At 47.2% G+C, this 68,508-nt stretch overlaps 2 protein-coding genes across 4 annotated transcripts in view; one reads left to right on the forward strand and one right to left on the reverse strand.

Moving 5' to 3' along the window:
• Positions 1 to 13,437: 13,437 nt before the first annotated feature.
• Positions 13,438 to 60,136, reverse strand: chd6 (chromodomain helicase DNA binding protein 6). Its single transcript, XM_078092594.1, has 45 exons — positions 59,198 to 60,136; positions 52,082 to 52,131; positions 49,386 to 49,992; positions 48,849 to 48,960; positions 48,510 to 48,663; positions 47,181 to 47,330; positions 46,309 to 46,374; positions 46,160 to 46,224; positions 44,332 to 44,449; positions 43,351 to 43,437; positions 43,039 to 43,176; positions 42,489 to 42,610; positions 41,978 to 42,221; positions 41,369 to 41,545; positions 41,136 to 41,279; positions 40,936 to 41,034; positions 40,393 to 40,549; positions 37,631 to 37,841; positions 37,371 to 37,566; positions 36,894 to 37,058; positions 36,633 to 36,812; positions 36,425 to 36,535; positions 35,871 to 36,073; positions 35,702 to 35,782; positions 35,503 to 35,621; positions 34,906 to 35,065; positions 34,291 to 34,380; positions 34,084 to 34,187; positions 33,873 to 34,002; positions 33,649 to 33,721; positions 33,229 to 33,286; positions 31,052 to 31,418; positions 29,367 to 29,575; positions 27,387 to 27,484; positions 25,141 to 25,872; positions 24,815 to 25,069; positions 24,315 to 24,633; positions 21,294 to 22,682; positions 20,601 to 20,746; positions 20,176 to 20,442; positions 18,028 to 18,585; positions 17,700 to 17,939; positions 17,470 to 17,610; positions 17,277 to 17,381; positions 13,438 to 16,578 (listed from the first exon to the last, which is right to left on the reverse strand). The coding sequence occupies exons 2-45, from the start codon at positions 52,109 to 52,111 to the stop codon at positions 15,511 to 15,513; spliced, it is 10,245 nt and encodes a 3,414-aa protein (XP_077948720.1). The 5' UTR covers positions 52,112 to 52,131; positions 59,198 to 60,136; the 3' UTR covers positions 13,438 to 15,510.
• A 4,962-nt stretch (positions 60,137 to 65,098) lies between these two features.
• ripor3 (RIPOR family member 3) overlaps positions 65,099 to 68,508 on the forward strand; it is a 15,563-nt gene continuing 12,153 nt past the window's right edge. For all 3 annotated transcript variants that reach the window (XR_013453271.1, XM_078092609.1, XM_078092610.1), the window contains exons 1-2: positions 65,099 to 65,304; positions 68,329 to 68,427. Coding sequence is in view for 2 of the 3 variants with exons in the window: in XM_078092609.1 (XP_077948735.1) it covers positions 68,330 to 68,427 (98 nt within the window). In the remaining variant the exon portion in view is untranslated. The remainder of the gene's footprint in view (positions 65,305 to 68,328; positions 68,428 to 68,508) is intronic.

The raw sequence follows: 68,508 nt of genomic DNA on the forward strand, positions 1-68,508 counted from the left end.
CAGCTGCGACACACACACAGGACTGCGGTGAGGACACACAACCAGGATGTGGATGAAAACAAGGACATTTTATCCAAAATATTTCATTGTTTCGTGGGGCTTTTGAGTTTGTCTTTCCTCAACACACTGACAAACTAGGTTCATAGAACATGTATATATTGAGATGCACCTAATAGATTTGATATAGTATATTTATATTGTAATATATTTATCCTTTATTATAATATATGTATTATGTCATTTATGTTGGATATGTATACTAGTTATGGTAGTTATCATATTCAGAAAATTGTTATATATATATATATATATATTCATTGATATACTGAATTGCTTGAATAAGATGTCCTTATTATGTTAAACTGTTAAATATTTAACTGCAAATGTGTGTTTGATACCGGTTTTTGCATTGAATCATACTGGGACGTTTACTGAAACTGACCAAAAAAAAAGAAATCCACCAGCTGCCACTGATCATAACCCATGCAAATAAACTTCCACCTACACCATCTGTTCTTCAAGAGTAACAACTACAGCCTAATCAAATATCTTTAAAGTAAAGCTTACCTTCCCTGATTAAGTAATGGTTAATAAGTCATATTGTCTCATTTTTAATAACAAGTATTAGGTACTTACAATCTAAAGTATATTTGACCTCTTTTTTCTAAGTAATCAGTTGTATAAAGGGGTTAGGTAGACTGTACCGAAATTCTTTTAGTGTATCGTAGTTCTAAAACGTAAGTATGCTTTACTTTTGTAGCGTAGGGGTGCGTGTTTAAAACGAAGGGCAGCGCCAGACAGGCAAATAACACACGTTATCCCCGGTCTTTTTTTTTTAATACTATCGTTCATAAAATGCACAATAATGTATCCGACCAGCTGGGTACCTCTGCTGCAAAAATGTAAAGTAAATCAAAGACCAAATCAGGAAGCCCATCTACTCAGGGAAAACAGCTGTATTCAAACATAAATGATATAATCCCCATCAAAACGTAAGGTACAGCAGTTTAAGAAACACATGTTAAAGCACACCAATAATAAAGTAGAAAGGCCTTTGATCAAAGTCTGCTACGGAGTCCAGATCTTGTCAAATGTTGTGTCATTGTGAGGTGAGTGTGGGGTTGGAATGTGGGCTGTGAGAGTGAGTCGGGGAACCCGGAGGTGTTTCTGTGGGGACTCAGCTTTCCTGATCGACCCGGGCGCTCCAAAAGATCGCTCCACCCGATTCTTCCGCTTGCAGTGTCGAGCAGGTCTTCTGGTATTCCTCTCGTAGGACTCCACAAGGTCAGCAAGCAGCGATCTCCTGTTTGGTTTGTTCCTCTCTCCTCACTCCTGGCACACAGCCTGTCAGTTGTGTCAGTTGATTGCTTATTTCACTTGCAGGTGTGTCCAATCTTCTCACCTTCTCTTTGCCCCGCCTTCTTTATTTTAGCCAGGTGGAAAAAAACAAGTCTGCAGACTGTGGTCTGCTACACTTTAAACATGTGGGGAAATCCACCCAAACAAACGTGCACAAAAGTGCAAATTGTTACCTCACATGTAATAGTAGTAGATTCTATAGGCTGTTTTTTATAGTGTAGACTTGACATACGTTATTTATTCTTTGCACGCTTCAGTTCCCTGTGGCGCAAAGTGAGAAGTACCTGCTGGAGGAACTGGAAAGGGGCTTCGTAGACTTAGGGTAGTTCAGATGCAGTCCAAAGAAGGCACCTAGCTTCTTCCTCTGTGCACCAGTGTCTGAATATAAGTTGGATCTTTAGTATTGTGTGGAAAAACACAAGTTATACAGCTAGAATACAAGAAATGAAGTGTGTATAAGAAAGCTCAACCAACCAAAGACAAAAAGAACAATGCTGATGCATAAGGGACTTATACTTACCTTGGTCTGCATAAAAAGCCATGCCAGCAGCGGCGCAACGTTCCCTCTTTTCGATCAAAGTATGTTGATGAGCCGAAGACTTTGTCGACCAAGGCTTTCGTATAATTCCTGCTTGAGGTTCTTTTCTACTTATCCGTAACCTCCATGCTGGATTTACAATGTTGAATTCTTTAGTTCATCAGTCAGCCTCCTTGTTCATTCCAAACCACATAAAACGGACCGATATCCCACCAATCAATGATTGAATGTTTTAGAGATGCCGATTCATCATCATCATTCATATCAACGTCAAATGGAGTGGTTAATAATCGTGTGCATCACAGCGTCGCTAACGACACGTGTGTGACGTAACAAATGAGCAGCAGATGAACATTATCTGCAGAAGCTGAGAAACATCTGGAACAACACGATGCATCGCCAGTGAAACATATGAAATGTGTCCTTCACACTTTCAATATGAATCTTTAGACACATTTCCATCACATGCACTAGTGGAAGCACACTGCAATACTGTATTTAAGTTGCATTAGTTTTGAATACATCACGTATTTTGTATTTGTTGAAACTTGTTTGATCTGAGCGGAAACCAGAGAGCACCTTGACCTTCTCCTCACTCCATTTTGTATTTGGATGCTGACAGCTAATGCATATTTACATTATTTATTGATGACAAAATCAATGTCTCATTAGCATGAGGGCGTGATATCCTCCTCACCTCTGCATCATCACTTCTTTAGTACAAATCAATGATGCTCATAGAAGAGCGCTTCCAATCTTATAGTTTATTCTCCTATTTCCGATAACAAATGATGTCTTTGTGTGCACTCACACTCTTTACACATCGACTTCTGCTGTAGTAAAAACAATTCATTAGTGAGCTATGGAGACCAGAGGTAAAAGGTCCAGAGACGCACACACACACGCTGAGCGTATCAGAAACACATCGGGGGTCTCTACCAATCAGAACTAACATCAGGTTTACGAGCCGGACCACCTGAGGTGTGCATTGTGTTGCATTTTGTGTATATTGCATGCCTGACTGTGTGTGTGTGTGTGTGTATGTGTATATAAATACATATTCATGACGACATGACGCTGAGCTGCAGGGCTCTATTTGAATTTAGTGAGATGGAAATGGGATGAAGCCAAAGTGAGTCGCCACAGCGTGACACACAAAATGATGTTATTAAGAACGAAAGTCAATGGAGACACTGTGCGAGTCTGTCTGTGTGTGTGTCTGTGTGTGTGTGTCTGTGTGTGTGTGTGTCTGTCTGTGTGTCTGTCTGTGTGTCTGTGTGTGTCTGTGTCTGTCTGTGTGTGTGTGTGTGTCTGTGTGTGTGTGTCTGTGTGTGTGTGTGTCTGTGTCTGTGTCTGTCTGTGTGTGTGTGTGTCTGTGTGTGTGTGTGTGTGTGTGTGTGTGTGTGTGTGTCAGTACGTAACATTGTTACACGCCACGCTGTCTCCGTGTTGGAGGACTGAGGATCTGCAGGTGATTTCTACATACATGTGCTGCATTCTGCATCAGCTGGTTTGCGATGAGGAACCAGGAAGTGAGAAGAAGGAGGTGGACTCTCTCACCGTGACGCCTGCAGTCTCTCTTCCCTGGTTAGTTGTAGTTAGTTCACTAGTTGTTAAGTTGCTAAAACTGAAGAATTATTGTGTTAAAAGGAAGCAGATGTTGTGGAAAACTGAGCTGTGTGTGGAATTATTCACTTTACAAAATAGCACATTTAAAATGAAATCCATGTTGTTGCTTCTGTGATTTGTTATTCTTCCTTTTTCAGAAATGTGACTAAAACATCAGAAATGTGAATGTGAATGAAATCACTTTAATTGGTTTAATTATCAAACAGATTGCATTAAAACGTACAGATGAGGCGCATTTGAACAGTTCAGCTCCGTAGATCCAGGATCCCTCTACAGACGAGACCACGTCCACAGGTTGAATCATCTGGAGAGGAACGGGATATTAAGGAGATGTTAAACCTTTGATGGGTCAGATAGAAGACTCGTCCCCAGCGAGTCAAAGTAAAGAGTCCATGAAGCGGATCCCAGCGTCACATGGAGGATTCATACAGGAATATTATGAAAGCTGCTGCTCTTCAACAACAGCAGAGTACATGAACAGACTTTAATCTCAACCCTTCATCCTCCCCCACTGAAGCTGACCTGAAGCAGGCCGGGCCTGATGGGCCTTAGTTGGTGAACTAGTCCACGTGAGGTCTCATTAGCTCGCTGAGGCCTTTTCTTGACTTAACGTTTTATTCATTGCTGGATCTCTGATCAGGGAGGGGACAGACTTCTCTCAGGTCTCAACTGGACCAGGGACGCCTGGTATCTCAATGTGTCTCACAGGGGGGGGGGTAGGGCTGAGATGTGGTTACTTCCCACCAGTCACTGTGGTTCATGTCTCCGGGATCTATTATGGGTTTTCTTTGAGAAACCGATAAAACCTTTGGCTTCAGTTCTCTCCTTAAAATCGCATATTTGAGTGCCAACAAACACAGGTAGTGTGGCCCATTGCATTGTGGGATCGTCCATCTGATGTCGCTGACAGATGTTCTCCTGATCGTTCTCGGTTCTTTGTGCTGCTTCTCACGCTGTGTTGGTTTATCTGATGGCGGCGTTCCTCAAGGCGGCGACATGCTTCTGCAACGTTTGGACTCGTCTCACTTCCTGGTTGTAAAGTCCTGCGTGTGTTGCAGAGCGATTCACCTCCAGAACAACAGGTGGAGTCACGTGTTTTGTTGAAGACGACCTGGAGAGTCACGTCTTGTGTGTGGAAGTCGTTGGTTGGTTTATTTATGTATCAGAGACTTTATTGCCCCGTGCATCCACACTGCTGCTTTTCATCAAGGACACATTTGTCCCGTATTTTCCTCCACGACTTTGTCCCCCTCGTTGGTGGAGATCTCCCTCCATGAATCAGAGGCCGTCCGGCGTCCTCATAGTCCGCCAATGACGGCTTGTACAAGCGCTCATATTTAAAAGCTCTTCAATCTGATCCGTTCTCTCGTCAACGTTCTTCCTTTTAATAACGGCCGTATTGTGCTGTGAAAACGGAGACGTGAGACTCCGTGAAGGACGTAGTCAGAGACCAATCACAGCCTGCTGCTGCAGGACGCTGCGTCGCTTTACACGCTAGTCTACAAAAATGGGTCGACGCACGCAAGGAGGTGTGAAAAGACACGCAAGAGACACGCAAGGGACACGCAGGGGGCTCTTGCGTCTGCGTGTCCTTGCGTCTCTCTGAGGACGCAGAAGCATAAACTAGGCTTTACACACAAGTGTTGATCTTGTTTACTGAAGGGTTAGGGGGGGGGGGGGGGGCAGTCCGTCTAACCTCAGAGAGCTTAAGGAACTTGGATGAGAAGGTGTCTGAACCTGTTAGCCACAAGGGCCGCATGCCAACACTTTACATAAGCTACAAAACACGCCGAGGAGACAGGAAACATAAAGTAGCTGCTGGTTCCTTTTTCAGACCAACTCTGCTTCACAAGAAGCATTTATGGTTATGACTTATTTAAGGTCACATACCGGTGTGAGAGGAAAGGGAGGAAGGAAGGAAGGAAGGAAGGAAAGAGAAGGGGTTGAGAAGGAACGAGTGGAGAAGGACAGCAGAAGTGAACAAGGACATTTAAAAAAAAAGAAGAAAGAATTAGAGGTGAAGAGAAGATGGTCAGATTAAATCACAGAGGAGGAGGAGGAGGAGATGGATGGAGGAGGAGTCGGGGGGTGGAGGAGGAGGTGGAGATGGATGGAGGAGGAGTCGGGGGGTGGAGGAGGGGGAGATGGATGGAGGAGGAGGAGTGGAGGGGGGGATGGGTGGAGGAGGAGATGGATGGAGGAGTGGGGGGTGGAGGAGGAGGAGATGGATGGAGATGGAGGAGTGGGGGGTGGAGGAGGAGGAGATGGATGCAGGAGGAGTGGGGGGGTGGGTGGAGGAGGAGATGGATGGAGGATGAGGGGGGGATGGGTGGAGGAGGAGGAGATGGATGGAGGAGGAGGAGTGGGGGGTGGGTGGTGGAGGAGATGGATGGAGGATGAGGGGGGGATGGGTGGAGGAGGAGGAGATGGATGGAGGAGGAGGAGTGGGGGGTGGGTGGAGGAGGGGGGATGGGTGGAGGAGGAGGAGGAGATGGATGGAGGAGTGGAGGAGGGGATGGGTGGAGGGGGAGATGGATGGAGGAGGAGGAGTGGGGGGATGGGTGGTGGAGGAGGAGGAGGAGATGGATAAAGGAGGAGGAGTGGGGGGGATGGGTGGAGGAGAAGATGGAAGCAGACCAGGATTAAGACCTCTTCAATACTATATGGGAGAGAGAGAGAGACAGACAGACAGACAGACAGAGAGAGGGAGAGACAGACAGACAGAGAGAGGGAGAGACAGACAGAGACAGAGAGAGACAGACAGAGACAGAGAGGGAGAGACAGAGACAGAGACAGAGAGAGACAGACAGAGACAGAGAGACAGGCTCTGGATAATCCTTTCCACTAAAACTAATCTCTTGTCTGTCACACTTTGTGTTTTCTCACCTCACCAGTCAAACGCGTGCGTAGTTTCACCCTGACGGATGGAAAACAGATATTTGTGAATTCTTTAGCAGAAAGTTGTAAATTCTTAACAAGAAAGTTACAGATATGAAAATGAAAATCTGTTGATACTTTGGCCTGAACATTAATAGTTATAGTTATATATATTTTTCTTTTACCCCCCAGAATCTGTTTCTATAGAAATGTTATATATATATATTTAATATTTCCCTTAATTAAGCTTCATTCGTGTTTTCTGTTGTGTTCGGGGTTCACGTGTCAGGTTCAAGGTATCGATGAAAAGTGGGAACATTTTGTACTCGCATCGTCAATAATAATTTATAGCTTTATATTAATACAATTAAGCAACCATTCAAAATCAGCATGTATGACAGCGAGATGATGTTCTGTACTCAGAGGCACTGAGGTAGAGACGTGTCTTCATCTCTCAGCTCTCTAGAGTCATTAATTATCACACACACACACACACACACACACACACACACACACACACACACACACACTGCCACCTCCATGGCTAACAGATAAAGGATTAGAAGTTGATCCTGTTTAGGCCGGGCTGTTTGGCTAAGCTGACTTTCACACTACCAACCTCTACGAACACACTCACACACACTCACACACACTCACACACACCCTGAAGGACAACACCTCAGCCCTGAGTTATTTAAAAAAACACATAAACACGCGCGCACACACATTTCACCCCTGAACAGATTCACAAGGAAAAACATTTAATAATCCAGAAATATGCGTGTTTGTGAGTATCTGGAATATGTTTGTGTGTGTTTTTGCGTGTGTGTGAGTTTCTGTGAAAATGTACAATTTTTTCAGTTTGTGAAGCTTCTGGAGGAGTTTAACTGGAAAGCAAATGTTTGTTTCACTGTATGTTTTAGAAAGCAACGTGACATGTGGTGACATGTGGTGACATGTGGTGACATGTGGTGACATGTGGTGACATGTGGTGACATGTGGTGACATGTGGTGACATGTGGTGACATGTGGTGACATGTGGTGACATGTGGTGACATGTGGTGACATGTGGTGACATGTGGTGACATGTGGTGACATGTGGTGACATGTGACGGTGAGACACCGTGCGGTCACTCATGAAATGTAAAAAAACGATAATGATTCGAAAATATAGATATTTGTCCACTAATCTGTGATAGAAGTGTAATTATTAGATTCCAATCAATCCAATCAATGTAATAGTCAATATCGTTGAATTTGTGTATTTTCCTGTTTAAACACTTGGATTGCTCATAAACCCGTTTGAGCTGCTCATGTCGTGTAATTAATGTCTCTGTATGTCACAATGTAATGTTTGCACACACTTGTATCTCATAGTCTGGCTCCTGTTTGTAACGTATGCTAGTGTCGCTAATCCAGTGACTCAGCTGTAAGGAGGCCGCGTGATGCTGAGCCACTACCTCTGCCTGCCTGAAGGGGGCGTGTGTGAGTTCTGCTGTTGTTTTCTTCACGTATTACAGACTGATAGCATAGTTAGCACGTGCTAGCTAGAACAGTCAAGTAGCGAACATCAAGTGTACCACATGAGTCCTTCTAGACTGAACAAATAAAGTCAAAATTGGACCAAAGACGTCTTTCTCCCCGAGCAAAACGTCTCAGAGTCATAGAGATGTTTGTCCAGAAGGCAAATGGACTTAACGTAATTTACAAGTAACGGTAAGACTGCGCACACACAGTTGTACACTACAACAATAAAAGACCAGCCCTATTTTTAATAATAATTAAACAATTTAAAAGAAGATTTAAGCAATGATGTACGAGAGGCTGTGCTTTATCGTCAATAATTCCAGGATGTTTTTGGTGAACCTTATCGCTTTTATAATACGGTTTCCCACAACATTATTAATAGTAAGGAAATAGCTGCTTTTCAGTACAAAAGAAGTTGTAGCCACTAAACGTTGTGTATCGCATTTCAGCAGCCTACAGAAAAAAGTCCCTGTACGTGTGTCTGTCGCTAAGCAACAAACACACAGCATTGGGAACACGTGTGTTAGCGTAGCACCAGAAGTTGCTTGATGATTAGCAAGGAGATCGACATGAATTTGTGTGTGTGAAAACACCCCAGGTGTCCCTGCTCGATGTCGATATCTCATTCACATTGTCTACGACGTCCACCGGAATTCTCCCCTAAATCGGTTGCGAAAGCTCGCATTGACCCAAACTCCGGGCTTCACCCAGCTCTCCGGCTGCTCGGGGGTTCCCGGTGAGGACGTTGTCTCGGTGGGGAGGACACTCAGCAGGAAGCGGATATAAAATTGATTGTTCAGGCAAAATCTTCTTAAACGTGTCAATTAAATCATTTCTTTGGTCCCCTGCAGCCTCCAAGAGGGAAACTCTCCCTCCTCCTCATCAGGACGTCTTCTGTGGCGCTAGAGATCTTCATCAACAGACAAGGACAAAGAAGACCACTTTCAACTCTCAATTTGAGTTTTCATGTTTTTTCTTCTCCTGAATTACAGAGAACTAATCAAGAGAGCTTCCAATTAAAAAAGTGGTTTAATACACCCGCGTTATCATGTGGTTTCAAGAGCAGGTTTCATGGCAGCCCAAAGGAATCGTACGAAACAGGAGCAGGAAGGAGAAGGAACGATGTGATTTGAGCAACACAGATGGTGCTTTTTTTCCTAAAAGAAGCTTTTTTTTAATGATAATTAATGAAAATCATAGATACAACCACACTGGAAAGATAAAGATAAGATAAAAATGGTCATAGATACTATATATATATGTGTGTATATATACACACACACATATATATATATATATATATGCATATATATAGAACACGCATGAAGACAGGACGTGGAGGAAAAGCATTTATTCTGCACTGATATCATATTTTACATTTAAAAACACAACTATTGACATTTTTAATAATTCTTTTTTTCTTCTTTTGGGGGGCTCCAGGAAGGGCGCTCCACGTGAAGGATTCAGACTCGTGTCCCACATGCGTCCCCATTCTTTGCTGTTTTGTCCATGTAGAGTTTACACGTTGATTGAGTCCATGAAAGTCTTTCTGGATCTTCTTCTACATTCGGTAGTCATTCATGCCTTTTAAGTGGCATGTGTAGTCATTCAGCGTGTTTTGGCTGTGGATGGTACAGACCCCCTCTCCCTGTGTCCCCCAGCTCCGTCTCTCCTGCCAATAGCTAATTGATTTGGCTCCATTCAGCCTGCTCTACTTATTCAAGTAGTTAATTAACTCAACTTTTAATTGGTTTCCACACAGCGCCTGGCTGAGCCGTGAAGCTGATGCCGGCGGTGTGCGGTCACTCAGCTTCCGTCTCACCGGGAGTCCTGCAGCTCCAAAGACCGGCCCCTGAGGGACCGACTGGCAGTAACCGGCTCCAGAGGCCGACCTTCAGTGCAGCGTCTCATTCTGCTTCTTTTGCTAAAACACTGCCTACTCTTCTCCTTGCGCTGAGCTTCTTCTGCTAAATGTACATTCATTATGATTTAAATTGGCATATAACGCATAATTACCATATCACATCTGCATGGGGTTGATGAGGTTTTTGATTAATAACAATTACTCTGCGATTACTTCAGCAGGTGCTGAGATGTCTGGCTTTCAAAACCACTTTTCTTGGCGTCGTCCTGTGGAACAAAAGCTCTCTCACACCTACTCCAGCAAACGGCAGCCTGACAATAAAAGCTGGAGTAAAAAACAAGCAACTGCCAACAGGTGCCGTCAGGAGTGAGGGCTAAAAGCCTTGTTAGCAAACCAAATAAAAGCAGGAGGATTGTTCCTGTTCTGGTGCTGACAGTCACGCCTCATATTCTCACGCCTGAACCTTTGTTTCTGCAGCTGAAAGCTAACTAGTGTAGATAGAATGTAGTCAGAGTGTAGACGCTGTGCACACACCGTGTATAGATGGTGTATAGACGTGTGTGGATCTAGTATTGACGCAGTGTATAAATGGTGTAGACAGAACTTCATTATGAAGAACACCTTCATTATGGACCATGATCTTCATTTTCTCCACCAAAGAGTTCCTTTGTTCCGTTGTGTTATTCTCACAAAGGGGAGGATAGACGTGTGTTCCACTCTCTAAGCTCTGGACCAGGTCCCGAGGGTCTTGGTGCAGAAGCACATTTCCTCCCTCTGTAGAATATTTTGTCTTTCTGTCCTTGTCTTTGCTGTGACTCCATCTTCTACTCATTTGTCTCTCTTTGTCTTTCTATAAAACCTTTTGAGCTGTTTATCGGGCGTGAGACATGTTTTTCTTGGGAAGATAGAGAGGTCTATTCTGGAAGGTGTGACACTGTTCACTCGCTCTTCATTCATTTGAAGCTAAAACCAATCATTGTGAGCTAAAGGGACTACTGTAGCAAGGATACATGGAGCTCTTCATCAGGTGAACTCAGGAGTGTCAGTCCCATCATCCAGAGACGATGAGCAGAAGACCTGAGTCAGTAATAATGAGACATGTGGCCATCACTCACTGTAAACCATAATGTTTTATGGGAGTTGTGTAAACCAGCAAGAGAAGCTCATCATTCATAAAACTCTATCAATCATGTGCAGATGAATCCGTTCGGTTCTCCATAAAGATGATCACATGTCCTCAGGGTATAAAGACAGGACTTGTTTGTTTGCATTAACAGAGGACCTCATGTGTCTTTGAGCACTTTACAAAAACCTAATTCTGCAGAAGTCTGTCCCCTCAGGCTTAGTCAGTCTTTAAAAATCCCACAGCAATGTGTCTCCAGCAGGAAGTACTGATGCTAAATGGTGGACAGCGGCGCCCTCTGCTGGACAGCTTCATGATGCCTGGATGGGTCTCTGCAGGCTTTATAAGATGGTAAATAAGTAAACAATCATACAAACGCTGATGCAGACAAACCACATGTTTATGTTCACTCTCGGTGTGAGGTCAGATGAGAACCAAGATGAGAACCCCTCCCTCCCCCCCACGCACTAGCAGTCACTGGAAAATGGGTAATTTGTGTAAAAAAAAGAAATTGTGAAAAAGTGTAATTATTAAATTCCAATCAATTCGATGACTGTAGTCATTATTGTTATTATTGGTGTATTTTGCTGTTCAAACAGCAACGAGCTGCGCAATCCCGCTTAAACCCGGTTGAGCTGCTCATGTTTTTGCTCAATTGGAGCACGTGTAATTAATGTCTCTGTTACGTCACCGATGTAATGTCTGTACACAGTTGTATCACATGTCCTCACATCACATAGTGTGTTTCACTATGTTAGTCTTGCTAATCTGACATGACGGAGCAGTTAAATAGCAGGAAGGAGGCAGCTGGACTGGTCACCGCTGGGAGGCCGAGTCAGTACCTCTGCCTCCCTGAAGGGGGCGTGGTGGGCACGCGGGCTCGCTCCGCTGGGAGGCGGAGTCAGTACCTCTGCCTCCCTGAAGGGGGCGTGGTGGGCACGGGTGTTTTCTTCACGTATTACAGTCTGATAGCATAGTTAGCACGTGCTAGCTAAAACAGTCAAGTGCACATTATGAGTCCTTGAACACTGAAAACATCCAGTCTGAATCGGACCAAAGACGACTTTCACCCCGAGCAATGATGTCTATTGACATTATTATCTAGTTGAAACTAAAAGAACATTTAAGCAATAAGGTACGAGAGGCTGTACGTTACTGTCAATAATGCACTGTTGATAAACCTTATTGCGGTGTATCGCATTTCAGCAGCCTACAGAAAATCCCCCTACTTGTTACTATGCAGACAAACAGCATTGGGGACTTCACGTTTGTTAGCTTAGCACCAGAAGGTGTCTCATTCATTCAATTCGCTCATGACTCCACCTGAATGTCCCTCTTTGGCTAAAAGGTTCCTAAACCGTTTGCGAAAGCTGCATTTCCCCAAACTGCTCATTTGCGCCGTTTCCGGGCTGTTTATAGTCGTTCAATTCAGTTACACCCCGTGACTCACTCTGCACCAATCAGAACGCTTGATTTCACCCGTATTATAAAAGAATATACGATACGGAATATGAAACATAAGCAGTAGTCCATGTGCAAGCAGCCAGTTGAATGGTGAATTTATGCACAATGTTAAACTCATAGATTTGCTGGCTCCGAGCCACGAACCTCCCCGACAGATCATGTGACCTGCCGACCACATCACAGGAAACATGTATTTTTAATCATAGCTATTGGTTTACTATTTTATCAATTCTACCGTTTTATCCGTTTAACCTTAGATGGACTTGTAGAGATGAAGTGTGATTTGCATCCATGATGTCGAGGACCACAAGTACCTGGGTGTCTCCATCGACAACAGACTGAACTGGAAGACCAACATCAACGCCGTCTACAGGAAGGGGATGAGTCGACTTCTTTTCCTGAGGAAGCTTCGATCCTTCCATGTGTGCAGCAAGATGATGGAGATGTTCCATCAGTCTGTTGTGGCCGGTGCTTTGTACTTGCCGTGGTCTGCTGGGGGAGCAGCATTGGAGCTGGTGACACCAACAGACTTAACGAACGTGTTAAGAAGGCCGGCTCCATCATTGGCTGCAAACAGGACAGCCTGGATAAGGTGTTGGAGGGGAGGTCACTGAAGAAACTGTTATCCATGTTGGATCATCCTGACCACCTGCTGCAGGGACAGCGGAGCACGTTCTCCATCAGACTCCTTCAGCTCCGCTGTCACAAGGACCGATACAGGAGGTCATTCCTGCCCAGTGCAATAACACTTTACAATAAATCATCCCTGGCTAAATAATGACAATAATAACCCTGTACTGCTGTGATGCTGCTGCTCTTCCTCTTCTCCTTTTACTAATTATTATTATTGACTATTGTTTTGGAAGGTTATTCTTGTTTCAGTTTTAGTTTATTTAATTTAATTTAATATTTCTCTCTTATTATATTGTATATAATGTGTATCTTTTTATTCTATTTTCTTCCCTGTACGTGCTGCTGTGATACCAAAATGTCCCTCTTGAGGGATCAATAAAGTATCGATCAGAGCGGCGCTGAATGAGTGACATAACAAGAGGAGGCTGAAAGTCATCTTTTATTGAACCATAAAAGATCCGACATGTGGAGACTCACAAGGGAACACAGAGCTAAAGTTACAGAGAAGAACCCGAAGATACGGACCCACACAGAATGGGAGGGAGGGAGGGGGGGGGGGGGGGGGGCGCTCGTTATCATCACCATCATCCTCCTCCTGCGTGGAACTGGTTTGACAGGCACAAAGTGGGAGGAGTCACGTCCTCCTCTCTGTGATATGTCCTTATTGTCCTTAGAATCATGTGCCAGGTTTTAGGGTTATTTCAGGTTCTGTGAAACCAGTTCTACGACCTCCAGACGGGTGAAGAGTTGGCAGGAGGTCAAAGGTCACTAGTGTCGATCTCTATGAGCCTTCGTACTCTGTTACTTTATATGGAAGCTGTGAATGTTTCAAATGTGACAATAATTGTTTGGAACAGCTGGTTCACAGAATATTATGGGATGGACTCACCGCGAAAATCGTAATGAAATCATTTTGACGTCGGAGACGGCTTCACTACATTTAGAGAAAAGCATGCGCGTAGAAATAGGAAGTGATGTCACTGAATCAACGGTGGACTCCTGAGCCTCCAAAAAGATTCTTACCGTTTTATTAAAGGGCTCCTCAGCTCTGAGGGTTCGTTCTTGTAATGAACATACAATAAAAATGTTCTTATTGTTCTGCTTCCATTGAAGGTTAATGTTTCCGTAGTGAAGATGAATATCTAATATATTCAGATTAAATAACTAAATAATTCCAAAGATTATTCAGGTTTCATGTGGGACCTCCCAGTGAGTGATGACCTCATAGACGTGATGACATCACACAGTCTTACTGGTTATTACTGTTAGAGGCACTGGTCATAAACTGCTTTGTGCTTTGAGACGAGTGTCGTTCTACTGGAGGATAAACACAAACTACACAGACTACAAAGTCTAAATAAGGCTTTTTACTTTGAATATTACATCATGAAGATAAAAACCAGACTCAAAGAATATTTGGTAAATGTTTGGCAAAAAGAAAAAAGTGTAATAAATTAGAGTCACAAACTTGTGACAAGGCAACGAATTAAGATTAGAATTTAAAGATACACAGGATGTACACACACACACACACACACACACACGCACGTACATACACACAGAGACACAAATACACACAGACACACACACATATTTATACACACACACAAACTTTGTGCAAAAATGATGTTTTGTTGTCTGAAAACAAACTAAAGTGAATCCGAGGTTGTCAACGGAAACAGTTTGACATCCTTTAATGTACATTACCCACAATCCCCCTGTCAAGTATGATGTCACCAACGGAGAAACAGAAAAGGCAGAAGAAAGAAAACGCAAACATTTAGAATCTTTAAAATCTTACCGAAGGAACCAAGTGGAGAGCATCTGAAAGGAAAGAACCCTTTACTCTCCCATTTCCTCTACCTACCCCCCCCGTCCTCCTCCTCCCCCGTGAGCCCAGAAGACTTCTCAGAGTGAAGAACCAGTTAACTGATGGAACTGATGACGTCATGATTGTTCTCTGCTGCTACAAATCTGGATTAGTATCATTGTCTGAGCTTCTGTCCACGAGAAGGCATAGCAGCAACGGCATTGATCATCAAGTCATAATCAATATGGGAAAGGGGGGGCTCTACCTCATCACTAAAAACCTCCAGAAAGAGTACAAACTAACCAAAGGGTCACATGATGAAGATGAGTGATTCCTCACATAATGCTGCTGATTCCCTCCAGCTCCTCGTTACCACGACAACCCAGCCTCTGATTGAGATGATCGGTTACCAAGGCCGCCCCCCAGTCAAGGCGGCAGGAAAGTCTCTGGATGCAGGAGGAGGGCGGGGGGGCACAGAAGATGGTTTCTTACACTGGTTTTGTATACAAGGAGGGGAGGGGGGGGGGAGGGGGAGGGGGGGTCTTGGTATATAAACAGAGCCAAGTTGAATATAATCATCATCGTTATTCTTAGTCAGCGTCATAATAAAAGTCTTTACATAGACATCGACTGACAGACACGGCACAAACTTTACACTGTAGCAGGAGGTGGAGGAGTCGCCTCTTCTACGCCTCCTCTCCGTCCACCAGTTTCTGCTCCTCCAGTCTCTCCTCTCTCTCCTCTGCTGCTCCCTCAGGAGCCTCATGGGAGTCCGGCTCCTGGGGATCTTCGGGTGGAGGCGGGCCTGGTTCCGGGGTGCAGGTCGGGGGGGCGGAGGGAGGCGAGGAGGAGGCTGGCTGGAGGCTGGCGTGAGCCTTAACTGTACTTTCTCTCTCCTCCACCTTTCCCATAGCCGCTGCCTTCTCCGCTTCCCTCTCCACCTCCTCCCGCCCTCTCTTCCTCCTCCTCTTGGGGCTCCCTGGGTCCACAGCGCTGGGGGGCATGGCGGGCAGCGCCATGATGCCGCCGTGGGGGAGGAACATGTGGGGGTACAGTAGGCCGTGGGACATGCCGGGGATCAGGAAGGGGTTAAAGGTCAGGTGGCTGCCGGCCCCCAGGTGGGCGGCGCCAAGATGGGACCTGCTAGTGGAGGTGATGACAGCTCCTTTTTCCTTCTCACCTCCTGCAGAACCGGCGGAAGCGGCGCCTTCCCGGTCTCCCGAAGTGGTGGAGGACGGGCTGGCGGCCTCGGACGTGGACGGGGCGGTCGTCGTGGTGACCTTTGAGGCTGAGGAGGAGGAGGATGATGATGAGCTGGGGTGAGGAGGCGCGTTCGCCATCATCGCCCCGACGCTAAACAATGCGTGCTGTTGAATGCCGGCACCATGCGGGTGAGGGATGCCGTGCAGCATCATGGGTAACATGCTCAGCCCGTTCTTGGCGTCCTCTGCAGAGACTCCGCCCCCTTGGACGGTGCTAGAGAAACCGTGAGGGAACCCAGCCGCCATGATTCCGGCGATGGGAATCCCTTGGATGCTACCGCGGAGGTTCTGCATGGCGACCAGGGAGTCCATGCTGTTGATCAACCCTCCATTCATGAAGAGCGGGGGGCCGTGGCCAGTGGAGGAGGCGGAGTCAGACAGGAGAGGTTTAGGCATCTCGCTGCGGGGGCGACGCCCACGACGGCGTGAACCTGGGTCTCTGTTGACCGGTTCCGTCAGGATCCGACAGAACTTTCCCTCAGGGAGGAAACCCTGCGGAAGGAGGAGAGGTCAAGGGTCACTGACTGAAGGGCAACTGTCACATTTCTAAAATAAGCAAACCGCAAATGATGATCAGCTGATCCATTGGAGGTTTCATATCAACAAAAATACGAGTGCCGTGGCCTTGACATCTAATGGCGCGTTTCCACCGAGCGGGTCGGTACGGTACGGGTCGGGTCTGTTAACCATGATTTGGCGAGCGTTTCCACCGCAAACAGTACCCTTACTTGATAGGCGTGGTGTATGACGGAAAGTAGATTGACGTCATTCGATCGCTGAAAAGCTAACCCGCAAACAACAACGGAGGACGGACAGCCGATCCTGTTCCTGCTTCTCCATATGTGGCCGTTTGTCACAAGGAGACGACACTCTTTGTTTGAGCAAAGGCTACATGCTGCAGGCGTGTTACGTGTGTTGTCTTTCCCCTTGCGGCACGCGCAAATGACGACACTCTTTCAACCAATCAACGCTCTGCAGTGAGTCTAGCTCCGCCCTTTAGTACCAAACAACTGTGCCAGGTGCCCCAACGGAAGGGAACCCAAAAAGTGGTACGGTACGGTACGAATTTTTGGTACCATTCTCAACTTTTAGCAGTGGAGACACAAATAAAAGAGTACCGACCCGACCCGTACCGTACCGCTAGGTGGAAATGCGCCATAAGACCTCTGAATGAAGTGGTGATAACTCACAGAGTGTTTGACCACCTCGGCCCAGTCCGGAGCCACGTAGTATTCAGAGTTAGCATCCAGCCACCGGGACAGCTCCTTTATGGCGGGGGCCATCGCACCGCCGAGCTGCCGCACAGGGAGTGGCAATATGTCACATGTCTTCGTCAGGGGTATTAATAAGGTAGGAATACCAATAGATATTAATATGCTGTACCCGGCGTCCGGTGCCTCGGTGGACCACAGGAACTCTCTCCTCCCCCGTCAGGGAGTTGATGTCCAGCTTAGTCGGGTCTTTGCAGCGATGCCTCCTCTGCTTAGGACGCTCCACGAAGCCATGCAGCAGCCCGGCTCCAGCCTGTGGAAGACAGTTTACCTCCATTAAAACAAGTTGCTCATGGAACTAGTGGCACATACAACTAGTTGCTTTCCGATCACGTGACTCACGTGGGAGAACGTGGGCAGCTCCATGCTGTATCCCGGGTTCTGTCTCAACCACTCCATCAGTCCTTTGCTGGCTGCCTCTCGGTCGATGGCCACAATCTCTGGCTGGGGAGGAGTCTGTGTGCGGGTGGGTGTGGAGGAGGCGGATGGAGTGGGGGGGGCCGTAGGTCTCTCTGAAGGGGAGGGGGATGGCGAGGAGGTGGAGGAACTAACAGAGGAGTGGCTGACCAGCTCCACCAGGCCCTGCAGCGGGAAAGACAAAAAACCAGAGGAGGTGTTTAACGAATCAGGGAAAAGATTTAGCGGTTACCCGACTCCGCCCCCTACCGACCTGTGACTCCGGGAGGTGCAGTCCCCTGCTCTTGGTGAACTCAGAGTACAGCGCCTCCACGTTTCTCCTCCTCCCTCTCCTCCTCCTCAGGGAGTCATCTCCCCTCAGGCCCCCGTTAACTATCTGCCCGGTTACCGGGTGGATGAGTCCCGCTTGCAAGATCCCGGCCATGTCCATGCCCACAGAGCCTGGAAGCGGGGCGGTGATAGGGGGGGGCGGTGGAAGCTGGTGGCCGAGTCCCGGCGCTGCTGCGCCGTCCCCTGACCCGCCTCTCGTGTCTCCAGATGATTTGGTGAGATCGATGGCCGTCTCCTGCCAGCCATTAATCAGCATGGCGGCGCTGTGATGGGAGGGTGGGGCCACCACCGGGGTGCTGGAGCTCGTGGAGACGGCCGTGTGGCACGACGCCACTGTCTTCCCGGATAAAACCTTGGCGGCAGCCTCATAGTCAAAGGACCGCCGACCTAGGTAAGGAGGCGCCACAAGTCGCTCCTGCAAAAGAGGCAAGGAGGTGAGGCGCCAAGGTCCGCGCCCACAAGCACCGCCCCGCGACATGTACTGGTAGAGTGGACAGGGTGGGCGAGGGGGGGACAGGGATGGGGGAGAGATGAGGGCTCTGTTAGACATACATATGGACTGAGACACAACACTCCAGCACTTCTCAACCAGATCTGTTAGCTCTCTGGAAGCTAACAGTGGTTGATCTGATCGGGTACAACGTCCACAGATGTATCTATTGATGCTCTCTGGAAGCTGATCTCTGCTGGTCTGGTCTAAGAGTGGTTGATCTGATCGGGTACAACGTCCACAGATGTATCTATTGATGCTCTCTGGAAGCTGATCTCTGCTGGTCTGGTCTAAGAGTGGTTGATCTGATCGGGTACAACGTCCACAGATATATCTATTGATGCTCTCTGGAAGCTGATCTCTGCTGGTCTGGTCTAAGAGTGGTTGATCTGATCGGGTACAACGTCCACAGATGTATCTATTGATGCTCTCTGGAAGCTGATCTCTGCTGGTCTGGTCTCTACTCTACAAATGGAATGTCAGAAACCTCTTCTGTCTTCAAGTAGTTCTATCTAGACCCTGTTCCTGCCTCCTGCCGTGGCCCTGCTGACACCTGCTGCTGCTATCAGCATTGTAAATATTGATCACATTTATTATTACTGTCGTCACAAACGAACACAACTTTGTTCTTTCCCTCCCCACAGATCTATGTGATGGTTGCCCCTGAGGTAAACTTGTCTATTTGTGATTTGGGTTATACAAACTAAATTGAATTGAATTCCTAAGTCTGATAACATCTGTAATATTCAGAACAGAGACAGAACTTTACAGAGAAGCAACAAAGCAATGCGAAGTAGAAGCTGCCCGAATACAACTCGTATTGCTAATATTAGGTATTATTTATATGAACTGTAATTATTTAGTGAAGCTGATACAGCAAAATGTTTTCATGATAAATTATTATGTGCAGTTACTTTTACTTTAATTGACAGAAGAAGCAGAAATTGAAGTGATGAGACACTTTGGAGAGCATTCTATAATTAATATAATAATATCTAGTATTATTACATTTCATACAGACTGCTGCACATTTACATGACAAATCAAAGTAGTAGAAGAAAGTATTTATAATTTGAAGTGGCATTTAATTAGAACTATTTGCACTATGACAACAATTAGCAACATTAGAATTCTTAAAACCATTAGGACTATTATCCCTCTGACAACAATTAGCACATTAGAGCTTTTGGAACTATTACAATAACTACCAATATTAGAAGTATTAGCGTTACTATAACTATCTGCATCATTCAACTATTACCACAATTAGCACTAAAAGAACTATAAGCAGTGTTTCCTCTACCATTATATATAGAAAAGCTCTGGAATGAATAATTAATGCAGTTGCAGAGCATGTTCGTGTATGCGCGCGTCGGGCGCTCTGACCAACAGACGTAGGGCACAAGCAGACAGAGTACTACCCCCCCTGAAGCATTAGAAAATGCGATTAGTATTATATTATATTATTGTGGACCGAGGCACGAGACGGTGGAGATACAGGTGGATGGATGGAGAATGCGTAGATGTGAAGAACAAAAGATGTTAGCTCACTCATCGGGTCGGTCACAAGGATGTTCTCACCTTTGGTAGTCTGGTGAGAGGCGGGCTGATGGAGAACCCAAGACCCTGGTTGGTCTGCTGGATTCGGGGTTGGCCGGGCGCCGAGGTGGAGAGGAAGCCGGCTCGGTGCGGCTGGTGGTGCTGATGGTGCTGCTGGGCTAAACTGTTGGCTAGGCAGGAGTTGGAGACAAGGGAGCCGGGCGAGTCGTACTGCTCGCTGGACGAAGGCCACTTCCCCTTCAGGATGGCGTGGCAGATGCTGTCCAGGCGGTTGATGATGACCCGGTCCTACAGGGCACACAATGTGAGACGAGTTTCAGTCAATCAGAAGAGGACATGTGGAGAACATCACCAGCAAACACTAGGTACTTTTTGTAGTCCAGAAAAGAAACATTTCTGGCCCCTCCTACAAAGTCTTCACAGGTACTGAGATGTCTCCTTGCTACCTTGGGCCACTCGGAGAAGGAGTACAGAGCTTTCTCCTGCAACAGCTGGGCGATGGTTGGCTCCCTGGAGTCATGGAGGCCCTCAGGGAGATCACACATGGAGACAGGAGCAGCAAACCTGGGGCTGCCAGGGTACCCTTCTACCACTGGGGGGAGGGGGAGGGGGAAGAGGAGGAGGAGGAGGAGGAAGAAAATGAAGAGGATATGTCAACATAACTCAATTGTAAGAATACAAACATCATCACACTTCTTCTGGTGTTCTGCAGTAAATTATTAAAACCACAGAATGAGAAATTACTCAATCAACAGGAAATCAATTAAACCAATTAGAACAATGGATTTATTGATTACTGAAATTTGATTGATTGAATAAATATATTGTTTCTGATCATTCTATTAGATTGATTGCTTCTGAAATATGATAATCCATCTGAATGTTTCATATCATTTGCCTTCTGGGAGCTTGTGTCCAGATGTTCTTCAGATCTACAGGACGTATTTATTAGTGTGTTGTGAACACTAGCGGCTTTCACATCAAATACGTTTGTTCCATATTTATAGTATAAAGTATCTACTGTTTGTATTATATTGGGACACTGTACTTAATAAATAAATTCATAAATAGATTAATATATTGATAAATGGAGACGTTAACCAGTTAACTCCATAAATCGACCACCACCTGGTTCTCACCTGGTGTAGCCGGCCTCTCCTCCTTCACCTGGCCTCTCTCTACCACGCTCTCCGAGGAGCCCACTAGCCCGTCCACCTGCTCCAGCTTTGGGGTCAGCACCGTGCTGTCTGCCTCCAGCAGCTCTCGCTTGCTCTCAGTTTTGATCTGAGGGAAAGAAGAGAAGTCCAGGTCCTCCGGCTTGGCGCTCGGTTTCATCTCAGAGCTCTCTGGGTAGCCGGAGAGCTCCAGACCTTCTGGCTTGGCTTCGAGCTTGACAACAGCGGTGTCAGAAAAGGCCGTTAACTTTAAATCCTCCGGCTCCAACTCTGTCTTCAGCTTCGCCCCGTCCGGATAAGGAGAAAACCTAAGAACTATTGGCTTTGCTTCGGGTTTGACGTTGGCACCTTCCGTGTCGGCCGCATACTGAAGGACTTCAGGTTTACGGTACGAATTCTCAGCCGCCACGGGGGGTCTCAGATCCTCAGCTTTGGTCTCCGGGGTTTCCGGTTTGACGGGGTAATGGAGATGCTCAGCCTTGGCCACCAACTTTTCCGACTTTACTGGGTAGGAGAGGAACTTTCCATGTTTGAACTCAGAGCTATCTGGGTAGACATCCACCGCCTTCTCCGTGTGGGTCTCCTCCATCTTTACTGGCAGCTCCAGATCCTGTGGTTTCTTCTCACCACCTCCAACTGGTATCAGAGTAAACTTCAGAACGGATGGCTTTGCGTCAGCTCCGTCCGCAGGAACACCGGAGGCCATTTTGACTTCCTCTTGTGCCAGCAGACCGCCTTTGTGGTCCGGATCGAGGGAGAAGGTCAGGACTCTATTCTTACAGTCCATGTCTACAGCTGCACCCTCGTCATAGTTTTCCTGATCCGTGGACTCTTCACCTTTGAGTCCAGTTCCGTTCTTTGACTTTGATGCTGCTGTGGTTGGTGAGACAGAACTAGTAGAGCAGGAGGGCGATGCATACTCAGAATAAATGCTGTGTAGCACCATCTCAATGGGTTTCCCATCTAGTTGTTCCTCTGGAATCTCCATAAGAGAAACCCCATCCACCTGCCCCTCGGAGATCTCATCCACCTGATCTGCTAGATCTGCGCCCTCCTCTGGACAATCTTCTCCAGCTGCGTTCCCCAGCAGCGTCTCTGCGTCCAGAGCGTTCCCCAAAGTCTCCTCCTCAGTCTGGTACAGAAGTAAACCGTCAACGTCCTCTCCAGGCTCCTCGATGGACCCGGGACAGGCAAGGCCGCAGTGCCGCCGTGACTCCTCTTTGTGACCAGACGGGTCAAAGCTCCCCTGAAGGTCGTCCTCATCCTGGTCTCGAACTCCAGGCTCCGGAACCACTCCGTCCATCTCAGGTACTTCCATGTTTGGACTCAAGACTACCAAAAGCTGGTCTGCTCCTGTGAGGACAAACAAGGAGCTAAATGCTATCACTATCATCATCATCATCATCATTGCCATCATAATGCAGCGTTACTGACTTTGCTCTTTCTTTTCTCTCCCCACAGGTTTCTGTGGATGGTGTTTACACAGTGGATCTAAAGTCTACACACACCTGTTAAAATGATGTAAAAATATGAGACCAAGACAAATGATGTCAGAACCGTTTCCATCATTTATGTACCGTAAACAACTTACTTGCCATCTTTTAAAAATATTTTAGGGGGAAAGATTTACAATGAAAAAACTAAATTATTTTGGTTGCGCGCCATCTAATAAATGGCGATGTGACTGTGTTCAGAATGAACAATGATCATTCAAGATCATATTAAATAGTGTAATAAGTGAATAAATAGATGTGTACAGTAAGAAATGGATGTACAATAACAGTGCAAATGTTCAGTGGCTGGAGGAGGGTGTGGCAGTCAAGCCAGGGTGGAGGGGGGGAGTACAGTCACTGAGGGAGAGGTGTGTGTGGGGGGCAGAGTTCAGAGTTCAGGGGGGGCAGAGTTCAGTAGAGTGACAGCCGCAGGGATGAAGCTGTTCCTGAACCTGCTGGTCCGGGAACGGAGCACCCTGTAGCGCCTCCCAGAGGGGAGGAGGGCAAACAGTCTGTGGCTGGGTGAGAGCTGCGCCCTCCAGACATCTCTTGCTCTGGACGCCTCGATGGTGGGGAGTGAGGAACCGGTGATGCGTTGGGCAGTTTTCACCACCCTCTGCAGTGATTTACGGTCCGCGACAGAGCAGCTGCCGTACCATACGGAGATGCAGTCTGTAAGGATGCTCTCTATGGTACAGCGGTAGAAATTCTCTAGAATCTGAGGAGACAGATGGGCCTTCTTCAGTCTCCTCAGGAAGAAGAGACGCTGGTGTGCTTTCTTTACCAGGGATGAGGTGTTGAGGGTCCAAGAGAGGTCCTCAGAAATGTGGACACCCAGGAACTTGAAGCTGGCGACACGCTCAACCTCCGTCCCGTTGATAGGGATGGGGATGTGTGTGCCAGTTTTCTTCCTGAAGTCCACAATCTGGAGAGACGCTGAGCCTCGCGTTGTTCACGCGCCGCCATCTATGGTCTATTTAATATTGAAAAGTATTTATGTTGGATTGATGCTCCTTGTGTGTCTCGATTCATTGACGTCATGATTGCAGCAGATGCAACACAGAAGAGCTGCATGAGGCACGAGAGCATATCGTTTACCGACTGTGTGATAGAATTTATTATTTCTATATTTAGTTAAGGCTTTGCAGCGTAAAGCGAAAAATAAAGAGGAAAAGAATCAAACTTTCGCGTGAGGAAATGGAGTCACGTGTCTGCAGCTCAATGTCGCTTAAAGACGAACACCACGAGGGAACAGCGCTTTAATACTCGGGTGGAGGGCTGTTCGACGGGAGGGGGGGTTGTTGCGGACGCGCTCTGTGTGTCCACCGGTGTGCGTGCACGTGTCCGTGTGTGTGCGTGCACGTGTCCGTGTGTGAGCGTGCACGTGCCCGTGTGTGTGCGCGCACGTGTCCGCTCTCAGTGTGTAAGTAAGCAGTTTGATCTGATGTGATAGTTGCACTGTACCAGCAGCGTGTGGAGCTCTTAAACGTACCTCGGCCCGCATCACACTCCTCTCCCCCCAGACTGAGGTCTTGTTGCTCCGTCTTCTGCTCCTCGCTGCTCCTCCTCGATAGGGCTCTCAGTTCCACCTCCTTGTTGTCAAACTGGAACCCAGCGCCTCCTTCCCGGCCTCCTCCGTCCTCTACGGGACTGGCCAGGCCCTCCGTGACATCGGCGTGGGGCAGCCTATCCCGAGGATCCTGGGCGGTGATGTCAGACAGAGAGAGAGGTGGGGGGGACACGTAGGGGGGTGGGAGGGGCTCCGACAGTTCGGTTTGATCTACGCTGGGTTCCTCGCTGACACCGATATCCTAAGATAAGAAAGCAGGAAGGTCATAGGTCAACATAGATTTACATCGGCCTGCAACTATTTATTTTGATAATGATTCATTGGATTTATGTGTGTATATATATATATATATATATACATACACATATACACACACACACACACACACACACACACACACACATATAGATGAAGGGATATACCTTGAAGAGCATGTAACTGGAGGACAGTGGCTCCACTGGGTCTCCTGCAGAGGGGTGTGAGGGGGAGGACGAGGGTGGAAGGCCCAAACACTCCTCCAGAGTCCCGCCTTCCTCCCCTCCTCGGTCTCCCCCCTGAGCTTCCTCGTCCTCCTCCTCCAGGAAGCCAGCCTGTAGAGTGGAGGGACCCAGGATGGGGTCAGAGTCGTTGAACATGTGGTGGGCCGGACTGGAGTGGTCCGTCCCGTCCCAGGGGGCCTGCCGGCAGGGAAGAGGGAGGTCAAATATCTCATATCATCTCACAACTGTCCTGGAACGAATTTGAGTACCTGTAAGCGGTCCAGCTCCACCAACGGGGCCATTAGACCAGTTTCCTCTGACGAGCCCTGCTCCCCCACCAGGACATCACTCCTCAGTTTAGAGTCCAGGTCTGCCCCCCCAACCCCGTAGGAGTTGAGCATACTCTGACCTCCTGCGGCGGAGTTGAAGGGGAAGCCATTGAGGGGATCTTTGGAGGCTTTGCCCCCGTGCAGGGCGTCTGCAGTCATGGCGTCGTGCTCCAGGCTCTCATCCAAAGTGGGACAGTCCAGGAAGTCCCCCCGGGACCCAGCCACCAAGCCCAGCACGGGCGAGGCGGAGCTGTGGCCGTCCAGTGGTAAGGGGTGGAGGTGGGGGTGGGAGGAGGAGGGAGAAGGAGTTGCTAGAGGCCCTGGCCGCTGGTGGTGGGGGTACTCAGGAGGCTGAGGGGAATCATACAAGCAGCAGTGGGGATGGGACGAGGGGGACGAGGCCGAGATGCTGGGATGGGTCCCCAGGCCTGGATGGTGGTGGTGACTCTGAGGATGGAGCTGAGAAGGGTGGCCCCTGACGTAGTTCCTGTGGGCCTCCAGGAAGCTCAGCTGGGGGTCGTTCAGGATGTAGAAGTCGGTGCGGCTCAGGCCGTGGCGCGCCGCCCCGATGAGGAGGTCGCGGTCGTGTTTACCGGACTCCCACCAGACCGGCAGGTAGAGGGAGGGCCGGCACAACTGGAGGCGGGCCGATAGCAACGGGTGACGTAGAACCTGAGGAAAGAGAGGGGGGATGTAATAAGAATGAACATCCAATTAAAGGAAGAATCCTCTCGAATATACAGCACGTTCCTGTGACCTTTAACCTCCAGGCTGCTCTGGCAAGGTGAGGCTTTGAGACAGAAACCATGAACTGAAAGGTTCTGTCAGAATCAGTGTGTGAACCGGGTTTTCACACAATTTGATCCAGCTATATATATATATATATATATATATATATATATATACACACTGTATACATTACATCACGTCATTTATCTGCCACTTTTATCCAAAGCGACTTACAATCAGTGCGTTTCAGCCATAAGGAAACAAACTCAGAAGAACAAGAAACAAGAAAGTGCCATTTCCTCAAATAAGCCAATTTACAACTTGCTGTAGATAAGAACCATTACAAGTACAGTTTAAGTGCTACAGTTAGTTAGTTAGTGTTTGCAGTCAAGGTGCCGTCTGAAGACAAATACACACAAATCCAAAGAATATTCTATGTAAACGAGTGTCGAGACCAGGGGGGTGACCGTAGCGAGCTTCAGCGTGGGGTACGAGACCAGAGAGCAGTAAGGAGTTTATGAGAGGAGAGAGTGAGGTCGTGACCAGGTATTGGCTAAGGAAGCGGGGATCAGAGACCATGGAGGAGAGGTCCGTTTCAGTGATTCAACTGAAGGATGGAGTGAGTGGCCTGCTAGTGGGAAAGTCGACATGTTGAAGTATTTAAAGATGTCCAGCAGTTCTGCAGAGGTTGTGGAGTCGACTCGTATGTTAAGGTCACCGAGTAGCAGAGTGAGAATTTCAGACGGATCAGAGGGGAAAGCAGGGTTTGGCTTCGGGGGGCAGCAGATGACTGCAGGAACCAGGGGTTTGAGACCAGACAGTCGCTGTTAACGTGAGGAGGGAGCTGCGAGGGTCATTGCACTTGATGTGATGTCTTTGGGAAAAGAGTGGCTGCCGTCTCCTTTAGAGATACGGGGGAGAAGCTCTGAGTAGAGCCGCTCGGGCATCTGGTAAGGATGCCCAGTGGCACCTCGGGGAAGACCCAGGACTAGGTGGAGGGATAACATCTCCACACTGGGAACGCCTTGGATCCCCCAGTCAGAGCAGATGTTGTCTGGGAAAGGGAGGTTTAGGGTCCCCTGCTGGAGCTAAAGCTCATAAATAAATGAGACCCACGCATTTGCCTCTTCATCACCAAGCCAGCATGTGAATATGAATAAATATATGAGTCCTTGTTCATCTGCGGCCTGATAATACAGACAAAACCTGCTCTTTTTATTGAGGATGAATTGATTTGAGGCGGCTCCCATCATGCTTTGGGGGATGTCTATAGGATCCATCCAGTTAAGTCAAGCTGTGAATGTAGAAACAACAAGCAGGTGTTTCGCTGTAAAGGAATAACGGGAGAGAAGATCATTGTGAGGAGATATGGAACCTTCTATGTTTAAGGGGTTGATCTCCATTCAGAAAAGACAATTTGCCTCCATCAGCAGATGTAGCAGATGATCGGAACCCACCTGCTCTCTGATCTTTCGAAGCAGCTCGATGCGATAAAGAGTCCTTGCTGCTCGCTCTTCAGTGAGCGGCTCCACCAGCACGGCAGGATCCACCAACCCTGGATGGGGGGGGTCAACCACACCAATGTAATTCGAATCCTGGGGACATTGGACTGCAGCCAACGGATCATCAATGCTCCTCTCCTATGCTAAAGGAGCTACTGAAGGAAGCATTTAAGCTCCTCTCCTATGCTAAAGGAGCTACTACGGGGATCATCAATGCTCCTCTCCTATGCTAAAGGAGCTACCAAAGGGACCATCAATGCTCCTCTCCTATGCTAAAGGAGCTACTGAAGGAAGCATTTAAGCTCCTCTCCTATGCTAAAGGAGCTACTACGGGGATCATCAATGCTCCTCTCCTATGCTAAAGGAGCTACTGAAGGAAGCATTTAAGCTCCTCTCCTATGCTAAAGGAGCTACTACGGGGATCATCAATGCTCCTCTCCTATGCTAAAGGAGCTACCAAAGGGACCATCAATGCTCCTCTCCTATGCTAAAGGAGCTACTGAAGGAAGCATTTAAGCTCCTCTCCTATGCTAAAGGAGCTACTAAGGGGATCATCAATGCTCCTCTCCTATGCTAAAGGAGCTACCAAAGGGATCATCAATGCTCCTCTCCTATGCTAAAGGAGCTACTACAGGGATCATCAAGGACCCTCTCTTATGCTAAAGAAGCTACTAAAGGGATCATCAAGGACCCTCTCTTATGCTAAAGGAGCTACTACAGGGATCATCAAGGACCCTCTCTTATGCTAAAGAAGCTACTAAAGGGATCATCAAGGACCCTCTCTTATGCTAAAGGAGCTACTACAGGGATCATCAAGGACCCTCTCTTATGCTAAAGGAGCTACTACAGGGATCATCAAGGACCCTCTCTTATGCTAAAGAAGCTACTAAAGGGATCATCAAGGACCCTCTCTTATGCTAAAGGAGCTACTACAGGGATCATCAAGGACCCTCTCTTATGCTAAAGAAGCTACTAAAGGGATCATCAAGGACCCTCTCTTATGCTAAAGGAGCTACTACAGGGATCATCAAGGACCCTCTCTTATGCTAAAGGAGCTACTACAGGGATCATCAAGGACCCTCTCTTATGCTAAAGGAGCTACTACAGGGATCATCAAGGACCCTCTCTTATGCTAAAGAAGCTACTAAAGGGATCATCAAGGACCCTCTCTTATGCTAAAGAAGCTACTAAAGGGATCATCAAGGACCCTCTCTTATGCTAAAGGAGCTACTACAGGGATCATCAAGGACCCTCTCTTATGCTAAAGAAGCTACTAAAGGGATCATCAAGGACCCTCTCTTATGCTAAAGGAGCTACTACAGGGATCATCAAGGACCCTCTCTTATGCTAAAGAAGCTACTAAAGGGATCATCAAGGACCCTCTCTTATGCTAAAGGAGCTACTACAGGGATCATCAAGGACCCTCTTTTATGCTAAAGAAGCTACTAAAGGGATCATCAAGGACCCTCTCTTATGCTAAAGGAGCTACTACAGGGATCATCAAGGACCCTCTCTTATGCTAAAGAAGCTACTAAAGGGATCATCAAGGACCCTCTCTTATGCTAAAGGAGCTACTACAGGGATCATCAAGGACCCTCTCTTATGCTAAAGAAGCTACTAAAGGGATCATCAAGGACCCTCTCTTATGCTAAAGAAGCTACTAAAGGGATCATCAAGGACCCTCTCTTATGCTAAAGAAGCTACTAAAGGGATCATCAAGGACCCTCTCTTATGCTAAAGAAGCTACTAAAGGGATCATCAAGGACCCTCTCTTATGCTAAAGAAGCTACTAAAGGGATCATCAAGGACCCTCTCTTATGCTAAAGAAGCTACTAAAGGGATCATCAAGGACCCTCTCTTATGCTAAAGAAGCTACTAAAGGGATCATCAAGGACCCTCTCCCGTGCTAGAGGAGCTAATCTTTCTAGCTGGTACCTTCTTCCTTCCTGGGGGGCAGCTTGCAGGCCGTCCTGCACATGTTGACAAAGGAGTTGAAGTATCTCTCCAGGCTCTCGTCCGTCTTCCTCTCCAGTCGGGCCAGAGCTCTGAACTGGGACCAGTCGAAGGACTTCCTCTCCGAGTCGTACGCGACGCCGTAGGATGACACGGTGCGGTAGAAGTCGGCTTGTTCTCGACGGGTCCACCTCAAACAAGACAGAAGACAAAGACGTGATGATCCAAACAACAGATTCATGAGGTGTGTTTGGAATAGTAGTTCAATAATAACTATTATTTATTAGTATTTAAATAAATACATTTATTTTCATTTTTTTTAACATCTATTTATTGCAGGGGTGCAAACTCATCAGGCCTGAAAAAGGTGACAAAGTGAAAAAGCACACAAAGAACCTCTGCCTCAATAAAGGGGGCGTGCAAGAGCCTGGAAAATGGACTTCCATTCCAGTGACGTTATAAATAAATAATGGGAGACCACTGCCAGAGCTAAAAGGTTTGCTTCAAACGACGGGACATAAGATCACTCGATCGACTACTCCCATTCAAAGACAAATTGCTTTGGAACCTCAAGAATAGATTTCGCTTTGGACGAACAGAATAAATATTAGCAAGAGGGAGGGAGGGGGCTTCTCACCCCTCATTCGCTAACATTACATTGATATCAGAGTACGCCTTTGATCGTTGATTTACCATTATTTATTTTAGGATTTTTTAATGTGAAGGTAAGGTTGGTACATTTTTCGTCGTTTTCTCACTTAGATTTTTTAAAAGTTCCCGAGAAATAGACACTGTACTATCCGATAACAGTTATTGTAACCAGCAAAAATGGTTGATGTGATGTGCGAAGCGTCTGTCAGCCAACGTTCGCCTACGTTAGAAAGACTGACGTTCTTGCAGCGTACCAACGTCACTCCTGTCTATTACGCCATCGAGGCAGCTATGGACCCCAAGATGACATGATGACACGAGTTAGCCAAACGAACAAGCTTGAAAAAAATATTCATGACAGCTTGCGTTCACAGATTACTTGGAGGACCGGACCGAACCCCCCCCCCAAAAAATATATTTTTATTGCAGATCTACAGGAATCACACAAATGACGTATTTTGAAACAAAAACGGCGAATTTCGCCGAAAAGTTTGCACCCCTGATTTAATATTTAATATCCTTCTTTTCTTTTCAATAATAACATTATTTTACAAACTGTCCTAATCATATATCAAACAAGATGCTCCTTTACACAACTATAATTATTTAAAATAATAAGCATTGCTTCAAAGGAACCAGCATTAAAACTATTTAAGTATTTCATTATGAAGGTTTGTTTCAAAGGCATTTTTTAAGAAACATTTAAACGTTTATCCTTCTTCCCTCACTGCTCCCACTGTGAAATCTGTGAGATGAAGGGATGAACTAATAACTTCTTTACTGATCATACAATGACGAAAAGGTAAATTACGTCCCAATAAACGATTCCACTTTGTTATGCCGCTCCAGTATTTTGGGACCTGAAGTTATAAACCAGGACTTAAACATCCTCCAAGATTACGTTCCTTTGTTTAACTTTTATTCTGAAGGAGCTGCTCAATAGGTCAAAGCAGCTCCTCCAGAATAAAAGCCCTGAAGGGTTGCTGTTTAACCCTCTGTGTGGTCTGACTCCTTACCTCCTCTGCCACTCCAGAAACAGGGGGTCCGGTTCAGTGGCGACCACGGAGCCCCTCCTCATCTCCTCGTCCAGCTGCCACGCCATGGGCCCCGCGGCGGGGTGCCCGTGGCCGTTTCCGCCCCCTCCTATCCCCACGCCCACCAGGCCATCGTGGAGCAGGAACTCCTGGCGGAGCGGCGGCTCGCGGCGCATTGTGAAGCGTTGGTAGGCGGTGATCAGGCGCCGCAGACGGGCTGTGAGGGCGGGGCCGGTGGGCCAAAGGGGCCGGGCCTGGACCACGTGAAGGGACGCCACGCCGGTACCAACCGTTGTCGTGGTGACCAGAGCTCCGACATGGGCGCTGAGGTCAGCTGACATCTGCAAGTCTGTTAAGAGCCAAGGAGAAAAGAACATCACGTCCAGGGAGGCTGCAGGTATATAATCTATAGTTATATAGAATCATTTAATACAGAGGTCTTCAACGTTTTTCAAGCCAAGGTCCCCTAAACTGATGGCGAGGTGGAGCAGGGACCCCCTATTCTACAGAGTTTGGTCCGCCATCTTTTATTTTTGAGCTTCACGCTCTTAGACGTGAGCATAAAGGCGATCTGATTGGCTGGTCGTGTCAGCATGAAAGGAGCAGTGAGGGAACCGGTGCCCAGCTTGAGAGCTGCTGAGGGAAGATGAATGTGTGTGTTGCGGACTAACAGATAACGTCTTCTCCATCAATTTATCCGTTCGCTTCAATATGTTGGATTCACGTTAATGTGTATTTAAAGACCATAAATAAAATTCTGATTCTGAAGACATTTATATTTGTGGGGAAAAAATTGTTTTAAAAAATTGTCTTATCAACCAAAGATTTTGCGACCCCCTGCAGTACCTTCGCAGACCCCTTGGGGGTCGCGGACCCCCTGTTGAAGACCTCTGATTTAATATATATATATATATATATGAGGACAGGTTTGGAATAAGATATTCCTTTATTAGTCTCACAGTGGGGAAATTCACAGGACTAAGTACTAAACAAATATATGTATATGCGCACATACCACAGTGGTTATTGCACATTGTCATTGTCACATGTTTTAGTGATGTTTTCACTGATTTAATCTCATATATATATGGAGACTAGCTGTTTGTCATTTCATATATGAGAGAGAGACTTTGAATGTCCAACTTACTTTTGGTTTATATTTAAATGTATATGTCATAGTTTTGTCTTGAATCAGAGTTTTAGGACCAAAAGGAATTAAAAATGATTTAAAAAAACAAAAATAAGGCTTTCATACCTGACCGCCCCTTCATCCAGGTTGTGAGCGATTTAAGTTGTTCATAACAAAATAATTAAGGCTGTCAACATAAACCCATTAATCTATGTGATTAATGTGGCCAAATTAATGCAACAAAATATTTTAACGTAGTTAACGTTCGTTGTCCCGGAAGTAGAAGCGGAAACGAAGCGGCCGCTGCAGTCAGTTACATCGAGACGGAGCTTTTTGCATTGGAAGTAAAACAAACCGAGACGCGACATTCAGCAGAGAAGTGAGCTGAGGAATTACTCCACGTGTCAAACAGAAGGGGTGGGTGACAAACGGACTAAACAAACCGCTATGCTAAGCTAGCTGCTAGGCTACTTCCAGCTCAACACACTCTGCAGTCTGCAGAGGACCACCACTGTGTCCCTAAAAGACAATGGTTTGAAAATGTCCTGCTTAATGTGAGGACATTGTTGTCACTTTGAACGAAGCCGCTAAATGACGGCGAGTTGAGAGCAAAGTGACGAGGACATCAGGAAGAGTCGTAGTTCAACATGCTCAACAAGTTCCAGCCGGTGGGATTCTGTCTCCGAGATGATCAAATGTGTGTAGTTTTGTGTTTAAAAAAACATTAACAACTGCATGGTCTAAAATACACACTTTCAAAATTGATTACTCATTACTTTTCAGATTTAAAAAAAATTAACATTCATTAAAAACAACATTGTAAAAATCACAACAACATTCATTAATCGCCATTAATCAAGATTAATGAATTTCAAAATGTGCGATTAATTTGTTAATTTTTTTAATCTATTAAAAATAATTGTTTATTTATCTTGATTTAAAAACACCATAATATTCTCACTTTTAACCCAAGGAGTAGAGAGATAAAAATGAAATGTTTAAACAATGTGGACGGTTCTGGTTGTCTCACCTGGACCGGTACTGTCTGGTTTGTCTGAGGTGTCGGTGCTGGAGCAAGTTTCTTCTTCCTGTTGAACAAAGAACATCAGACTTGTTTAGCTGAGAGCGATTAAATCTCAACAAGATACCCAAACACTATTTAGTTATGGATGACTTCCTCCCCACACACACACACACACACACACACACACTTATTTGTAATCTCTAGATAGTGTTCACATATAATTTGCCAAAGTCACATTAGTCTTGTAATTGGGTTTCATGTCAAATATAGTTTCAGGATTGTTGCGATACAAGTTGTTACTGAGACTGCAGGTCTATCATTATTATATTAATCGTTAGCTCAACACATTATTATTTCTAATATAGTAATGATTCTTATTATTAGAAAGGATTCTGATAGGGAATAAAGGCTGTTAGACATCCTCACCTTGCTGCTCTCCTCCTCTCCTCCTCCTGCTTTACTCTCTGCCTCCTCCTTCACCTCCTCAGCTTTGTTCACGCTGACAAAAACAACGCAAAGTTTGCACAGTGGTTTCTCACCATGGAAATATGTGAACATACATACGTAGAAATATACACAAGTATCATATTTATACTCATGTTTCTCTCCATGCAGCACGAGAGCTACACGTGTGTGTGCGTGTTCTCCACCTGTCTGCTAGCTCCGCCCCCCCCTCTCCTCCTCCCTGCTCAGCAGTCAGAGCTGTGACGTCTGGCATCCCAACTCTCTCCAGGAAACACATCTCAGGATCGGCTCGCATGGCGTTGTATCTCTCGTAGCCTGGTGAGCGACGCACACATTAACACACACACACAAACCATCACACACACTCACGCGGCACAGATGAAATAATAACCTCACCGTGTTTGTGGACTCCAATGAGGAGAGACTTGTCAGCTTCAGTATCCCACCAAGCAGCTGGGATCTCTATGTAGTCGATGTCTGGTAGAGACACCTCCAGTTTACTACACACACACACACACACACACACACACACACACACACAGTTAATATGTCCCATCAGAAGAAGCATCATCCATCGAGCAAGGTGTCGTCACAAGACTTTACCTGGCAGGTATTCCATCCAGAGCTTGATTGGCAGCTTCACCCAACACCTCCACCTTCAGGTAGTATAGCATCCTCACCCTCAGAAGCACCCTAAGAACAGACAGCGATGGGGGGGTTTATTCTACATCAGGTAGATCGCCTGCCATTCAAAAATATATATTGTATTATATTATATTTTCGGACACACGGGTCACCACGACCATCGACCGCGGAAGTAAACAGAGGTTAGCGGTGCTAATTAGCGATCGCTGCTTCCTAACAAATGTCAGCGAGCAGAAGGGGACGGATGCTTCTGCAGCACTGACGATCACGTGCTGACGCACAGATGCGGTTTGAAGTGATAACGGTAAAAGTAATTGTTAATTGTCACAAACAGAGACACTGGAAAGTCAACTTTCAATGGTTGAAACTGGCTAGTATATAGTTCCAATTCTAATGGTATGCCAGCATATATGATAAATGTAAGGTATACTCACTTTACATATAACACATCATTAGATATATGGCATTTTATGTGTGGGTAGATCGACATGACTTTTGAGCTGAAAAGGTGTGGGCGGCCCTGGTCTACATGGTAGCAGAGGACTTCCCACAGTTTGTGTCGTGTCTACTGACTTGTTGCAGTGCTGTTTCAGGTGCTTTTTGTAGCTCTCATCCTGCAGCAACACATCCGGGTTACAGTGGACCAGCCAGTCCGCGTTCTTCGCCTCAGGAACGTTTAGCTGGTTCTTCATCTTCTTCCCCTTCCGACCGCGAGGCACCAGAGCCGATAAGCCTGCAGCCCAAAAGACAAACTCATAAATAGAAAAGTAAACTACATAATACAACACAGCATCAGGGTTCATACACATTTTGACCAATGGATGACTTTTCCATGACTTCAAACTAAATTTCCATGACCAAAAACTGAGAAATCTTGGTGTATACACGAAACTAACAAAGTGAATTCCAAGGCATACACAGTGTTTCCCGTACCAATCAATTAGGTTTTTTTCACATTTACAATGATCCACTATGGAACCATGCTATGCTAGCCATGCTATCTTAACAATGCTATCTTTACCTTGCTACCTTAACGATGCCACGTTAACAATGCTAGGTTAACCATGCTATGGGAAACATGCAGCGCTAACGATGCTATGCTAACGATGCTACGCTAACGATGCTACGATTACGATGCTACGTCAACCGCAGTAGCAGGGAGACCATCACCGGAGTGGTTGAGCAGGTCCTGGTCCTCGCCCTCCTTGGTGGGTGTGATCAGGTCCCAGATGAAGCTCTTGATCTTGTCATCTCCTTTGTAGTGTCTCAGGCAGTAAACCAGCAGAGCCCTGAATCACAAACCACATCGATCCTTCACACCAGGGACAGACAAATGTCTCCCCTGGTCTAAGGAACTCCGCCTTCTTACCTGCAGATCGCCTCCATGTCTCTCTCTGTCAGGTGCCACTTAAAGCGCCCGTGGTTCATAATGTCCTTCCAGCGCCCCCACCTGGAAACACACGGGACATCGGGATGACAGGAAGAAGTGTTTGAGTGTGTTTGTGTGTGTGTGTGTGTGTGTGTGTGTGTCTCCGTACCCAAAGATGAGCAGGTTCTTCTCCACCCTGAAGCACTCGGCCCTCAGGTACCGGCGGCTGCGCTCCCCCAGGCGACGGGTCCGACACGGCCGGTCCTCGGAGTCGCTATCCAGCTCGGAGAACTCCATCAACTCGTCGTCCTCGAAGGAGTTGTAGTGGCGGGTCTGCTTCCTCACGCGAGGGGTGTCAATCACCAGGGACTCCTGCAGGAAGGGGGGGGGGGGGTATAGAATGTTATATTTAATGCTAAATATACCAAACTGCAAACTTATGAGGTGACGATGGGAGGGGTTCTTTAGAATTGTATGTGTGGGTATAGTATAACGCAATATATAATGTTAAGTACAATTGTATCTATAATTTTCTATAGTACATTATATAACAAGAAGGAGGAGAAGAGCGAAGGACACTTCTCTCCTCCATCTTTATGTTGAATTCTATTTATTCCTTCTGGTTTCTGTCCTTGGCTCCTCTTTCTTTGTCTCCTTTCGCCCTCTCCTCTTGTAATTTGTTTGTGTCTCCTTTACTCTTCTGGTTCCTCCTTCCTCTCTTACCTTTTCAGACTTGGAGTCTAGCTCCACCTCAGCAATCTTGGCCCATTTCTGCCAGAAGTTGGGGTCGTCCAGAGAAATGTCGGTCCTGTTGCCAGATGAGATGAAACTGGCCTGAGGACACGACAGAAGAAAGATGTTGAAAGTCACGACAACCTTCTCAGATAGGAGACTGTGTCTCCGGGTCTCAGTTCTGTTTCAGGACTCGTACCTTGGCGAACGTAGACCCTTTCCCCTCCGTCTGGATGGTGATGGTCTGGGTTCGTCTCTGAAGGATCTGATCGATGTCCTCCTCGCAGAACTTGGACCCCTCGTCCTCCTCGTCCATCAGCGCTCCGTAAGCTCCTTTCTTCAGAAGGTCCTCCACCTCAAGTTTGGAGAGCTGCTGCACCTGAAGGAGACACAGCGGTTAGCTTTGGAGGAGAGTCCTCCTGGCCATCCTGGTCCTCCTGGTTCTCCTGGTTCTGCTCACCCCGTTGAGGCTTCCCTTGCGGTTTATGTCCTGGAGGACGGCCTTGTCCAGGCCCAGCTTCAGGCTGGCCTTGTCAAACATCTCCCTCTCGTAGGAGTTCCTGGTGATCAGTCTGTAGACCTTCACGGCTTTGCTTTGACCAATCCGGTGACACCGCGCCTGAGCCTGAAGGGAGGAAACGTACCATTAATATCACCAGGAAGAGTCCCCACAATGCACTGGGGGGTAACTGAAGTCTGTGATTCTTCATCCTGAAATCTCTGTGAAACATCTGTAAGCAGCTGCAGTTTCATAATTAATTATTTGTGTAAAATATTTTCTTATGTTACTAATTTGGAATAAACTGTTAAATGCAGTAATTCTCATCTTAATATGATCAACTGAGCTTTTACTAAACTCGTTTTGACCCTTGACAGGTCTGAAATACAATATTATATACATATGTATATATAATATACATCGTTGGGTCGTTCTGACCTGCAGGTCGTTCTGGGGGTTCCAGTCCGAGTCGAAGATGATGCATGTGTCGGCGGCTGTGAGGTTGATGCCCAGCCCTCCGGCCCGGGTACACAGCAGGAAGACGAAGCGGTCAGAGTCCGGCTTGCAGAAGCGGTCAATGGCGGCCTGGCGCAGGTTCCCCCTCACGCGACCGTCAATGCGCTCGTAGGTGTACCTGCAGAGAAGGAGCCGTTATTAAGGTCCATCGTTACGATGGTCTCCTTCCCGCCGGAGCTCACCTCCTCTGGATCAGGTAGTCCTCCATGATGTCCAAGCAGCGGACCATCTGGGAGAAGACCAGCACCTTGTGTCCACCTGCCAGCAGTTTGGGCAGCAGCTTGTCAATCAAAACCAGCTTCCCGGCCGCCTGGATCATGGCCTGCAGCTGGAAGTCCAGCGCATCGGGACTGTGGTACTTCCTGAAGCTCTCCAGGATCTTCTCCTCCGCCCCTGAAGAAGGTCATCAAGAGGAGAAGGAGGAGACATGAGACGTTTCAGAAATTAGGAATCAGGAAACATTTATTGCCAAAATATGTCATACATACAAGGAATTTGACTTTAATAAAGTTAAAGATATTTAAAAAATAAAGTGCACTAGTGAACAAGTGACAAAGTGACGAGTGAGAAATGACAGTAAAGTGACATGTGCAGTGTGAAGGGGAGTGACCGGTGGGATGTTATAGTCAGTCAGTGGGGGACCGGCTCTGTTGATGAGCCCGACTGCCGACGGGAAGAAACTGTTGGTGTGGCGGGAGGTCTTAGTCCTGATGGACCTCAGCCTCCTGCCAGATGGAACGGGCACTAACAGGTTTTGTCCGGGGTGAGAGGGGTCGGCTACCATCTTTTTAGCTGCTTCAGAGACCTGGAAGCGAACAAGTCCTGCAGGGACGGCAGATTGCAGCCGATCACCCTCTCTGCAGAGCGGAGGACACGCTGCAGCCTGCCCTTGTCCTTGGCTGTGGCTGCAGCGTACCAGACGGTGATGGAGGAGCAGAGGACGGACTCCATGATGGCCGTGTAGAAGTGCACCATCATCGTCTTTGGCAGGTTGAATTTCTTCAGCTGCCTCAGGAAGAACAACCTCTGCTGAGCCTTCTTGGTGATGGAGCTGATGTTCAGCTCCCACTTGAGGTCCTGGGTGATGATGGAGCCCAGGAAACGGAAGGAATCCACAATAGTGACGGGGGAGTCACACGGGGTGATGGGGGAGGGTGGGGCTCTGTTCCTCCTGAAATCCACAACCATCTCCACTGTCTTCAGGGCGTTGAGCTCCAGGTTGTTTTCAGATCTTCAGTATAGGTCGTAGTGATGGGTATCCATACTGGTACTCCTATTGGTTCTGTTCCTTATCAATTGGTGTGGGTACTTATTAATACTCTTATTGGTTGTACTTATTAGTTATGTTGTTTTATTAAACCTCCTCTAATCAATGATGTCAGTGATCAGGCTTCATTGATCTTCATCATGCTGCTCCACAAGAAGATGTTTTTTACTTGTGAGGCTCTGATCCACTTTTGTGGAACCAGCTTCCACTTCCGGGGGGGCAGACACAGTCAGCTCATTGAAGGTAAAGACTTTCCTCTTTATAGCACTTATAGTTAGGGCTGGCTCAGGTTAATCTGGACCAGCCCTTAGATAAACTGCTATAAACCTAGACGGCCCTTCTATAACAATTCACATCTCATTAATCTCACTAATTCAGCTTCTTCCCCATCATGGTTCTATCTGAACCCTGTTCCTTCCATCACTATTATTGATAGTATTATATTAACAATACTGTCATCATAAACACAGCCCACTTTGCTTATTTCCTGAAGTTTTTATGTTTTCCCTCTGTTCGCAGGGCCCTGTTCCTCGTACGTGGCTAACTGTGTTAGCCGGATCACCTTCAGGATGAGATGACCTAGTTCAGGCTTTTCGGTTTCGCAAAGCTGGTTTGTCTAAATCACCACAGCAACACATCGAAAATCTTGAACCTGCTCCGGTGCAGCTTCATCTGAGCTGCTGGATCAGTTCATCACTCCTCCGGAAAAAAAGGGCAGCTCTCTTCCTCATTGATGAAGGAGCGACATCAGTTAGATGAACGTTTTATAGGGAGAGACTTCTCTGAGATCAAAGACCCGTTTAGCCGCCATGACGTCCTGTACGAGCGCTGCAGACATCTGTAGCGCTCGTACATTTCCCCGTTACGTGATGAACACCACACGCTGCAGCCGAGCGTCCACCGCAGACTGTCTCACTTACGGTCTCCCACTGTCTCTCATACAATGTCTAACACACTCTCTCATGTCTCCCACACTGTCTCTCGTACTGTACATGTCTGGGTGGCGCAGGAGTAGAGACGGAGCGCTGGGAACCGCAAGGTTGGTGGTCCGAGAATGTAAAAAGCTGTGAGTTAAAAGCGTCAGCTAAATGACCTGTAATGTGATGTACACTGTGTTGCTATGCAGAGAACATCTGGAAAAGCTGCTCTTCGTAAAGTTCAGTTGGTTTATTTGTTGCTTAATAAACCTCTGGATGTTCCACATTTTCTGAAAGAGTTGAGATCATTATTCTCTTTGGATGATGACGCTCTCCTTTAACTTTATTTGACGTTATACGGTTTTTAAAAAATCCTGTTTTCGGTGATCGACTCTTCCGCCTTCAGACGCAAGACGTGCACGATGGTGGTTTTGTGTTAAGGTGGTTACATCCCCTGGATTACTACTCTCTGTATTGTACATATTTTAGGTTCTGTACACATGGCATCCATTGCAGTCTGTCCATCCCTGTGGTCGGGCTCCTCCTCGGTCTCTACCTGAGGTTTCTCCCCATCAAAGGGTTGTGAGGGTTTTTGGGACAGAGGATGTCGCTGGTGTTCAAACTGTAGCGCCCGCTCAGGCAAATTTGTAACTTGCAATTTTGGGCTAAACAAAATAAAATGAATTCAAAATGGAATTGATCACATTTGAGAGAACCAGTGTGTCGACTGGAGAAACATCTTCTCTTTGCGGAAGCTCACCTGTAATGAGGTACGGGTGGTTGCAGCACTTGCGGAGCTCCATCATGGTATTGATGAGGTTGGGCATGTTGTGCTGGTTGGCTCCTTTGGACAGGAAGGAGAAGTTCTTCTCTAAGATGGCTCGGTAATACTTCTTCTGGATGTTGGTCAGCTCCACCTGCGAGATGTAGTGAACCCATGAACCCACAGATCTACAGCTCGCTCTTCCAGGTCCCCCACACCCAAGCTTCACACCGTCTCCACACAAAGGTCCATCCTGAGCCTCCATCCCAAGCTCCAAAGACATGAACACAGACACTGGACTCCTTTAAGATGGAACTAAAACCGTTTTGACTTTGTGTTAAATCACTGTCAGCTATTTCTTTTTTTAATATAGTTTGTTGTTATTACCATTACTGGCTCGGTGGCACTTTTTACAAATAAAACAACACTATTGTGTTTTGATCACATCCTCCACAAGAAAATCATCAAAGAACACCGAAACACATCCGCGAGAAGAATGAATGAAAGACTCAGAGAACCGTTTACTTTGTAGGATCTCACCTCGATGATGGTCTCCTCTTTAGGAGCCAGGTTCTTTTCTACATCGTCCTTCAGCCTCCTCAACATCATGGGCTTCAGAATGGCCTGCAGCTTTTTCACCTGGAGCAGATGAGATCAGATGAGAGAGTGAGACACTCAGCTGCTCACATCTCATGGAAACACTCCTGTAAAGAGCTCCACCTGTCGACATGAGTATTCACCTGCTCGTCTGTTTTCAGGTCTCCGAACTCTTCCAGGAAAGTGCTCTCTGAAGGAAACTGCAGCGGCTCCAGGAAGTTCAGCAGGCTGAACAACTCCTCCACGGAGTTCTGGAGAGGGGTTCCTGTCAGAAGAACCTTGTGTTCCTGTGGGAGACAGAACGTAGAACCCGTTGCTTCTCATTAACTGAGAACATGAGGTTTATTCAAACAAAACAGCCTCTTCCCCTACTGACCAGGTTCATAAGCTTCAGCCCTTCCAGCAGTTTGCAGTTCCTGTTCTTCAGGCGGTGAGCTTCGTCGATGACCACGCAGCGCCAGTGGAGCTTCCTGAGCTCGGGACAGTCGGCCATGATCATCTCGAAGGTGGTGATGAGTCCGTGGAACTTGAGCACCCCGGGGATAGTGTTTCCCTGAGATGGTAATATTTATACAGGATATATCATTACAATTCTTCAGCACCCCGTCCCTCCTACAGAACCACGTCCCTCCTTCAGAACCCCGTCCATCCTTCAGAACCCCGTCCCTCCTACAGAACCCCGTCCCTCCTACAGAACCTAGTCCCTCCTTCAGAACCACGTCCCTCCTTCAGAACCCCGTCCCTCCTACAGAACCTAGTCCCTCCTACAGAACCACGTCCCTCCTTCAGAACCTAGGTCCTCCTTCAGAACCCCGTCCCTCCTACAGAACCTAGGTCCTCCTTCAGAACCCCGTCCTTCCTACAGAACCCCGTCCCTCCTACAGAACCTAGTCCCTCCTTCAGAACCACGTCCCTCCTACAGAACCTAGTCCCTCCTACAGAACCCCATCCCTCCTACAGAACCCCGCCCCCTTTAGAACCCTACCTGCACGTCTCTGTAGAACATCTCGTACTGATGGATCATCTGCCGGCTGATCTGGGATCCGTGGTAAACAATGACGTTCATGGGGGTCCAGGTACGGAACTCCCTCTCCCAGTTTGTGATGGTGGACAGGGGGGCGATGATGAGGAAGGGGCCGCGGATCCCCATGCTGAAGATCTCAAACAGAAAGGTGATGGACTGGATCGTTTTTCCTAGACCCATCTCATCCGCCAGTATGCAGTTCTTCCTGGAGGGGAGACGGAGACAGAGTCTTTAACCAGAAGACGGGTGGAGACACAGCTGGTCACACAACACAAAGAGAAGCAACGGTACAAACTCACATGCACTAAAAAGCACGCTCACGTGCACTAGCATGCATCAAAAGGCCATGTGGTGCATTCATTTAAATATCAGATTATTTGTGGAACTGATGTGTAGATTTTATATTCATTTTATAATTAGTTCCCCATAATAACTAAATGTAAACTAATGCGTGTGCGAGAGCAGCACTCACCGGTTGTACCAGTTGAAGAGTAACCAGTTCATTCCCTCTAACTGGTACTCTCTGAGCTGGTTCCCATTTCTGAAATCTCTGGTGTTGTTCAGCTTCTGCCACTTCTCTGGAGGAGGACGATCCTGCAACGCAAGCACGTGGAAACCTTTTATCAGATATGAGGAGCGGGCAAACCATCAGACTGTAGAGCTCCTGGATTCTTTGGGTTCCATCACAAAGGAGATTAAATAGCTGTAGAGTATTAGATTAGATTATTAAGGCTTCCCTTCCCCACTGGACCACGAGGAGACACCTGAAGAGGTTTTAAGGGAAAACAGTAGAGAACCCAAAGACGTTGTCGCTGTTTCCCTTGGGATGTTTTCGTCACTTGATGCAATAGCTATCTATTTATCCCGCATCTTCTCAACAGTTCTATCAGGTCAGTTGATGTGTTGAGGCGTTTTAGCAGCTGGTTCTCCTGCTGGAGGAGCAACCCAGTCACAACTCAGTGTTGAGAAAGAAACCCAGATGTTTTATTCCGTTGTTTTCAGCTTGTTCTGGTTCCACTCACCATGTGTCTGAGGTCTGCTGGCAGTTTCTGGATGTGCTCAAACTCTTTGATCTTCTCTGAATCCAGGTCCTCCTGCAGCTCCCAGGTAGCCTCCTCGTATGAGAGACTGCACCACTTCACCAGGTAGTGGGTGACCTCCTACAACAGCCCGCACAACACATCCCACAGCGTTAGCAGATGTTAGCTGGAGGTAGCGGATGTAAGCACCAGGTGTTACCAGCTGTTACCAGGTGTTACCAGGTGTTACCTGGTCACCTTTGTGTTATGTAAAGTTACCTGCTGTCATCACAGCTGATTTTGTGTGCTACCCACCTCTCCAGTCTCAGTGTCCGTGGTGACAGCCACCTCCAAGATTCGGTCCACTTCCACATAGTCCGGATTAAAGATGTCCTCATCGGGCTGGAAGACGGGACAGAAAGACAACAAGACGATGTTGATTGATTGATTCCTCATAGTGGATCAAGTCAGATAACAATTTTATAGAATACAAAATAAGCAAAAAACACCAGCGATCATTAATGAAATGTGTTCTTTATTCTAACAGTGATATTTATTTTGGTTTCTCCATATTGTTATTGAGCCACTGTCATTTATTTGTGTTTGTGACTTGACTAGAGGAAGAGGGGGCTGTTGCACAAAAGTAGAAAACAGAAATCCAGGATTAGTGAAAAGCAGCTTGACTTAGTTTGATCTTAATCAGTTGCACGTTTGCCGAGTCGGGATGAGGAGGAGGAGCTTAGTCCATCCAGGTGCACACAGCTGGGATCCGTGCACGTTCACGGCTTAAGTAGACCACGGCGTCCATCACAGAGCTACTGATGCACAGATGGAGAAGACGCGCGCGGCATATTTGTCACCTGCTGAGCAGCAACTAATTATGGAAACTTCTGAGGAGGTGAAGACCCTAATATGCAGAAAAGGGAAACCGGCAACTGTAATTAAACAGAGAAAAGTCTGGCAGACAATCGCTGACCGACTGAATGCGGAAGGGTTTTAGTGCTGTTTGTGTGCTGGTGTCTTTAAGTAGCCTACATGGAATATTCCTCTGGAAATTTCTAAAAAAAGTTGAAAAAAAAGTCGAAAAAGTCTAGCTAGTATTGATACTTTCAGGTGTTGCTCTATCTGCTGTAGTGAAACACTGAAGAACAAGAACACACTTTCCACATTCGTTCTGAGCTTTGATGAAGACAAAAGGGGTTGACATGATGGTTATCCATCAAGGAGTTGCCTTGGTTACGGCAGGTGAGAGTTTACCTGTGGGCCTTTACAGACTGCATTGGGGTTGTCGGTTACCTCAGTGAACAGGTGCTTCATCTGGGCCTGTTTGGTCCTGAAGCGCTTGATCTTCTGGTGGATTCTGGGATCTTTCTCAAGCTCCTCCAGAGTGGCCCACTTGCAGTGAAGGTAGGAACTGGACCAACACACACAGCACAGCTTTGTCAGTGTGAACGTTTCCAAAGATCTCTTAGAGGTCTACACAGAGATACAAAGCGGGGTTCCATCTTATCAAACACACAAGGGCCACAAGGAGGTCTGAGCAGTTCATCCTCCTAGCCACCAACATGGATGAAGATCCTGATCCCTCTGCTGTAAAAAGTTAAAAACAGGGAGGAGCAGCCATGATGCTCCCACTGAGCATTGGAGTGAGAGCATTGATTCATTGTTGTTGCTATGGTGACGCGCACGTTTTGACTCGGGAATTCACGAATCTACAAGTGGACGCAGAGAAAGGTCAGTACAGCGTCCAGGTTGCATTTAATCAACCACCACAATAATGCTCAGGAAAATGAACAATGGTATTATATTAATCTCATCTATGGGTTAGATTCTACAGATAAAACAGGAGGAGGAGCTGAACCTCAACACGTGTCTTCCTCTGGTCCTGCCAAGCAGCTCGTGAGTAGGGATGGGTATTGTTTGGCTTTTAACACCGGTGCTAAAGCGATACTTTTAAAGGACAACGGTGGCACAAAACGACCATTGACAGCATTAGAGAAGGTTTTTTTTAATGCCATGGCAATTTTTTCTTCAAAATTAACAATACAGTAGCTCTTTAAAGCAAGCATGCCCACACTTTTCCGGCTTGCAAGCTACTTTTCAACCGACCAAGTCATGGCGGCGATCAGGCGAGCGAGTAGTAGCGGTAACCAGCTCTCTGTCCGCTGGCACGTCGTGCACAGTGAGAAGTGGACAATTGGAAATGTGAAGAAAAAAAACCTACATATGAGTGAGGTCACAATGAACTTTGAACTTTCATCACTTCCACTTAATGAGACGTCACGTCCACAAGGAAGGAACGATTCCCACAGGGTCCCTAAATTGCACTGAAACACCACGGCGAGCGGCCGATGGCTGCTTCAGCAGGAGACAACGTCTCTGCAGGTCAATCCGCCTGTGGCGCCCCAAATGTCAACTTTGCAGCAGCTCCTCCCTCTGGAGCTCCTCCACCAGCAGCTCCTCCCTCTGGAGCACTTCCACCAGCAGCTCCTCCCTCTGGAGCTCCTCCACCAGCAGCTCCTCCCTCTGGAGCTCCTCCACCAGCAGCTCCTCCCTCTGGAGCTCCTCCACCAGCAGCTCCTCCCTCTGGAGCACTTCCACCAGCAGCTCCTCCCTCTGGAGCTCCTCCACCAGCAGCTCCTCCCTCTGGAGCACTTCCACCAGCAGCTCCTCCCTCTGGAGCTCCTCCACCAGCAGCTCCTCCCTCTGGAGCACTTCCACCAGCAGCTCCTCCCTCTGGAGCTCCTCCACCAGCAGCTCCTCCCTCTGGAGCTCCTCCACCAGCAGCTCCTCCCTCTGGAGCACCTCCACCAGCAGCTCCTCCCTCTGGAGCTCCTACATAAACGCTAAACAAAGAAGATCCCCACAAACGCTGCTCCAGTGACCTCAGAGGGTCTCCAGACCTGCTGCTTCACATGAACGTCAACCATCACAGGCTGTTGGAGATACTAGAGGTTAGAACAACCACAGCCTTGCTCAGGGGCAGTGGGACGGTGATCCGCTGTGGTTCTTTAACCGGCCCGTTGCTTCTTCTGACCAACGATGTGAAAGCTGGGAGCTCATCATCAGATACCAACTAATCAGTTAGTTGATCAACTCATGAAGATAAACAGATGAAACTCACAAGTTTCTGTATTTGACATAAAACTCCTCCGCCTCCTCCACTTGGTCCTCTGGTGATGAAGAAGTCTGGAGAGGAAGAGGAGGATGAGCATTTAGAGTGAGTAGATGTGTCTAGATGTGTGTAAGTGCGTATGTGTGTGTGTGTGTCACCTCTTTCTTCACTGGTCTCACAGACAGAATCTTCTCGATGATGTTGGCTTCGTCCTCCGGTGGTTCCTGAGGGAGAGAAGACATCGGCTGACTAAGTGCAGTTCCAAGCCACCATCATCATCCTCCTTATCATTCCATCACACGTCATTCATCTGACGCTTTTATCCAAAGCGACTTACAATAAGAACATTTCAACCATAAGGACACAAACTCAGAAGAACGAGAAACAACAAAGTGCAATTTCATTAAATAAGCCGCTTTACAACTTGCTGTAGATAAGAACCATTATAAGTCCAATGTAAGTGCTGCAGGTAGTTAGTGTGTTAGTGGAGGTAGAGTGTGAAGAGGTGTGTCTTTAGTCTGAAGATGTGAAGGCTCTCTGTGGTCCTGATGTCTTCAGAGACCTCCTTCCACCATTTAGGAGCAGGACAGCAAAGAGTGGAGATCTAGTCGAGTGTTTTGCTCTCAGTGAGGAGGAACAAGCAGTTTATAACGCGCAGTTATCATCATGCTGATCACCCTCCTCATCATCATCCTCATCACCATCATGCTGATCTGACTTCAGTCTAAATCCTTCTCCTTTGCTGCAGAATGCAACGTTGATGACGATGTCAGAGAGGAACAGTCCGATTGCCATGGAGACCAAGGCTCGGTCATGGTCCACTTCTACTCTCTCTTCACTCATGAAATATAAATGAAGGAAGCTGCCTTGCATGTCCTTCTAACAGAAGTTAACATTGGAGTGAAACTAAGGTAACGTTATGAGCTATGATTTGTCTCTCCACACAACGAGGCAGTGTGGGGACCTGAGAAGATCTCCTGAGGGTCAGTGAGGGACACCTTGTGGTGCTTCGATGTTTGGAGGTCCTCACCTCGCTTTGCCAGGCCAGGGCCGTGGCGTTCAGAGCAGAGATGCGACCGGCTCCAAGGACGCCAATGGTCTCTCCGTCGTCGTCCACCACCTTGAAGTCCAGGTCCTCGTTGTATTTCCTCCTCTTGACCTGACGCCCTGAACGGCGCTTCTACAAGGACAGAGGAAGAGGGACGGAGGGAGGGCGTGAGAGGAGGACATAGAGACAGCTTTGCTTTCCATTTATTAGTTAATGGCGGTTAAAATACTTAAAGCAAAAAACTGTTGGCTATAGGTTTACATAAAACAAAAAATATTGAAGGTATCCAATTTGGAAGAAAAAAACCACTCACTTGTGTGCAAGTGAGTGTTGTTGACCGGATACCCTCGTCCTTTACTCAGTACTGAATAATCCTTGGTGCTTCAGCGTCTGCCTCTTGTTAATGTGCCGTTAACCCGTCCCTGATACAGCAGGACGCGGCGCTCCAGATGTGTGGACATGCTCCATGTCGGGCTTTCGCTGTTGGCGATGCCGACATACCGGAATGGTTTCATCTACTGCCCCCCCCCCCCCCCCCCCCTACAACTTAAGTTCCTTCATTTAAATACTCCTGACCCGCTTTGTTCACCTGAACATGCTGCTTTCTATTGATTAAAGAACCCTGAGGGGGGAACGGATCGACCCGTGTTTCCCCGTGTGACACGCGTGTTTCCATGTTTTCGTGTTTGCATGTTTGTGTTATAACAAGCTTGCTAACATCGCTAACGAGACGACTTGCTAGCGGCTAAACTTAGCAAAACCTGTTGAAATTTGCTTACTTTGTTTATGACAAACAAGCAAGTCAACAATTTTCCAAACGCAGTCAAACACCAAGCGAGTGCAACACAAGACAAAGCAGACGTCCTCTTATACCCGGACAGACCCACACAATGCGCCCGGGTAAAAGAGGACGTGTGGTCAGCCGAGCTAAGCTAGGCTAAGCTACTCGTGTTGGGCTGTGTGTGGGTGAGTTCACGTTTATAATCACATTTGCTAACCTGTCGTTCTTTGAACTCTCTTAAAAGTTGGTGGTGTCTGTCTGAAAGGCGCGTAGCCATATCTGAAGTGTTCCCTTCCTTTGCCTGGCGGATTAGAAGCAGGTTTTACAGACGCGTGTGTGTGTCCATCGCATGAGGTCACGTGTGAGTGCAGCAGCCTGACAGGGAGCGAACAGTGAGGCCGCTCTGATTGATGAAGTACTGCTACAAAAAATAGTCAAAATCGCATCGTTTTCAGCGGCGGTACCTTTCTAGTACCGGTACACCATGAACATTAGTGCATATGCGAGTCTATATGTGTGTGTATGCTCACCGTGTTATCCAGGGGATCCTGGCTGTCCTCCCCGCCCATGTTAAGGGCTGATGTTGAGGTAGTGTCATCGCTGTCCCCCCCTTGGTGGACCGTCTGCTCCTGGTTTCTCCTCTTCCCCTTCTTCTTCTTCTCCAGCGGCGCTGCACCAGGATCTCTGCAAGGAGAACACACACACACACACACACACACACACACACACACACACACACACACACACACACACACACACACACACACACACACACACACACACACACACACACACACACACACACAGGGGCTGTCAGTAGATATTAGATACACAGATGTATAAATAGCCCTTGCCCCAGGATGTCCTACCTGGGTTTGCGGCCCCTCTGTCTCGGTGCTGGGGGGCAGGGGGTCTTGCTGTTGGTCTGTCTGGGGTTCTTGCCATGTCTCTTAGGGAGGACAACAGGAGCAGGAGGAGGTGCTGAAGGACAAAGCAGGACGTGTTGGTTTGATTCGCACCGCAGGGACCTTATGGGGATTCATCCCATAATACTTCTGATCATAATACTGATCCACAAAAAGGATAATGTTGCTGCTCAAGCTAACAAGGGGCTAAAGCTGACTAGCTAAAGGGACCCAAAGACATGTGATTGACATGTGACAGGCCCCCACATCAGGAAAATGTCACCTTATGAAAAGACAAGTGTTATGAAGAAATAGAGAAAGAAATCCATACAGGTCAATAAGAGCGCCGACCCCCCCGCGGGGTGGGGCCTCCCTGCTGCCCTTCTTTTGCTCTCAATTAGAATATTGGTAAACGAAGCTGATTAAAACCGTTGTCTGAGATTTGTGTGGAAACAGGAAGTGATGTCAGACCCTAACCGCAGTGACATCATCACATCATACCTTGGGGGGGTGGGACAGGAGGTAGGACTTTGATCTTGGGCTTCCTTCCTCTCTTGCCGGGAACCTTGACAGGAGCCGGAGTCGAAGCGATCGCCACCTTCTTCAGCTCCTTACTGGCCTCCTTCCCTCTGCTCTTACGCTCCCTCTGCTCCTTTCCTTCCTTGGGCTCCTTGCTCCTCCTCAGCATGACGGCCGTGGCCGCCTTCTCTTCCTTTCGTTTCTTTGGTTTGCTGCTCTCCCTGTCCTCCACTTCTCCTACGTCTTTCTCGCGCTCTCTCTTGTCCTTTTTCTTATGTTTCTTCTTTACCCTGCCCCCCCCTACTCCTCCTCCTCCATCGTCCTCCTCGCTCAGGGAGGAAGGCGGTCGCGGGGCTCCTCCGGAATGCTTCGTGCCGTGGGCCCCGGACGCCGCGCAGTGATTGGACACCGCTGTGCCGCTCACTGGGGTGAGGAGGCGGAGCCTGTCCTTGGAGCCCACGACCAGGTGCCCTCGAAGGATTGTGGGAACTGTTTGTGCGTTACTCTTTTGGTCGAAGGCAGAGGAGGAGGCTGCAGTCGAGGAAGAGGAGGCCGAAGGCGGCGTGTGCTTCAGGACACCAGTCAACATCTGGAAGACAAAGATCTGTTTGTTCATCTGTATTCTCTAAAAGTCACCCATCAACGGGCACTTCCTGTACACATGTTTCACAATAAAAGCCCTCCCTTTGCTGAGGAACCAGCAGCAGGGTGAACATTATGACCCAGGTATTAGAATAAGAATCTTCACGTGCAACATGTGTAATATTTTCTGCTTTTGACAAATGGAATGTAACCAGTGATAATTGTTGAACACTATGTGTGGTTCTGTCTGAGTGGTACTGGGGCCGCCGTGGCCCACACGAGGCCGGTCTATGAAGCACTTTAGCCAAATGCTGATTAAAGATAGAAATGTGTGACATACAATTTAGCCAATCAGAGCGCCAACGACATTTCATTACATCACAGGTCATTTAGCTGACGCTTTTATCCAAAGCCACTTACACTACATTTTCAACACATGGCCCAGGGAGCAATTAGGGGTCAGGTGTCTTGCTCAGGGACACTTCGACATGGGACATGGAGCAGCCGGGCTTGAACCGGCACCCTCTCTACTCCACACGCCACCGTCGACCGTCAGGGCCAAGTTAGATTGGCCTTGAACTTGTGTGCGTCGCCACCACAGCCGCCATTTTAACAACATGACAATGGCGAGCGCGAGCAACCGCAACTCCATCAAATCTCTCCTCCAAGAGCCTTTGGAGAGGAGAACGGGTCGACCAGGAAGGTTTGGATGCGCTCATGCTAACACCATGGTCAGCTTTCCATGCTCACATTTTAAACATCAGGGACAGATCCAGCAGGGACTGTCTCAGGAGTGAGGGACACAGAGCACCTGTCTGATAGAATAAGAAAACATGAGAACACCAGGGCACTCATGGATATCTCCATCCAGTCATATTAGGTCAAGTGAACATCGTCCCCCAGCTAGACGAAACAAGACTGCTTTGAGGAAACAAGCGGCATTTTAACCAACATAATCGACAGTGTGGAACGTTTTGAGTTGGCTTTGGCAGAAGGAAAGAGCACGGAGATATATATATATATTAAAAGAGTTTATTATGGATTCTTTGTGATGCACTATTACACTACTATACATGTTGGTGTCTACACGCACACGCTCCTTGTGTGTGCGCGCGTTACATGTGTTTCCAGAATCATGTCAATGAATCACAGTCACGCACAGGCAGCGCATCGGCCTGTGAGCCAGTGTGGGGGGTCACAGCCGTAACCATGGAAACTGGCTCTCGCACAAGGCTGCAGGGAGGCGGGCATGTGATCACCATGGTAACCTTTACATTGCCACTGGATCCCAAATGTATCTCTGCCTGTCTGTCTGTCTGTCTGTCTTTTTACTCATCAACAGAAATCCTAAAGGTGGTGGGAGAGCCAAACAGAAGGACACAAGGACATTTTAAGTGTGTTCTTTTTCATGAAAAAGTCAATTAGACATGAAATCACTCATTTTGTGACTATCTTCTGTCCTTTTACTAGACATGATGAATAACCATGAGTCACTACTTGTCCCTCTGAGGTGTGTCAGGGCACATGGACCCGAGCTGAGGACACATGAACCGTGCTGAGGACACATGGACCCGTGCAGAGGACACATGGACCCGTGCAGAGGACACATGGACCCGTGCAGAGGACACATGGACCCGTGCGGAGGACACATGGACCCGTGCAGAGGACACATGGACCCGTGCAGAGGACACATGGACCCGTGCGGAGGACACATGGACCGAGCTGAGGACACATGGACCCGTGCGGAGGACACATGGACCCGTGCGGAGGACACATGGACCCGTGCTGAGGACACATGGACCCGTGCGGAGGACACATGGACCCGTGCTGAGGACACATGGACCCGTGCGGAGGACACATGGACCCGTGCTGAGGACACATGGACCCGTGCGGAGGATGGATGGCTCTAGTGAACTGTGACACAACAGGAAGTGATGCCATTTTTAAAGAAGAGGGGTTAACTGAACTGGTTTAACTGAACATACGAGAAATCGAGCTTGGTTCAGTTTCATTTAGTACCAATAAGGTTTTTATAAACAACCTTCTTTGGTGTGTGTGTGTGTGTGTGTGTGTGTGTGTGTGCGTGTGCCACTGACCTGCTGCTTGTCCTTATTGTGTATTTTCATCTTCTATCCCGTCACTTCATCTGTGAACACAAAGGTCCCTCATATCAGTGAAGACGACTTAACCAGGTGCAGTTCAGACACTGAAACGCCTTCATGTCACTCAAGCACGCTGAAAATGACGAGAAACACGTGAAGAATAAAAGAATATATTTCACGGCCGCTAATATGTTGTGTTCCAGGTAAAGTTAAGATGAAGAGGAGGGAGACAGAAGGGGGAGGAAGAAGCTCCCTGGGCCCTTTGAAGTGACCTCACACAACGAGGTCAAAGGTGTTTCTAAATCAGCGGTTTTCACCAGAGAGGAAAACAAGTTCTGGACGTTTGTTCTTCCCCGCTTGAAAAATGCATTTTTGATACAAAATACCCCTCAATACTGGTGCCAGAAAATATAGGAAATACTATTTTGGGGATTTTCCGTTTTCTCACAATTTGGTATAGCAGAGCCTTCAGTTTTGGCAATACAATGTACCCAAAGAGGAACGACAGTCACAGAATACCAGTGTAACTAAGCAAAGGTTTTAAAAGAAAACAACGTGTGCATGTACATCTATTTTTATTAATGGGACCGACAGGCCAACTTTGGCTTTTTATCAAATGAAATTATTCATCACATGTGAATAGTCTCACACATCAGGCATATGTATACTATAGAGGCAAATATGGAATTAAAACCAGTTGTACACAGGCAAATAACCTCAATCCCAGCCACGTGTGCTTGTTGATGGCCCTTCACATCATCTTGCTGAGACATTTGTCCACCTGGCCAACAGTAGAATGTATGGAATAAAACAACTAAGAATACTTTGATAATCTAATTTGTTTCTAGTGGCATGGCCTGGCTAGATGTGGACTAGATTATCTGCTAGTCATAAGGTTACCATGAAGATACAAGCTCACAGTCTCCATAACGCTCCAGTCATAAGGTTATCATGAAGATACAAGCTCACCATCTCCATAACGCTCCAGTCATAAGGTTATCATGAAGATACAAGCTCACCGTCTCCATAACGCTCCAGTCATAAGGTTATCATGAAGATACAAGCTCACCGTCTCCATAACGCTCCAGTCATAAGGTTATCATGAAGATACAAGCTCACCGTCTCCATAACGCTCCAGTCATAAGGTTATCATGAAGATACAAGCTCACCGTCTCCATAACGCTCCAGTCATAAGGTTATCATGAAGATACAAGCTCACCATCTCCATAACGCTCCAGTCATAAGGTTATCATGAAGATACAAGCTCACCGTCTCCATAACGCTCCAGTCATAAGGTTATCATGAAGATACAAGCTCACCATCTCCATAACGCTCCAGTCATAAGGTTATCATGAAGATACAAGCTCACCATCTCCCTCTGCAAAGCACCAGCCCACCATTTGGCTTGAACTGATTTCCGTTTGTATTTTGGTTGTCCACATGGATGTGTCCACCATCTCTCCTGCACTGCTCAGCAGTTGGTACCGAGTGTGTAATGATACTAACACAATAATACACACACAAATTACATTGTGACTCTGCTGCTACACAGGAAATACAAGAAAATAAAACTAAAAATGTTCATCTAACGTCACCCTGCAGCTCACGGTCTGCAGAGGACCACCGCTGTGTCCCTAAAGGACAGTGGTTTGACATCGTTGGCACTTCAAACACGTTAGATGATGGCGCGTTGAGAGCAAAGTGCACGAGGACGACAGTCGTAGGTCAACGTGTTCCACCTCCAACACGATCACGAGTGAACTTTTGTGTTTAAAATAACATTAACGATTAAACAACTGTGTCTTAAATACACGCGTTAGAAGGAAAACAAACTTTCAATCACAATTAATCGCAACCAATGAATTTCAAAATGTGCGATTAATTCGGTTTTTTTTATGTATTAACAGCCCTAATTAAAGTCATCATCTGCTATACGATCCTCATCATACAATAGACCAGATTTATCAGGATGTTCGTCAAACGTCAGATGACTCACGATAAACATTGATGTCACTGTGCTGATGTGTCACACAGATGTGACACGTTGGATTTCAGATGAACTTAAAGCATCAGGAAATTTACTGTTTACTTTTATAAAAAAATGATCTGTCCATGACTTAATTTATCAGCTAATCATATTTAAACTAATCATATAGAGAAGCTTCGACATTGAAGACCACCAGGAGAGCTGCGTGTGGTACATTTAGTAAACACATATATTTATATTAATGTGTCTGTGTGTGGAGGTTGGTTTCTACATTCAGTCTGGGAGATTTTTATATGGACTTAATGAAAAGAAATCAGAGAATAGAAACTAAGAGGATTCCCTATCTCTCCCCCCAGAGCCAGGGCTCTACAGAGCTACAAATGGGTGTGTGCGAACTTAATTATAGTTTGGACAGACGTTTAACAGCGCGATGAAGTGAAGCATATCATTGATTTCACACGGAAAGCAAGTGACGGGGTCCCCGGAGGGCCGCTTCACTTCTGGGCCGGGCAAGAATTTTATTTTTTGACATTTGTCACGTTAGTCCATCTTCTCTTAAAGTAGGCTACACATGTTCCACATACTGCATGGGTTCTACCATGCAAGGAAGTTCTCCCCTGCCAAATAGAGTTGGTTGGGTCCATAGCCCGTCTTTTCCAAAATGTTTTCTCAGCTAGGCTACCGGTAGCCGGGCCGGTCCTACAGAACGATACTGGTCAGCGAGGATGGACGGGAGGAAGAGCCCAGGAGGGGCTGAAAAAGCATTGGAGGAGGATGCTGCCAAATGTGCCGAGCGTACCGATGTATTTTCAAGATGACCAACACAAGTTGCTAATGATTAGCAACATAACTATTCGGCTAACGTTGTAGCGTTGGAATTCCCGGCTGAAAAGTGGCCCCACTCCGCCCGCGGCCAGAGCCTTATGAAAAAGTGTGGAAGAGTTGCAACTCTCGTTTCCTGCGGCTCTGCAATGGGCCCATCACTGAAATAGTGTCGGAATGAGCAGGAACTGCTGGATTTTAAGTGAAGTTTACATTGCACATATCAAAATGAAGAACATCACATTTTATTTTAAGCAAAAAGGAGATGAAGAGAAAGAGGAATCAGGTGAGGCGGGTTTTGAAGATTCAGCTAACGTGAAAGAGGTTTCTTCACAAGATGCAGAGCCACCAGGAGCTGAGAAGAACCTTAGCGAACCGGCTACGGTGACTCCAACTGCCACGACTGGAGCCGGCAGAGGGAGAACATACAGGCTTATGAAAGCATATAAAAGCAGCCGGACAACAGAAATCCTTTCCATATAGGCGCAGTATATGCAGAACATTTGTATATTAAACGAATATATTCTCATATTTAGGAGCACATGTACCCTTTGGAGGTAGAGCTGCAGCATTGTGGCCAGAATCATAATCACCATTATTTTGATCAATATTGAGACCACGATTACCAGTCTGATTCAGTACAAATCTCTGAATCAGACTGGTCTTTATCACGGTGCATCTCATAGAAGGAAAATATTAATGAAATAGTATCAACGCTTTTTGACCCCAAATTCAATCAACACAGCACTTTTTCAGCTAATGTACACGATATATAACAAGACTAACAAATTGTAGCACTTAAATTGTACTTATGTCTCTTATCTATAGCAAGTTGTAAATCGGCTTATTAAATGAAATTGGACTTTCTTGCTTCTTGCTCTTCTGAGTTTGTGTTCTTATGGTAGAAATGAACTTATTGTAAGTGGCTGTGGATAAAAGCGTCAGCTAAATGACATGTAATGGAATGAAATGATAAAAAACGTATACGGTTCTTATTCACTTGACGAAAAACAAAAATACATTTGTTCCCAAAATAAAGAGCTAACTAGAAATATGATTTATTTACATAGCATTTATTTGACAACTGTCCTTGGCTCAATGAAATACGACTGCATCAGTTATTTCAGTGTCTTTGGGAGGTGCATCGATACACTGGTCTGGTTTTCTGGGTCGACGTCATTGGATCAAGTTTTGATCATTTTGAAAAACAGGTGTTAACCTGGAAGTTTAAGTTTTGGTCTTGAACACTGAAAAAAATGTATTCAAGATAAAAATAAGGAGAAAAAAGTAAATTTAGTAAAAAAGTAAGAAAGTAATTTTCTTCGCTTGCATATATTTTTAGATACTTGCTGCATTAGATTTTTTGGTTTTTATTTGATTTGAACCGTTCAGATTCAAATCTTACATTCTACAAATCTTGCAAGTTTCTTTTCTTTTTTCACTTTCGTATGTTCTTTCTTCACATTCAGACTTCTGACCAATCAACTGAGAGGGGCGTGGCATCACGCCAGTGACAAAGTTCTGTTTAGCGAGCGGTTTTGGATCCTAGTTGCCACACATCACAGAATACGCAATCAACTATCTCAGATTGTACCATTCAACAACCACACATGAATCTCTAGTTTCCCACTTCCACATAAGACTGTGAATGCAGCATAGCATCCGCGCAATGGCGGGGAAGTTGGCTGAATATTCCGTTTCGGACCTCCCGGTTCAATAGCTCGTCAGGGAAACACAAACGACACCACTCTGTAACCATGGTGATGGCGCTTTGCAGATGGTCCCTGCGCACTCGTCTTACAGGCGACCGCACTTTGAGACCAGTGTGATTCGTCCAGCTCCGTATTGGTGAAATGATGGTTAATTTGACATCACTACGGTTACAGAAGTGTCGTTTGTGTCTTAGCAACGCTTGGCTGATGAGCTATTGAACCAGGAAGTCCAAATCCGTTCTTAGCCTTATTTGTTTAGGAGTCACTCATGATGCCACGCCCCTCACTTGATGCCACGCCCCCTACACCACATCCAGGTCAAAAGTGTCATTGTAAAAAAAAAAGAAAATCAAAAAGTGAAAAAATATTTAGTGAAGAATGAAAAAAAATATTATATTCAAAAGAAATATAACTGAGTGAAAACTACATTCAACACGAAAACATTTTTCGTCCTCTGGTTTTTATTTTGAATACATTGTTGTATTTTTCAACCAAAAAGAAGAAGAAAATAAATTAAACTCCCAGGTTCACATTTGTTTTTCACATGATCAAAACTTTTGGCCTGGATTTGGCTCCATATGGTTTGTGGTGATTCTTCAGCTGGTTGAACAAGTTGGTTGTGTTGCTATGCGGCGCAGACACAACTCCAAGGAACGTGCACATGCTCTGTTCTTGGTTACATCACTAAAACTTCCAGACCGCGGATGACGATCCTTTGGGGGAGCAGCTCGTCGCCTTCTGCTGCTGACATTTGATGTAGCGGTCACAGCGTGTAGTCGGCTCTGTGGTCCCCTTTCGGGCTCTACTCTTCTACTAACAGCAGAGTCCACTGCAGACAACGTTCTCTTCCCACCTCCTCCTCCTAGTGGGAGGATGAGGAATGGCTTGATTGGTGTAGCAGAGCACGCATCTTAAACGTCAATGTCGCTGACGATCAATTAAATCGTGGCTGACGGTTCCGAATGAATGTTCACGTCATCTTCATAAATGACTATATCTAAGTAAAAGGACAACATCCAGTATTTTTGATGGTCTACGGACGATGAAAACAATAACATGAAAGACATGCATCTGTCAATATTGATCATCAATAATTTGAATCGTTCATATCTGTGGCAAAAAAAACATGATCAGAGATCGTTAAGTTACATTTGCTCCTTTTTTCTTTGGTGCTGATCATTGATGTGATCAGTAATCTGATCTGAGATCAACGAGTTGAACTGCGGAGTTGAACGGCTGAACCGGTGTTACATTTATTTATTTATGGTGACATTTCCTGCTACTGTCACTATTATTAATAGTAGGGTGATTACTTTTAATGGCACCACTACCTCCTGTTATTGTTGTTATCCGACCACTGCTGCTATTATTAGTAGTCATTTGCAATCATTACTACTCTCAGTATTTGAATCATTTACGTTGTTCATTCTGTACACGCAGGGGGGTATTATTTATTATTATTGAAGTTTTTTGGGGGGAGTTTTTCTTGTTACAACATGAGGGTCAAAGGTCAGAGTATATTACATGTGTACTGACTGTAAAGCCCTCTGAGGATAATTTGTTATTTTGGGCTACATAGGGGGGGCAAGAGGACAAGAACACCAGAGAAGAAAAGGACCAGAAGACAAGAGGAGTCAAGAAGAGGAGAAGACAAGGAGGCAAAAAAAGACAAGAGGTTAAGGAGGAAAAGTGGGCAGGGACACAAGAGGGCAAGATGAAGAGAGGACCAGAGAAATAAACATCAGAAGACAAGAGGACAATGAGAAGAGAGGACAAGGAGAGGAAACCACATGAGGGCCAAGTCAAGAGGACTAGACGACCCGAAAACAAGACAAGGAGGAGGAAAGAGATGGACACCAAGAACACCAGAAGACATGGGACAGAATAGACATGGATACTGCATTCTGCCTGAGTAATGTTCAACAACCTGCCCGAAGCAAAGCTCGAGTCTGTGAGGCCACCGGGCCGCCTGCGGACGAACAACTGCCTCAGGAACCTACAGGGGAATCGAACCAGCAACCTTGAAAACTCAAGACCCAAACTTCAGTCTGAAAACGTTTCCTATTCAGCCTGCATTAGGGTTCGTGCTAGCGCGCTACCTTTTGTCTGCTGGCTGTCACACCTGGCCAGGTGAGCGCGTGCACACCACCGCTCCATGACTCACAGCGATCTCACACACTCGCACACACACACACACACACACTAGCTAACCGGCTAGCTTACACATCAGTGTGATTTGAGGCTATACGATTGATGCTAATGGACGCAGCGGCTAACGCGCAGCTAGCTCCCAGCTAACGTAAAGCTAACAAACCGCTAGCACGCAGCTAGCTCGGGTGGACGGGAGGTGGCGGGCGGCTGGCACAGAGAAAGAGAAGTTCCCATACGAGACGAACACAAAAGTGCCCCGGCCGAGAGAAGGAGACACCGTGTCCTCTTCCACGTTAGCATCGATGCTATGTAGCGAGCTAGCATCCTCCGCTAGCCGTGTAATGTTGTAAATACGTTATATGTGCCGTCTCCTCTGCACATGTGGACAGCCTCCAGACTACAGTCTCTACCGACAAACACCCCCGGTGAACCGCTCACCTGCTCCGGACACTGGACCCTCTCACCGGCGACACATCACCCCGGTGCGCACGGAAAATAGAACGAAAACCACTGGCGCTTTTTATTTCCAAGGACACAAAATCGCCATGACAGTTTAGAAAAATGCATAAAAAATTAGCGGTGAGGGGAGGGAGGGGAGAGAGAGAGAGAGATGGGGAGGGGAGAGAGAGGGATGTGGAGGGAGGGAGGGAGAAGGGAAGGAAAGTGGAGGGAGGGCACAAGGAGGAGTGCAACTCGGAGCTATTTAATCCACTTTTGAAGCAAACAGTCGTTTATTGAGCCTGGACGCGCGCGACCCGCTTCCATAAGTTAAAATGGCCACTGCGGCGCAACACAAACCGCTTCTTCTCTTATTTTGGTCGAAGTTTTCTCGCAGCTGCAGCCAAAGCTCACGTGCTTCCATTGGCTGCAGGCGCGCGCAGCTGGCGCCTCGTGCACGTTTCCATTGGCCCCTCAGCTGTCATTTAAGCGGAGCCCCCCATTGAACGTGGTCCCGGGGTTTGTCTGAGAGCGATTCCAGGCAGCGACCATTATGTACCGTACGCGCTGTCCTCCCTCCCCGGTGACGCGCACGCACACCGCTTTTTGTTTGTTGTGTACGTGCTCGTGTTGTTGCTCAGACCTGCAGGTGATCCTCATCCTGCACCGCTGGACCCTTCTGTGAAGGTTCTGTGGAGACAAAGGAGGGCTGTTCTCCTCTGCTAGGACAGCCAGCCTCACCTGGTGGAGACATCACACCTCTCTGCACTAAGACAACTGACCACATGTGCAGACTGCGAGAAGGAGGACCAGTGAGACCAGTTGGTACCCAACCTGAGTGGGAGACTACTGGTAGACAGACAGGTACACAAGAAGACTGCGAGACAGACAGGTTGACAAGAAGACTAAACAGGCAGACAGACTGGTAGACAGACAGGTTGACAAGAAGACTAAACAGGCAGACAGACTGGTAGACAGACAGGTACACAAGAAGACTAAACAGGCAGACAGACTGGTAGACAGACAGGTACACAAGAAGACTAAACAGGCAGACAGACTGGTAGACAGACAGGTTGACAAGAAGACTAAACAGGCAGACAGACTGGTAGACAGACAGGTACACAAGAAGACTAAACAGGCAGACAGACTGGTAGACAGACAGGTACACAAGAAGACTAAACAGGCAGACAGACTGGTAGACAGACAGGTACACAAGAAGACTAAACAGGCAGACAGACTGGTAGACAGACAGGTACACAAGAAGACTAAACAGGCAGACAGACTGGTAGACAGACAGGTGAACAAGAAGGCTGGTAAGAAGGTAGATGTTGGGAAAGCTTTAAATAATGTTTACACCTCAATATTACACAAAGTGTCTCTGAGAGACACTTTGTCTCTCAGAGACACTTTGTGTTCTGGTTCCACTGATATTCAAGATGTTTGTGAGTCAATGTCCAGATAATCTAGTGGTGCATGAGGTGGAGAAGATGCTGGTCCATCTCCACGGTGGATTACTGGTGGGTCTATTTTCCAGCTATATATTACTGTACCAGAGAAACATTCCTTCTTTTAGAGTATCATATGTTGTCCATTCTGTCTCCTACTTCAAGTGTCATTTAATAAATGTCCTGTTTACACTGGTGTCAAGTAACCTTTTTTTAACAGTAGAAGAATGCAGGTAGGTATCAATGCTAATGACACCAATAGCTGGTTCTAGAGGTATGATGTCATAAAGATGTTCAAAATAAAGCAAACTGAGATGGAAGTGCATTTAATCAGATCCTAGAAAGGTCAGCCAATATATTTCACAACTTTATGAATTCCTGTTTCTGGAGCTCCTTCTTTTCCCCGATTTGATGTGTGTCTGCTCTTATACTGTATGTATATATACACACACATGTATGTATGTTAATCATAATAAAGGCCTTCTGGGAAGAGCTGTGATTTCACCACATGGTCAAAGAAGGACAGTAACAGCGAGCTGAATATTGGCATGGTAACAGTGTGGATCATCAGCTGCTGTTTGTGTCCACAGAAGTACACTTAACCGAGGAGAGACGTCCCCATGACACACTCAGAACATGGCCATACGAGGGACACACGCAGACTCATGGACACACGTGTCATCATCCGTCTAAGTAAAATGCTAGCATGTAGCTTCATGGCTCGGACTGACATTTTTACACGCAGTGCCTCTCTCCTCATTACGTATGCGCTCATTATGTATGCGTGGTCGCTGGTGGGCCCGAAACATTTGCTTCACTGAGAGTTCCCCTCACAGCTCCATCTAAGATGGACATGTTTGTGTTCACGTGTGCACGGGTCAGGCAGATAATTCAAGTTCACTATACATTCTAGTTCATCTAGATCAGAGATCTAGATCCTTATATGGGATCGCTCAAACGCTGTAAGCCCCGCCCCTCACTTATAATAACCCGATCAATAAAGTCTGAGTTGACATTCAGAGGTTCTGTTAGATTCTAACCAGACCAGGTTGAGGGATTTTCCTGTAGGACAGCTTACTGGACCATCATTCACCCGGAGGACCTGCAGCTGTTTTATGTGTGTTAGTGGAGGTAGAGTCTGAAGAGGTGTGTCTTTAGTCTGAAGATGTGAAGGCTCTCTGTGGTCCTGATGTCTTCAGAGACCTCCTTCCACCATTTAGGAGCAGGACAGCAGAGAGTGGAGATCTAGTGGAGTGTTTTGCTCTCAGTGAGGAGGAACAAGCAGTTTATCACATGCAGAGCGGAGAGTGCGGGTCGGGATGTCGGGTTGGACCAGGTCCTGGATGTAAGCTGGACCCCATCCATTCACAGCACGGTACCTGAGCACCATGTTTAGAACTGGATGAGCCACCGGTACCAGTGAAGAGAGCGGAGGAGTGGAGGAGTGAGGGAGAACTTAAGAAGGTTAAAGACCAGTGGAGCTGCTGCGTTCTGGATGAGCTGCAGAGGTGGAATGGTGGTAGCAGGAGACCTGCAGGAGAGAGTTACAGTAGTCCAGGAGGGAGATGACAAGAGCCTGAATCAGTACCTCCTCCTGAGTGAGAAGAGGACGTGTTCTGATGTTGTAGAGCGAGTATCTACAGGATCGTGCTGTCAGTGATGTTGAAGTCAGGGAGAGTCGGCTGTCGATGTCACGCCGAGGTTCCTGCAGTCAAAGTGGACGTTAACACGGAGTCGCCAGTCAGGTTCTGTGTTGGAGAACCTTTTCCCGGAAAGAGAAGTAGTTCAGTGTTGTCGGGGTTGATCTTCAGATGGTGAGCGGATATCGTCACCTGGAGGACCTTCAGCTCACCTGTCATTACTAACAAGAGACATTTGTTTTCAAATGCTGGTACAATAAAAGATGCACATGTAAAGTGATAATATAAATATATATTGTTATTTTTCTTAACAGAGTTCAGTTATCTAAATCAGATTTGATAACTGGCAGAGTTTCTCATCAGCTGCAGCTCGTCCCCTCCTCCTCGCCGCCGTCCGGTCCACAGCTGTTGTCGTGGTAACTGATGCTGACACTGTGATACGTTTGCAGCAGAACAAAATGAAGAAACAACATGCTGCAGTGTGTAAACATCTGTTTTTATCATTATTAATAATGTATAATAAAGTTGTTATTATTATTTCATCATGAATATAAGTCATGTTAATATTTTCACTAAAACACCTCTCACATCTGGAGGATGCACATCCTGATGTTACACCTCCAGATGTTACACCTGCTGCTTCACCCAATAGCAGCTCTCTGACAGCAGAGGGCCTCATGGAGTCCCGCCCTCCCCCCCCTCCCTCATACAGCCCCCCCCCCCATTCAAACATATATAAACGCCAACTGCGTTTTAGAGACTTTCATGAAGACACAGACACACTCGGCTGTTACAGAGGGTGTGCTGAGGGAGTGGAAGCTTCCAGATACTCAAGATGTTTCTTATCTCTGCCTGCCATGTGTGTGTGTCTGTGTGTGTGTCTGTGTGTGTGTCTGTGTGTGTGTCTGTGTGTGTGTCTGTGTGTGTGTCTGTGTGTGTGTGGACTTATGAATGGATGCCAGCTGACATACATATGAGTATTTCTGTAGCAGCTGAGTGTGTCTGTGTGTGCGTCTCTTTCTATTGCAGCAGATTCTTCATATGAAAAAAACACTAAGCTTAGATTATATATATTACATCATATTATAATATGTATATTAAATGATAATGTTATATTTGATCACATTTTATTTTATTATCAAATAATGTTATATTATTGTATTACAAATTATATCATAATGTATGTAATGTATCATATTATCTTGTATAACTAATCAATAATTGTTGTCCCTTGCGTGTCTTTTCACACCTGTTTACGAGAGAACGGATCAGATTGAAGAGCTTTTAAATATGAGCGCTTGTACAAGCCGTCATTGGCGGACTATGAGGACGCCGGACGGCCTCTGATTCATGGAGGGAGATCTCCACCAACGAGGGGGACAAAGTCGTGGAGGAAAATACGGGACAAATGTGTCCTTGATGAAAAGCAGCAGTGTGGATGCACGGGGCAATAAAGTCTATGATACATAAATAAAGCAACCAGCGACTTCCACACACAAAGACGTGACTCTCCAGGTCGTCTTCAACAAAACACGTGACTCCACCTGTTGTTCTGGAGGTGAATCGCTCTGCAACACACGCAGGACTTTACAACCAGGAAGTGAGACGAGTCCAAACGTTGCAGAAGCATGTCGGCGCCTTGAGGACGCTTCTTTCTCCTTGTGTTGGTTTTTTCCACAGTTCTCCAGCACGCAAGCGTGTGTAGCTAGTGGGCTGCTTCAATGCTGCGTTACGCTTTAAGTGGTACTTCAGGCTCCTAGTTCTTTATGCTCGTAGTACTTCAGGCTCGTAGTACTTCAGGCTCGTAGTACTTTATGCTCGTAGTACTTCAGGCTTGTAGTACTTCAGGCTTGTAGTACTTTATGCTCGTAGTACTTTATGCTCGTAGTACTTCAGGCTCGTAGTACTTCAGGCTCGTAGTACTCCAGGCACATGTTTAGGTGTCCACATGCTTTGTGTTGTATGCTTACATGCAGCGGAAGCAGAAGTTGGGGTGGTGTCCAGTAAACAATGTGACGGCATCCACCCACTTTGGATGGAGGACTCGGACCCAGTTTCTCAGCGGAACGTTTCCATGACGACCCAGAGTTCAGACCAGGAAGCAGAGGTGCAGTCTCACATTCTTCTCCCTCTGAGTCTTCATGAGTCTGAGTAAGAAAGGACCCAACGACACTAACATGTCACTCATGACTGACTCCGGTCTCCGGTTGGTCCCGTGTTGCTGTTCCTTTGGTCATGGTTGCTGTGTTTACAGGCTAACAAACATCTCCACACATAAGAGGACGTGACTCCCTCAGGGTGAACAAGGAGACACAAGGGACTTATCTAGGAAAGCTTCCTGGAAGGAGAGAATGAAAATGACAGATGAGCTGATGGTAGCAGGAGATGGAGGAGGACGCGGACACGCAGGGGGAGGAGGAAGAGGAGGAGGAGCAGCTCCTAACTAAACTACAGTAACTTCACTGAGAAGTGCTGGAAGAGGAGGAGGAGAAAGGAAGGAGGAGAAAGGAAGGAGGAGGAAGGAAAGAGGAGGAAGGAAGGAGGAGAAAGAGGAGGAGGAGAAAGGAAGGAGGAGGAAGGAAGGAGGAGGAAGGAAGGAGGAGAAAGGAAGGAGGAGGATGAGAAGGAAAATAAAGACACAGTAATGCAGAGAGAGGAGGACGTGTTTCTATTGAAGCTGCTGCAAGACGGAACGCTATCAGGGTGAAGCAGCTGCTACACACACACACACACACACACACACACACACACACACTCACACACACACACACACACTCACACACACACACACACACACTCACACACACACACACACACTCACACACACTCACACACACACTCACACACACTCACACACACTCACACACACACACACACTCACACACACACACTCACTCACACACACACACTCACACACACACACACACTCACACACACACTCTGAGCGTTGGACATGAGGCCGTCTGGGGAGGAGGACTCGGTGAAGTGACCTCTGGGTACAAGCGGCTCTTCATCCAGTCGGGTGAGTTTAATAAATCATTCAATTCTTCGGTGGTTCTGATATAAGAGAGTGTGGTCCTCGCTTGTTCTGCTTCTGGGTTCATGTGTGTCAGAAACAAGTAAGTTGTGAAGTGAATTCTGTCTTTATAATAACACAAACGAGGTTATTACATTTATCATGTATCATGTGTCTGTGTGGACAGAAAAGTCAGATAATATATCGTATAATATTATAGTTGTATTATTGCTGCTGTGTAGCATCACTTATTCTCTCCTTCTTTATCTTAACGTCCACAAAGACAAACAGCTGAGACTTTGTCTCATATTACGTTTTCATCACTTCTCAAGGAGGTGAAGGTGCTGAGTTCTAAACGTCACGTTAAAGCTGCATTCCATCTGGTGACCACCTCAGGTCCTATAGAAGCCCCCCGGCCACAGCGAGCGGGTGGGGCTCAACATGTCAGCGCGTCCTCCACATGAGGCGCAGTGAGGTTCAGACTATATAACCTATAACCTCCAGAAGAGCACGCACACACACACTGGTGTGTCTGTGTGGAAACATGCTCCTATTTCATCGCATAGTGTGTTTCTCTGTTTATGTTTTTATGTTTCTCTCCCCGGCCCACCCCTCTCTGCTCTTCCCCCACCCCTCTCTGCTCTTCCCCCACCCCTCTGGACCCTTCCCCCACCCCTCTCTGCTCTTCCCCCACCCCTCTGGACCCTTCCCCCACCCCTCTCTGCTCTTCCCCCACCCCTCTGGACCCTTCCCCCACCCCTCTCTGCTCTTCCCCCACCCCTCTCTGCTCTTCCCCCACCCCTCTCTGGACTCTTCCCCCACCCCTCTCTGCTCTTCCCCCACCCCTCTGGACCCTTCCCCCACCCCTCTCTGCTCTTCCCCCACCCCTCTGGACCCTTCCCCCACCCCTCTCTGCTCTTCCCCCACCCCTCTGGACCCTTCCCCCACCCCTCTCTGCTCTTCCCCCACCCCTCTCTGCTCTTCCCCCACCCCTCTCTGGACTCTTCCCCCACCCCTCTCTGGACTCTTCCCCCACCCCTCTCTGCTCTTCCACCACCCCTCTGGACCCTTCCCCCACCCCTCTCTGCTCTTCCCCCACCCCTCTCTGCTCTTCCACCACCCCTCTGGACCCTTCCCCCACCCCTCTCTGCTCTTCCCCCACCCCTCTGGGCTCTTCCCCCACCCCTCTCTGGACTCTTAACCCACCCCCCTCTGGATCTCACATCCCCCGTGATCAGCACTAGATTACTTGTGGGATTGTAGCCCATTTCCAAGTCAACAGAATTGATGAAATACAGTTCATGTATTTGAACAAATGGTTCCATGAGTCATCCGATCAATCCCATCGATCAAATCCATCACAGAAACATTTTTAGAGTCCAGTTCAACACCATCTCTACTCACGCTAGCTCTTTTGGGAGGGGTCAGAGGTCACAGATGACTCATGTCCCAGGGGGCTGAAACTATGCTGTTTAAGATGGAGGCTCACACACACACACACAGACACACACACACACACACACACACACACACACACACACACACACACACACACGCTCACATTTGATGAGTTTTTCAGCTGTGGCTTCGAGGACAACACGTTAGATTTATGCAAGTAAACAATTCATATCTGCATCCACAGTGCAGCAATGTGACCACTGTGGTCTACGGGTGTTTTCATGGTATGTTAGAGGAGAGCCCCCCGACCCCCGACCCCCGACCCCCCGACCCCCGACCCCCGACCCCCGACCCCCCGACCCCCGACCCCTGACCCCCCCCACGCTGCGCAGCGATATCCAGGTTCCTCTCTGTGTTCATTCAAACCAGAGCAGGAATTAAGAGACTCTGAAGTAACTTGAACATGTGGGTTCATAAGCACGCACACACACACACACACACACACACACACACACACACACACACGCACGCACACACACACACACACACACACACACACACACATAAACATAATCACAGGATCAGGATTACCTTCATACAAATAAACAGCTTGATGTGGAATGAGGAATTAGATCCACATGTTTATGTTTACCAGAACAACTCGGAAGAGGGGGAGGAAGAGGGGGAGGAAGAGGGAGAGGAAGAGGGAGAAGAAGAGGGGGAGGAAGAGGGGGAGGGAGAGGGGGAGGAAGAGGGGGAGGAAGAGGGGGAGGAAGAGGGAGAAGAAGAGGGGGAGGAAGAGGGAGAAGAAGAGGGGGAGGAAGAGGGGGAGGAAGAGGGAGAAGAAGAGGGGGAGGAAGAGGGGGAGGGAGAGGGGGAGGAAGAGGGGGAGGAAGAGGGAGAAGAAGAGGGGGAGGAAGAGTGGGAGGAAGAGGGGGAGGAAGAGGGAGAAGAAGAGGGGGAGGAAGAGGGGGAGGAAGAGGGAGAAGAAGAGGGGGAGGAAGAGGGGGAGGGAGAGGGGGAGGAAGAGGGGGAGGAAGAGGGGGAGGAAGAGGGAGAAGAAGAGGGGGAGGAAGAGGGGGAGGAAGAGGGGGAGGAAGAGGGAGAAGAAGAGGGGGAGGAAGAGGGGGAGGAAGAGGGAGAAGAAGAGGGGGAGGAAGAGGGAGAGGAAAGGGGAGAAGAAAAGGGGTAGACAGAGAGGTGCAGGGAGAGGGAAAGAAGGAGGAGGAGGGAGAGGTGGTGGAGAAGGGGGGCACTTATAGTGGTGCTACCTGGTGCAGGTGTAGAGGCACAGGTGCTATGAGGGTGGAGGCGTGGGTGATGTTGAGGGAGAGTAGTCTGCGTAGCGGAGTGAGCGGGTAGGGGTGTACGGCTAGACCAGGTCCTGGATGTAGACTGGACCTGGTCTTTTGGCGGCACCGGACGCACGTTTTTCAACGTCATCTGAGTCGAAGTGGGAACAGACAACAGCTGGTAACAGACTTTGTGACATCAGTCACACGACAACAAACAAAAGGGTCTTTTCAACGCTTGACTTCAACGTTGGTAGAAGAAGAAGATTCTGGTTGTTAAAAAGTTGTAGAATATTTGAGTGTCCCAGATAAATAATGGAAATAAATCCCCTCTCTCCAGGATGTCGGTGAAGCTGCGATTCGACTCTCCATCTGACGGACGGCTGGTCCACAGGAGCCGCTCCTTCACTGGGGTCAGCTCTCTGACTGGACGACAGCGGTGAGTGACAGCCCCGACAGCCAATGACACACAAGAGACAAGATTAGTCTCTCAAGAGCAGTCGGTAGATTTGTACTTTAC

Source organism: Gasterosteus aculeatus, chromosome 17 (assembly GCF_964276395.1).
Source record: "Gasterosteus aculeatus chromosome 17, fGasAcu3.hap1.1, whole genome shotgun sequence".
Lineage (NCBI taxonomy): Eukaryota > Metazoa > Chordata > Actinopteri > Perciformes > Gasterosteidae > Gasterosteus > Gasterosteus aculeatus.

Coding starts and splice junctions, on each gene's coding strand:
- chd6 (XM_078092594.1), bottom strand. CDS start 52,111: ATGAAAATACACAATAAGGACAAGCAGCAG. Junction 44,450..46,159: donor TATGTCAAATACAGAAACTT/GTGAGTTTCATC, acceptor GTGTTGGTCCAG/TTCCTACCTTCACTGCAAGT. Junction 37,059..37,370: donor ACCCCCAGAACGACCTGCAG/GTCAGAACGACC, acceptor TCCTCCCTTCAG/GCTCAGGCGCGGTGTCACCG.